The 72089-nt window shown below is 38.1% G+C and overlaps 1 protein-coding gene across 1 annotated transcript; it reads right to left on the bottom strand.

The window, feature by feature from the left end:
- Window positions 1–30676: 30676 nt before the first annotated feature.
- Lhfpl1 (LHFPL tetraspan subfamily member 1) lies at window positions 30677–65758 on the bottom strand. Its single transcript, XM_048336401.1, has 3 exons — window positions 65203–65758; window positions 56384–56482; window positions 30677–31029 (listed from the first exon to the last, which is right to left on the bottom strand). Exons 1-3 carry the CDS (start codon window positions 65651–65653, stop codon window positions 30848–30850), a joined length of 732 nt encoding a protein of 243 aa, XP_048192358.1. The 5' UTR covers window positions 65654–65758; the 3' UTR covers window positions 30677–30847.
- Between the last annotated feature and the right edge of the window lie 6331 nt (window positions 65759–72089).

Below are 72089 nucleotides of genomic sequence, written 5' to 3'. Positions count from 1 at the left end.
TCTTCAACATAGTACTAGAATTCCTAGCCAGAGCAATTAGACAAGAAGAAAACATAAAGGGGATCCAAATGGGAAAATATGAAGTTAAACTTTCTCTGTTCGCAGATGACATGATGCTATACCTAAAGAACCCCATAGATTCTACTCCCAAGCTACAAGAGCTGATCCAAAACTTTGGCAAAGTGGCAGGAAATAAAATAAACCCTCAAAAATCAATGGCTTTTCTCTCTGCTAACGACCTGAATGCCAAGGCTGAAATCAGGAAAGCAACTCCTTTGGCAATAGCCTCAAAAAACATAAAATACCTAGTAATAACCTTAACCAAAGAAGTGAAAGACCTTTATGATGAGAACTTTAAAAACATGAAAAAAGGAAATTAAGGCACAACTAAGGAAATGGAAAAACCTCCCATGCTCCTGGATTGGGAGGATTAATATAATCAAAAGGGCAATATTGCCAAAGGCTATCTACAAATTCAATGCAATAACCATTAATATCCCAATATCATTTTTAATGAAATAGAGGAAGCAATCCAGAAATTCCTATGGAACAATGAAAGACCGAGAATAACAAAAACAATCCTAAGCAGAAAGAACAGTGCTGGAAGAATTACAATACCCAACTTCAAGCTGTATTATAAAGCTGTAGTAATAAAAATAGCTTGGTATTGGCACCGGAACAGGCCTGAAGACCAACGGAACAGAATTGAAGACCCAGAAATGAACCCACAGAACTATGCCTATTTAATCTTTGACAAAGGAGCTAAAAACATAGTATGGAAGAAAGATAGCCTCTTTAACAAATGGTGCTGGCAAAACTGGTTCAACACATGCAACAAACTAAAACTAGATCCTTATATATCACCCTGCACCCAAATCAATTCCAAATGGATCAAAGATCTCAAAATCAAAACACATACCTTGAAAACACTAAAGGAAGTGTTTCTCCTAAGAAACACTTGGGCTCCTTGGCACAGGACGCAATTTCCTTAACAAAGACCCAGAAATGCTACAAATCAAAGAAAGGTTGGACAAATGGGACTACATCAAACTCCAGAACTTCTGCAGGCCAAAGGACATAGCAAAGAAATGCAAATCAAAACAACATTGAGATTCCATCTCACCCCAGTAAGAATGTCCTATATCAAGAAAACTAACAATAACAAATGTTGGAGGGGATGTGGCCAAAAGGGAACCTTACTTCATTGTTGGTGGGAATGTAAACTGGTTCAGCCACTCTGGAAAGCGATATGGAGATTCCTCAGAAGGCTAAATATAGAACTCCCCTATGACCCAGCAGCCCCACTGTTGGGTATCTATCCAAAAGACCACAAACAAAATCACAGTAATGCCACCAGCACAACAATGTTCATCACAGCACAATTTGTCATAGCTAGACTATGGAACCAACCAGATGCCCCTCAGTAGACAAATGGATCAGGAAATGTGATACATATACATAGTGGAATTTTATGCTTCTATGAGAAATAATGACATTGCCCCATTCGTAAGGAAATGGAAGGACTTGGAAAAAATTATACTAAGTGAAGTGAGCCAGACCCAAAGAAACATGGACTCTATGGTCTCCTTTATTGGGAATAATTAGCACAGGTTTAGGCTAGTCACAGCAGAGGGTCACAAGAGCCCAATAGCTATACACTTATGAACACATAAGATGATGCTAAGTGAAATGAACTCCATGTTATGGAAACGATTGTTATATCACTGTTGTAATTACTTTCAACATGTGATGTGAAACCATAGCTTCTATTATTGATGACCCTCTTGTATCCCCTTCCTGTGGTTTTACCTTCTCTATGTGTGTATCTTATCTGAGTACTTTGGAAACCGTGTATTCTGGTATAAGAACTAAGAAACTGAAAGGGAATACCAAAATCGAGAGACACAGGGCAAAAAGACAAATGACTACAAAAGCAATACTTGCAAAACTGTTTGGTGTAAATCAACTGAACAACTCATAAGGGGAAGGGGAAAGGGAAAGGGGGAGGGGGGAATGAGGGATGAGGTAACAAACAGTACAAGAAATGTATCCAATGCCTAACGTATGAAACTGTAACCTCTCTGTACATCAGTTTGACAATAAAAATTTTTTAAAAAAGAATTTATCCATCAGCTCTGGATTCCACTGGTCAAGAGTAATCTAATGGATGGACAACTTGAAACATACACATATTTAGATGTACACACACACACAGACTCACACACATGCACACACACACACTCCAGTGGTATAATCAGTTTATTATGCTATTATTAATAAATGATTTGGCCACTCTTTGCCTCAGTTTCCACAGCTAGAAAAAGCAACATTAAAGTCCACTCACCTCTTCCATTATGAAAATAACCAAGAGAACATCTGCAGCATGGCTTGATTTCCCAGAAGAATGCAGCTATGCCAACAGATTATGGTTAGTTTGCTTTATAATCCATTTGAAAGGAAAAAGAGTTTTTTCTCATTTTGAAACATTGAATTCTGCACAATCGTTCAAAAATATAGGGTCTAATTTTATTTCATATTCTTCCTGCATATCCCCCACTAACTTTAAAGGGAGTTTGTGTGTATGTATGCATAATCATTCATAGTAATCATAAAATTCCATATTCTAGTACTTATATAAGGAGCCTCAAAAGTCAATAATGAACTACAAATATTCATAGAAAATATTACATTATAATTTTACAATTGAAACTTCAATGATGTTTCTATTTTGTGTATCAAGAACAAATACTGGACCATGTGTGGTGGCACACACCTTATAATACTGGCAACTTGGAAGCAAGGAGCCCTGGCACTGGGGAAAGAACATTTTGAGTTCAAGGCCAATCTTAGTTACTTAGGGTGTTCAGTGTTAGCTGGGCTACATAGCAAGACCTTATCTGAAAATTATTACACAGAGCAATTACTGATATTGTTACTTCTCTAAATTTGTTGCTCTGCACTCAGCAACAGGGACTTCTTTTGATAGTTCTACATTTGGGCACTCTTTGAAGGAAGCTGTATTGAGCCCTTACCTGGATCCTGGCCCATTTGTGATTTTATGCTACCCCAATCACATTCCAACCTCAAATTATGATGGGACACCAGTTTCTGGTGGCTCGCATCTGTAATTGTAGCTACTCAGGATTCTAAGCTATTCCACCCAGAAAACTCCAGAGAACTCCATCTCTAACTAACTAGCAAAAAGTTGAACTGGATGCATGACTCAACTGGTAGAGTACCATCTGTGAGCAAGCAAGCTGAGCAAGCAAATCAAGCAAGCAAATTGAACAAGCAAGCTCAGTAAGAGCATTAGGTCTTGAGTTAAAACTTTTGCTGCTGGAAAAAATATACCTTTAACAAGAGATTACTTATCAAATCACCCTTATAGATATGAAAAGCAAAGGATTCCTGGGTAAAAATCTACATCTGACTTATGTTTTGGGTCCTGAGATATGTAAGTAGCTCAACTCTATTTTGTCCTGTTGAATTGACATGTTTAAGTGTGAGAAATGGCTATAATTTTGCTGCTCATATTATCATGCCCAGGTGATCACAGTCATCTGAGAAGATGATAACTGATGGCTGTTTACCACAAAGTAGCTTCAGCATGGGGTCTGAACACAAGAAAGATTTTAAAAAAATGACAAGAAATTCAACTTTAACCCCCATTCCTCACCTGGTTAAGACAGATAGGCTGAAGGTTATATTGATCACCTATGGACAATAATTTTATCAACTATGCCTTTGTAATGAATTTACACACAAAAAAACAAAGGATCAATCATAGCCTCCAGATAGCTGTTCTTGGAGGATAGTGGTCTACAACAGGGCATAGAAGTGCTGCAACTCTTCCTTCATACCTCAACCTTTATATATCTGCAACTATATCTTTTTCAATATCCATTATAATAATAAACCAGCATACATGTTTCCTTGAGTCCTGTAAGCCACTATAGAAAATTAATCATACGTAAAGAGAACATTATGGGATACTGGATTTAGAGCCATCAGTCATAAGCACAGGTTAGAAATACATGGGACTTCTAGAAAGCATCTAAGCATCTAAGGTGTGGATAATGAGTGATCCTAGCAAGAAAATTAATGCTTGAATGGAGTAAATAAATTGCTCAATCTAAGCCAGTTTGTCAATGGCTAAATTGATATACAAATCCAGGTCTGTCTGACAACAGAGGTTTTCCCCTGTAGATAGTGTTCTATTTTGAGTGGAAAGAAAATGCTGTGCCCCTAGGTTATCATGAGCATTTTCATATTTGCCTTGAATTTGTTCTTTTTGTCTTTTGTCATTGGCCGAATACAGGTGTAATTACTACTCTGGTCTTTACACCATATTCCTTGGATAAAATTACATCTGGCCCAGACCTAGTCATGAAATTTGTCACTCAACACTACTTGTTTTGGAAGTCATAGGCCCCCCAAAATTCAAAGTTAAGGATTTCTTCTTCATCCTCACTGTGTTTGTAATCTACATATACCAAATGTGGTGACACATTTAGTTGATCCCTTAAAGCAGGCTTGTGTTGGTTCAGCATATTTAATATCCATTTCCACATCTTCTCCCCATTCATTTATTCAAAGTATTTTGGAGCACAATACTGGGGTCTAAACACAGGAATTTTTTCCCTACATGTGAATACTGGAATAATGTTCAGATTGAAAATTGCCAGACTGCAGCACTGGAAAGGCAAGAAGGAATAATCATATAGAGACCAAAGTTGATCACAACCCTTGGGATGAATGTAGCCCAATGCTAATACATAAAGTAGACTACTTCAACTTACTGTCTAGAGCTTTATGATTCTAGCAGATGTTCTTACAATTCTTTGAACCCAATCAGAATGCATAATTTTATTCACATACTTTAAAAATGAATCCTCCCTGTTTGTAATCTGAATATGCCAAACGTAGTGACACACCCAATCCCTTAAAACAAGCTGGGTTGGTACATAGGCATTCAGTTTAAATAGCATTGGAGGAAACCTCGGTGGATTCCCTCTGTCAGAAATGCACTAAACACCCTGGAACAGTTAGATGGCTGATGTTCCTGTGCATTAAGGATATACTTGTTTAAAAATTGAACTGTAGATGAGCAGGCCATATAAATTGCAAAATAACACAGATAGGAATTTTCAAAATTGTTTTTTATCCAAACAAGCTCAACAGGAACTGTATCACATTAAGCAGAAAAATAGAGACAGCCCTCTTCTCTGGATTAATTTAGTGATTTCTTACATGGACTCATTGACTCTCATCGCTTCAGTACCTGTGTTCTCTATATCACTGCCAGTGATGTGTCTCACTGGGCTAGTCACAAATTAAAAACCTCTAGAAACTTCCTCTGGACTTATTAGCTCTTGAATTAATCTGGAAGCCTTTCAGAGTCATCATCATCAGACTCAAACCTTCCACATAGAAAATGAATCCCACCCTTCCTAATACATTTCTCCTTTCTGTATCTGTTTCTCTCCACTCCCTCTATCCTAATACTAAAGCTGTACTTTCTCATGTTTTTCCGTATGCTCTAGTCATACCCTGGAGCACCTTCCTGTCTTTCTGTATGTTTAAATCTTGCATTACTGTTTCCTTGGTCCCCCATATCATTTTAATAAATCATTTTATTGGCCATCTTAACCTCTATCTTCCTTATGATAGAATTTTATTCCCTTTCTAAGCCATCCAGAATGCTTATGGAGATGAGATAAATCATAGAATTTAATTAATCATTTGCTACAGGAATCATAGAACTTCTATTTACCCATATGAAATACTCAGAAGACTGAGGGACAAAACTTCCTCTACCCCATGTCCATTCTGTAGGTTGAATTGCAGATTAAGATATTTAAAATAAAGGTTCTGTTGAGTTCTGAAATATGAAAGCCACTGATACAGATCAATCATTTCTTCAATCAACCATCCAACATTTACTGAATTTTTATTATGCATCCAACACTGTACTATTTATTCCTATAGTCAGTCAGGAAAGGGAAATGTCTGGGAGATGGACTTATTGAGAATTTCTACCCGAGGATTTTGAAGTGTGGCTAGAATGGAGGAGATATTTCTGGGAAGTAGTGCAATTCATCACCTAATGTTTGATATACTGATTCAATAGGTTGGTGGCACAACATCATTATTTTCTTGGAGGAGCATCACAGAACAAGGTAACCCTTTTCTAGTCCTCTCTCCTAGTTTCTTTCCCCTTGCTCTATCACTTGGCTTACTAGCTAGAAGTCAGAATGATAGGATTTTATTTTCTTGCCTGTCTAAATCAGATGAGAGAGACTAGAAATGCCAGCCTGGATATTTTCCTTTTTATATACTAGTCTACCCTGTGGTCACTGGCCTGTGGCATCTGCTCACATAGCAGGCTTTCTACATGAAATCTTCCTCCTTACTCTTCAATAATCTATGGAGACACTGAATTGGCATCAGGAAATTGTTTTTCCCCTCTTTTCTGTAATCTTTAACACCAAGCACCTGAAGCAAAGTGTGCTGCTGCCACCACCACCAGGCAAAACTGAATCATGTGCAGACACTGATGCCCCAGGCTGTTGGCTGAGAATAAGATAAGCTCAAAATAACCTGCACTATCCCCAGCAGACGTTCTGCCTGCCAGCCCCCTCCTTATATCTGCCTATGATTGGCTGAAAAGCCAGGTGGACAACTGGTTTCTGAGCCCTGAAAATAACACTGACAACAAAAATAAATCTATTGCCTGGGTTAGAGGCTCATCAAAACAGATACTCAATCACCTTCTCAGCTGCACTCACAAGTTCTGGTAAAGGCTTCTGGGGAATAGGGTGTGCATTTGTGTGGTGGAGACTGGGAACATGTCAGGAAAGGTAAATGGGTTTAGTATCAGGGGAGAAGCAAAGAGATGTATGTGTATGGACGAGAAATTCCATTCTTATATTCAAGTGCCTGATCTCTGCATACACTGAAATGCAGGCCATTTGAAGTCACAGCATGCAATCTATGGTTTTCTTAGGCTTGTTCTCTATGTGAGCTTCCACAATTCCATACCATCTCCACAACAAATAGAAAGCAGAACTTAAAGCAAACTCTGACCTCAGAAAAGGTATTTAGCTCTCAGTGGAACCAATGGTAGTATTATGGGATGACTTATGTCCTTGTTTCCCCCTAGCCAAAAGGTAGAAGGTACTGTCCTTTGAGGACTCAAATACTATTGATCACAGGAAGGATGAATGTATGGGTAATATAAGACTGGCAGACTTTCAGACTTCCTGACCTTAAATGACCCATGATGTAAAAGAGGGCTTCTCTAGCCCTTATTGTTCTAATTTAACTGACACTTTTTGCCTATTGATTAATAACTCTACTTTCCCTTCTCTCCTTAGATATGAAATGACCATTCCCATTTTTTAAAGAATTTTATGAGCTTAATGTTTCATTTTGTTTACACCAACTCATTTTTAGCCTAGGTTAGCCTCAAACTGCCAGTTTGTCCTGCCTTTGTCTCCTAAGTGCTAGGGTTGCAAGCATGTACCATCAAGTCTGGCTGAGTTAACTTATTTTAGATACCCCACATAAGCAGACTTATGCAATACTTGTATCACTATGGCTAGTGTATTTAACTTGTCTTAAAATTTGTTAACAGGATGTATCTCATGTTAAATGTTTTTTCCAGAAAAAACAAAATAAAAATAAAAATTGAGGGTTCTTAACAGGGAGGGAGAAGGACAGCAAGGTAGGACTGTTTTAAAAAAATCTACCAAAGTTATGATGATACCCACCTTGAACTTTGTATTTATGCATTAGCCAGTCATTCATTAATTTCCTAATTCACTGAAGAGACAAAAATGGCCCAGATAAGTAACATGACCTACAGAAGGTCACCCAGCTGAAAGTCCTGCCAGAATCTGCCTGTCTCCTCAAGTGCTGACACACCTATCACTGTCAACCCATTTAAAATTTGACTGTGAGCATCAGTGACTTCTCAGCAACTCACCCAGCATAGAGCCAGGCCTTAGAACTAACTCTCTCATTGTATTTATTAATCTGCATAGGCTGCTATAACACAGTACCACACATAGTTGTGGAGGCTGGAAATCCAAGATCATGATGTCACTTGATTTGCTTTCTCCTGAGGTATTAGTCCTTGCCTTGCAGATAATCTCCTCTCACTGTGTCCTCACATGGCCTTTCCTTCATGCATGCACATCCATGGTGTCTCTTCCTCTTCATATAAGGGCATCAGTCTTATTGAATCAGGGCACTACCTTTAGTCAAACTTTAATGTTAATTGCCTTTTGGTGATGCTTCCATTGAATTTAGGGTTCTGTGGCTGTTGGGCAAGCACTCCAACACTAAGCTACATCTCTAACACTAAAGCTTTATGTTTAAATGCATTCATATTCTGAAGTCAGGGACTCAATATATGAATTTGATTGAGGAGGAAACACAACTCAGTCCATTATAGCTTCGCCAGTTACAAAAAATGAATTTCAGTCTCATTTCACCCTAAAATCATAGAAAACATTTCATTCCACGCCACAAAGAATTTCCATCTACATCTCTCATGTCTTTCCTCTAAGTCTCATGCCTTCTGTTCTTCTCCAGTCATACAACACACTGCACTTTGGTTTCTCTGAAGGATGCTAGAACTAAATTTTCTGTGTGTCTATCTTCTGTGTGGGTTCTATGTTGCCTAGCAGCCCAATTAACTGCTCAAGCAAAGAGACTAAATCTTCCCAAGACAGAGCAAATGTCTGGGCATGGTGGCCCTTGTGCTAAAACCCATTTATACCCTGTTTAATGACAGGAAATGATAGTAAATGTCATGGCACTCCAGAATTGTTGACTGACTGACTGCCAAGGGACCAAAACAGGGTCACCTCATCCTCTTTTCTGCTCTGCTTTTTTTCAGTCTTTTTCAAACACCATGGAAAAGGTCTTGCTCCCTGCTTCTGTTAGACTGTTCTATTTTCTACCCTTACACTCTAAGCAGTGAGAAACTCAAATAAGAATAAAGGGCATTTATCTCACTTTGAGATGCTCAGGTTTTTTTTCCTGTGTTGCTCTGGAGCTCTCACTCTCCCAACTCAATAGCTCCAGAACAAAAAACAGGAAGAAATGAAATGAGGTCTAAGGAGCAGAGGAAATGAAGGAACAAGAAAGTAAAAGAATGGAGGTGGGAGGGAAGGATGAACAAATATTCCAACAGCTGCTGATATTCTCCCTGATGAGAACAGGAAAGAAGCTACATTTTGCAAAGCACCTGCAAATATAGCCTTTCTCTGGACAAAGACCCTAATGGAAATTGAAAAATGAGTGAACTCTTTTCTGTTCTCATGATCATGTTGAAAGTGTAATTTCATCATTTGGCTCCTAATCAGCCCAAGAACGAGGGCAGCGAGTGCCTAGTGGTTTATTTTTATTTCTGATATCATCTTCCTGATCCCAGAGGGAGCACAGACTGGCTTATTTAAAACCACACCATGTGGCTGTGAAACTCGTGTGTGCTCAAGGGACCCTTCCTATCTATGGTAAGAGGAAAAGAGAAGCTAAGAGGGATGACTTAGCCATGTGGCCCTTATCTTCCAGCCAGAAAGGAGTTTAAAAGTAGTCATGAACCAAAGAAACAGATCAGTGATACTGCAAGTCCAGTGACTACATTGAGCAAGGGCACGTGGATACATGAGCTTCTTTTCCATCACTTAATAGTTCTGGAATACCTAGTGGACACAAGACTTCATATGAGGTAAAATGCACCCTTTTTTATGGAGACACCATGAACTATGGATTCAAGAGTCCCATGAAGTTAGGGCAAGGCCAATTCAGCAATGTATTAGTTTTTATTGCTGCTTAATAAATTACTACAAATTGAGTTACTTAAAATAGCACCCAAGTAGTAGCTCACAGCTGTGGTGTTCAAGAGTGCAGAGTGATGTGAGTAGAATCATTCTCCAGGGTCTGACAAGGCTAAAATCAAGTTGTCAGCTGAACTGCATTTTCATTTGGAGGCCCAGAGCTGTTTTTCAAAGCTCAGAAGGTTAGTTGTGGAAGAACTCAGTTCTTTGCATTTACAAGAGCAAGTCTCTACTTCGTGACTGGCTGTTAGCCAAAGTACTACTCACTACTCTCAAAGACAAACCATATTCTTTGTTACACGGCCTCCACTGTATTCAAACCAGAACTTTATGTGCTTCTCTTCCTTTCACTCTCTGACTTCTCCTCATCTTCTCTTTTTGCCACCATGCAGACAAAAGGTTTTAAAAGTTTATGTGATTAGCACTTGGAATGTGGGTTAGGGGTGGAGTGCTTGCCTAGCATGCATGAAGGCCTGGGATCAATTCTTCAGCACCACATATACAGGTAAAGCCAGAAGTGGCACTGTGGCTCAGGTGGTAGAGTGCTAGCCTTGAGAAACCAGGAACACTGTTCAAGCCCCAGGACTAGCAAAACAGTGTTTATGTGATTAAAGCTTCTGGGATAATATCTCTATCAAAAGTCTACTGTAGCATATGAAAGAATATAACCAATGAAGTAATATTGTACTAGGGAGTGGAACCTCACCAGGAATGCGGAGTACCATTTTCTAATACTGCTTCCCAGAAATACTAAAATGAAATTTGTATACATGTGTGTACCAACATATCCCTTAGCTATTTCTCATCACCATGCACAGACTTTCAGACCTGGTGGCCCATAAATCAATACACACCCAAAAGCTATCAATAGTTAAAACTCATTTTTGTAATGATTCTAGGAATATAATAAATCTTACTGTTCCCATCATTTCAGAAACCAGTGTAGTCCTTGAGATGAATGAACAAGATTGAGTGAAAAATAGCTGGGGCCAAACACTACTTTTTAAAACAAATTCTCCTTTGTAACTATCTTCAGTGCTCATAAATGTCCCATAATTTAGAAATAAAATGAGTTTTTGACTATGGTCTTATTTGACAGTCTACAATATCAAGTCAAGAAGACAGTATGCAAGGATGATGGCATCAGAACAGGACAGATCAGGGTTTGTGAGGCTCCTAGGAATGAAATTAGGTAGAGGTCTAGTATCCATGCATTGTGATGAAGACATACAGAAGAAAGACAGGCATTGTTCTTTGGAATCTGATAAGAATTGAAACTAAATGTAATTATATTTGTATAATAGTATGAAATTTAAGATGTATTTGGTTCGTAGCCATTTTTTTTCAAAAGCAAAAGGATAAATTACAGAGGATGAACTTCATTTATTCCTTCACCCTATATTTGATTTACACTTTGCAGCTATCACAGTACATATTTATATGAATGCTTTTAAACATTCCAAGCACTCTAAAAAGAATCACAATACAAAGAAATAAACAAAAAATATCTCTCTAAATTTACTAATTGAAAACAACCTCCTCTGGCAACACTTTAGAGTAAAGAAAGGCAATTGTGCTGTTAATGAATTAATGTTCTATACAATGGCTGACTCAGACCTAAAAGTAAGGCTTGGAGATGTGCTAGTGCTGGCTCAGAAAGCAAAATTATGAAAGCCTGAAACCTGTGGGGAAGCATAGTGTCAGGGAGAGGAGAAAAGCTTGCATAACAATGAGAAACATCCTTTTCCCCTTTTCCCTAGGCTGTGTGCCAGACTTTGGGGTTTGGTTCAGGATGCTGGAATGCTACTGAGTAAGAATTTGGTATAAATAATGAAAGCATGTCTGACATAGAAAGGAATAATGAACCATAGATAGTTGAGACAACAAGAACATTGCAATCCTGGGGACAAAAGTGCCAAGACAGAATTGTGGCATTTGTGGCACAAAAGTATAAAGAAATTTAATGAATTAATAAAAACTATTACAGCACAACTTATATGTCAATCTGTAGTAAGTCAGATTCAAAGCAGTAATGGTGTACTTTTAATTTCCTTAACAGGTGTTTACCTTGATCCATGAAATTCTTATTCAGTGAAAGGCTATTCATTGGAAGCCAGCTTGATCACTTGTTCCCATTCAAATAAGGAAGCAAACACTTAAATTGTTTAAGAAGCCTGCCCAATGCCACTCAGTTAGTGATAGATCCAAGGCTGACCTCTGGTAATTTTAAAGTCATTTGTACTGTCTAAGCCCTTGATTCAAATAAATTATTGTATGAAAAAGATTGAGGAGATTAAATGACAAGGAAAGATACTACTCCATTAAACTTGTATAGACGTACAAATTGATTATCCAATAATAAACTAAATCACTGGTGATTTTTTGAGCTAAGTGAAAAAAATCACCAATGATTTGGTTCAATATAACGGTGACATAAAATATGGATATGTAATGGCACAGATATACTAACTTTACCAAGAATCTCATTGAACTAATAAACCCAAATAGTTCATTGTACAGACTGAGCAATTTTTCATGAGGATTTTTACCAGCTAAAGAAAAAAATATGCTCATCTGTATCATTTTTTTGGCAAATGACAGCATTGTGGTTTAGCGGAAACTACACATTCTAAATGACCAAGAATAACTCTAGTTTCTAACACTGAACAACATGGACTCATAAAACTGTGAGATATCGGAGGCACATTTAAAGAGGTTTGAAGAAGGGGCAGAAGGGAAAGATTAAAGATTAAATCACCATAGACTTGACCACCATATTTGAAGTAGTGCTTACTAAATAATCCACATGTCAATCTACATTTCCTAAATTCTCTTTTAGCTAGGTTGAGGCCATGTAATTAGTTATGACAAATAGAAGTGATGTGTACCAATTTTAGGTCATAGAACTTAAGAGTTATTGTCTCCCCATCTTTCTCTTTTCCTCTTGTGGTCTTAGAAGCTATACCTGCAAATGATGATGCCATAAAATGGAAGAAACATGAATCTTCAAATCAGTGAATGGAGGAAAATTTCCATTAATCTGCACTAAACTTAAAAAAAATGAAATCTATTGTGTGGAAACACTGAAACTTGGTGAGATTTTTGGTAGCAGTTAATGTTAGTAACACTAATGCAATATTCTTACTAAAATACCCATTTCAGTCAGTCTTTTACATAACTCCCATATTCTTCCCAAATATGCATTTGTTGGAAATAAAGTTAATGATGGTCCATTTTCAAGACAAACCATCTGATCTTGAGTGGAAAATTACTAGGAGCTTGCTTGCACAGTGAGTTAATGACTTGCTGGTGTGGCAATTGCAAAATTCATGTAGCTGGAAGGTCCCTAGGAAATCAAGGTAGGCAAATAGGATGTTAGAAGGGGAACAGCTACCAGGCGGAAATGTGGATAATGATGAAATGAGAAAGTAACTAAAAACTCTGCACATGCCAAAAAGCATATATCCAGGAAAGTCTTCCTACCAGAAGGGATCAAAGTGGAGGGTGGAGACAGCCAAAACCTGGTTCCAAAATTCCCAAGAAGTGCATGTATTAAAAATAACCCAATAGGAAATAATAAAACTGAGTTCTATGTTACTCAGCAAATGAAGACCTAGAAGGAGGGCCTGTGTACTAGGAGGACAGAATGATTACTATAATTGCTTTGTGTGTGCCTGTCCACCAGATTTTTGATCTTGTGAGACTGCCATTAACCTTTGAAGTCTCATTTTTGCAGTATTTTCTGTCTCTTAGTCCATTATCTGGGATTTGGTAAGTATGTTTCTCACAACGAATTTGATGTGTTTCTAATTTTATAGGAAGTTTTATAAACATGTGCTATTATACAGATATTAATTTTGTATCACTTGGTTGAAAGGCACAAAATGATAAAGCTAAATTTTGGTAAATTCTAGGATTTTCAATAAGAGTACTGTGCAAGAAATGCATTTTTCAATGTAATATAATAATAAATGTTTTAAAATTGGATTGTGGTTATGACTACAGAACTATAATTTCATCAAGAATAAATTAAGCATACCCTTAAATCAAGAGAACTTTATATGTAGTATACATTTCAGGTGTTTTTGGAAGGCAACCAAGCTATGGTCATTTTTACAAATTTTATATACATTTACATACCAGTTTCAACTATTCCAAAATTCATTTCAAAAAGTCCTAAGCACAGGTCCAGAAAGGGAGGTATGAAATTAATATTGCATCCTCATTAAGAAGAAAACTAAGGAAAATATTCCTTGGCCCAGGAAGTTCTCTTGCCAATAATAACTACATAGTAAGTTTGGTTTCAGTTTCTCTTAGTAACTCCCACAAAATGGGGAGAGATGATGAAAGAACATGTGTATTCTTTCTTTGGTAGGGTGTGGAGCCCTACCACAAAAGAATCAATCTTCACAGATATTGAAACCCTCATTTAACATGTATCACAAAGATCAAAAAGTAGTTTTTAACCATTCTAAGTGGGCAGCTACTATATAAGTTGGCTCTTGCTGAATCAGAGAGTAATGAATACAACAAACTGTAACTAGAACCGTCCTAAGGAAGAGGGGATAATAGCCTAATATTACTTTTAGAATTTGTTTCTTTACTTCTCTTCCCAAACCTGTGTTCAAAGTTCCCTCATTCACCATCTGTTCAGGAAAAGAGTGAAACAAGATAGCACATAAAATTATTCACAATGAACTATTAGGAACATATCCCAATGAACTTTATAACAGGTAACAGGTAAGACATAAAGGAAAAGAATCACTCCACTAAAAAAAAAATCACTCGACTATGGTAAAATTAATAAAACAAAATTACAAGCTGGTATAAAGACATTATTTCAATAAAGCAATCTTGTAAATAATATTGAACTTATCCTACACAAGTAACTAATAATAGGGCAATAATTGAAAATAGACAACTAACATTTATTGGACATTTATTATGTGTCTAGCCTTCTGGTGTGTCATATCATTATAATACCATTATATCATTCAATAATTTCAATTCCTCTCTAAAGTAGGTATAGTCAGTCTAAGTATCTGGAGACTGAGATATAGAGAAATCAAATAACTTTTCCAAGAATTCATAGCCATTGTGAATAGTGTTGCAATAAAAATGGGCTTGCAGGCATCTCTAAAGTATATGAATTTCCTTAAGGAATATATCCCGGAATTAGACTGCTTGATCACATTACAGTTCTATTTCTAGGGGAATAGAAATAGAAGGTTCTTGTGAAACCTTCATTTTATTTCCCATCATGGCTCCGTGAATGTACATTCCTGCATAGATGATTTGTTTTCATTGCTGAGAAAGATATTTAAGTAAATAGATAAACAATATGTATTAAAATGCTAACAATCACTGTGGGTGTGTCTTTGTGAAGACCCACTGAATATCCACAGTACCATACCAGAGGCTGTCAGCCTGGATGATACAGATGGGCAAAAGGAGAGAACCACTAGTAAAGGCATTCTCCTGAAGGAAAACGTGAGCTGCCAAGATGTGAGCTGCTCTTCTAACACACTTATCAGTAGTATATAAGATATTTCCTTTCTTCATATTCTCAACAGTATTAGTTATTTGAGGGGATTATTTTTAATAATACCCATTCTGACTAGGGTGAGATGGAATCTAAATGTAGCTTTCATGTGTATATACATGCGTCATAGAGTCTTGTTTAGCCATAGGATGAAAAAAATCTTGTCACTTGCAAGAAAATAAATGGAATTGGGGAACATCATGTTAAGCAAAATGAGCCACGTAGGGATTAATTTGCAAAACTAATATGTATTAATTTTAAAGGAAAGGGGGAAAAAGGCTAAGAAACAATGGAACCTATGCTTCAATTCTTCTATACTCTTCTTGAGATTGTTTCAACAGAAAACCTTGGCTCCTTAATAGAAAAAGTTCATCACAGCACAATTTGTCATAGTGAAAATATGGAACCAACCCAGATGACGCTCAGTAGACGAATGGATCAGGAAAATGTGGCACATATACACAATGGAATCTTATGCCTCTATCAGAAAGAATGACACTGCCCCATTCGTAAGGAAATGGAAGAACTTAGAAAACAATTATACTAAGTGAAGTGAGCCAGACCCAAAGAAACATGGACTCTATGGTTTCCCCCATAAGGAATAATTATCACAGGTTTACGCTAGCCATAGCAGAGGATCACAAGAGCCTAATAGCTATGCCCATATGAACGCGTAAGAGGATGCTAAGTGAAATGAACTCCATGTTATGGAAACGAGTGTTATATCACTGTTGTAATTACTTTCAACACGTCATGTGAAATTGTAGCTTCTTTTGTTGATGATCCTCTTGTATCCCTTCCTGTGGTTGTACTCACACTATCACTGTATCTTATCTGAATACACTGGATACTGTATATACTGGTATTAGAACTAGGGAAGTGAAAGGGAATATCAAAATCGGGAGACAAAGGATAAAAAGACAAATGACTCCAAAAGCAATACTTGCAAAACCATTTGGTGTAAACCAACTGAACAACTCATCTGGGGAGAGGGAAAGGGAGAGGGGGAGGGAGGAATGAGGGAGGAGGTAACAGTACAAGAAATGTACCCAATGCCTAATGTATGAAATGGTAACCTCTCTGGATATCAATTTGACAATAAAATAAAAATAAAGAAAAAGAACAAAGAGGGGGAGGGAAAGTGGGAGAAAAATGAGGGAGGGGGTAACAAGTTTGACAAGAAATGTACTCACTACCTTACCTATGTAACTGTAACTCTTCTATACATAACCTTGACAATAAAATTAAACTTAAAAAAAGAAAAAGAGAAAGAGAGACTGACAAGACTGAGTACTTATATTCCAGGCTCAGCATGATTTGGCTCTCAAGTCTGTTCTCCATGAACTGCTAGCATAGCCCTGCAGGACCATTAAGCATGCGCTTGCTTACAGGGAAGGAAGCAGTTTCATTCTTATCACCATGTTCACTGAGTGTCAACTGTGTATCAGAAAATACACTTGTTGCTTGGGCCACAACGGTTAACAAATTAGATACTTTGCCTACTTTTATAGAATTTACATTCTAGAGGGAGAGAAGAAAGAGAAACAATAAATAAACAGGAAGTGTGAAGAAAGACAGAATGGAGATGAGAATCCTTTAATTCTTCCCTCAAAAATAACCAAAAGACAAGAAAGACCACATTAAATCCACCAGTACAACTATGTTCATTGCAGCACAACTTGTCATTGCTAAAACATGGAACCAACACAGATGCCCCTCAGTAGACAAGTGGGTCAGGAAAATGTGGCACATATACACAATGGAATTCTATGCCTGAATCAGAAGGAATGACACTGCCCCATTCTTAAAGAAATGGAAGGACTTGGGAAAAATCATACTAAATGAAGTGACCCAGAGCCAAAGAAACATAAACCCTATGGTGTCCCTCATAGGGAATACCTAGTACATGATTAGGCTAGTCATAGTAGAAGATCAAAATTTCACAATAGCTACACCCATATGATCACATAAGATGATGCCAAGTGAAATGAACTCCACCACGACACGGAAACAAGTCATACCACTGTTGTAATTATTCTCAACATGCCATGTGAAAATGTACCTTTTTTCTTGTCTGTTTATTTGATTGTTTTGTTTAGTTTTGCTTCTCTTGTATTCCCTTCCTGTGGTTATACCCCTGCTACCACTGTATCTCATCTGAGTACCCTGAATACTGTTTATACGGGTATTAGAACTAGGGAAGGGAAAGGGAATATCAAAATTGAGAGAAAAAGGATAAAAAAGACAAACCATTCCAAAAGCAATACTTACAAAACCATTTGGTGTAACCCAACTGCACAACTCTTGGGGGGGGAGATGAGGGAGGAGGTAAGTTGTACAAGAAATGTACTCACTGCCTTACATATGAATCTGTAATCTCTCTGTACTACACTTTGACAATAAAGAAAAAAGTTAAAAAAATAACTACTCTCCTGACTTTACTATTATTCCACTTTTAATACAAACACAGAAAATATATGTCTATATATAGTTATGTAAAGAGAATAAAGATATTGCATATATACTACACACATATACATATAAATGTGTATATATGTGTGTATATACACATATATCTTATTTCTCAGTCCATTGATCAAAGGAAAAGTCTTAACCAAAGCCTTGAAAAAGCATATTATGTACAAGTATGAAAATGTTACAATGACCTCGTTGGTTTGTGTAATTAATATTTATTAGTAATAATAAAGAAGCATCACATCTTCACTGTGGTTCCTCTAGGAACTTGTGAACCCTGCAATAAGCAGGGCATGTAGCCTGAGGCTTTCCCCTTAACATCAGCTTCAGAATAAAAATAATAGGGAAATGATGTCCCAGCTGATGCAGGGATCTGAGTGGATGAGATTAAATTCTTGTTGTCAAATACTGTGTTTGATGTAGAGCAAAACTTGAAGAATGCAATATGTTCACTTACTTTCAACATGCCATGTGAAACCGTAGCTGATTTTCTTGATGATCCTCTTGTATCCTCTTTCTGTGGTTGTACCTGCACTATCTGTGTATCTTATCTGAGTACATTGGAAACCGTGTATACAGGTATTAGAACTAGGAAACTGAAAGGGAATACCAAAATCGAGAGACACGGGGTAAAAAAAGACAAACGACTACAAAAGCAATACTTGAAAAACTGTTCAGTGTAAATCTACTGAACAACTCATGGGGGGAAAGGGAAAGGGGGAAGGGGGAGGGGGGAATGAGGGAGGAGGTAATAAACAGTACAAGAAATATATCCAGTGCCTAACGTATGAAACTGTAACCGCTCTGTATATCAGTTTGACAATAAAAAAATAAATAAAAATAAATAAATAAAATACATCATATTTATTTTTCCATTCCTTTACTTATATATACTTGATGTCATCTTCTCAGACATCAATGAAATTGTCAGCCATCATTGAAGGCATTTTTATGCTGTTGTACTAGAGTTTCTCCACATCCATGGAGATGAGCTTCACCATATCTGAGTATACACGAACTTCTTCAGCTTTAATAGATATTCAAAAGGTTTTTTTCCAAAAGATACTGTGGGCTGGCTTAGTGGTAGACTGCTTGCCTAGCATGCATGAAGCCCTGTTTTTGATTCCTCAGCACCACATAAACAGAAAAGACAGGAAGTAGCACGGTGGTTCAAGTGATAGAGTACTAGACTTGAGTAAAAGAAACTCAGGAACAGTGGGCCTGCCTTGAGTTCAAGTTCCAAGACTGGTAATAAAAGAATTACAGTAATTTATTTTCTAACCTACAAGAACAATAGCTCCTATTTCTTCCCTACATCTTCTATAATTGGACTTTTTCATTTTTACCAAACTGATGGATATGTAGTTATATTGCTTTATTACTAAAGCAATTTTTCTCTTATTGAACTATTATTGCTTTAGTTTTTCCTATTTTAGGCAATTAAGAATTCTATCAAATGTTCTTTTCACCAAATTGTTCTAATATTCTTTGTGCTTTTACTGAGCTGATTGTATTTTTCTTAATAATTTGAAGTTCATTAAATATCATAGATATTATTTTTTGCTACAAATTTCTTTTATAGCAGAGCATGGATGGCACAAGTCTGTAATCTCAGAACTCAGGAGGTTGATACAGAAGGATCACAATTTAAAGCCCAGGCTGGATAACATAGTAAGTATCTCTCAAAAAAACTTTTACAAACATCTTCTCTCACTCTTAAAGCTTGCACATTACTTTTGTTTGTGACAGAATACGTTTTTGAGAATTTTCTTTAATGAAATACCAAACTGGGCACCAGTTGTGGTGATCCATTCCTATAGTCCCAGCTACTCAGGAGGAGTTAAGGAGAATCCTAGTTCAAGGTCAGTCCAGGCAAAAAGTTAGTGAGAGTCTCAACAAGTAAGTTGGATGTGCCAGAACATGTAGTTCAGTCATTTTGGTTATGTAAGAGGGGAGCTAGGAGGATTACAGTTCTTGGCCCCTGGGCAAAAACATGAGAGCCTATCCCAAAAAATTAAAGTATAAAGGGCCCGATGGTATTGCTAAAGTGGTAAAGAACTGCTCTGAGTTCCTACTTCAGTACTGATTAAATAAAAATAAAAATATGCAGGATACATATATCAATACTGAGCTGGAAATGGTCTGGCTCAGTCTTACTCTGGAATCCAAGCTACAACACTGCCAGCATGGAGGAGAGAAAAAGAACTCACTTTCCAGCAGAACTAATCACATAGTCCCTCTCAGCACAAAGAGCCAGAATGCCAATCAAATCTTTTCATTGCACAGAAATTTTTGTATTTTAATACAATCAACCGTATCATTCTTTCAATGTATACCCTATACTTTATGTAAAACTCCTTTCTTCTGTAAAATATACCAATATATATTTCCTTTTCAATTTTTTTTCATGTTTAGGTTATTTATCTTTGAGATTGTTTTAGGAATAAGGGTACTATTTTAGTTTCTTTTCAAAAATAGCTTTCCTCCAGTATTGCTTCTCATTTGTCCATCCTTCCCTCTGTAAACTGTGTTATTCTTATCATATATCTACTTTCCTTGTAATCCAGATTCTGTTTCCTAATCCTATATTCTGGTACATTGTGCATTTGTTTAGCACTAAGTCAGTGCCATACTTGTTAATTATTATGGCTTCGTACTGTTGTGACAACTGCATACAAATGTGAATTATTAGTACAGAAAGTTACATTAAAAGAGACAAAAGAATATGTATTGGAACTTTGTTGAATTAATAAATGTATTTAGAGAGAACAGACTTGTTTTAAGAAATCAAACCTTTCCATACATAAAACCTATTTATCTCTCTTTTTGTATTTTCTCATATCCTTCAATGCTTTATAGATTTCTGTGTACCTTTTGTAACATTACATTAAGTACTTTATATTTTTAGTTGATATTGGGAGCTAATTCTTTTCTGATTTACATTAGAACGTTTCTATTATTATATTACTTAGTAAATGATGAATGCCCCAAAGACACAATTTATCAGGGGAGAATGTTACCTTTTAGAACGGTTGACTATGACATTTTTATCATTAATGTCTTAAGGTGGAAGTACATAGTGATCAGAGAAATAAATAAGAAATATTTCTAGAATTAATAGGACTTGCACATGGATTGGAGGTAGGATTCAAAGAAAGAAAGAACTGGGAAATTATTCCCAGCTTCCTGGCTGGAACAACTAATTGAAGGAGAGAAAGGGAAAATTAATAACTGTCTTAGGCACAGGTTCAATTTGAACAACCTGACTGTTAAATTCTGCCTACATCAGCATATTGATGATAATCTCCTGGGTAGGTTCAGACATGAAGAAGAGCAATGTGCCCTGGAACACCACAACATTCACAGGTGAACAGGTCCAGAAGGTGACAAGTGTGCATGATGAGCATGAAGAAGGTTTGATCCTCAGGACCCTCCCATCCAAGGAGACTGAACAGAGACAGAGAGGCTACAGAAGGGACACCCTAGGAAGTAGTGGATAGAGTCAAGTAAGCATGGTACTACTTACTAAGGTGGGTATAATTGTAGGGACTAGGTTTAGGGAGGAAGATAAGAATTTTGCTTGTGGACATGTACTATTTGTCATGCCTATGAGGCCTCCAACTAGAAATGGGGAATAAGTGGTCAGACAGATGAGTCTGGAGGTAGAATTTTGTCCTGGTGATGTTCACTTGGGAGTTGTTAGTGTTTTTAGTCAGTGATTCTCAGTCATGGATGGACATTAAGCCACATGGTTCCTGGTGATGTGCTCTTGAGCAACTAATTCTTTCTATAGCTGTTGGAGGTCATGACTGTCAACATTAGTTGGGACATGTTTTAGAACATTTAGTAAACTCAGAGAAGTTGAGCAAGTTGCCCAAGGATACATAGATAGGACATATGTGAGCTGAGATGCAAATATTTTGTCTGACTCTAAAGCCTGGACTTTCATCACTTTACTATTCCAGCTAGGGGACAGTATTTTTATGGAGAGAGGACGTGACTTGATCAAGGTGTATTATATAAATATTTGGACAAAAGTTCAGGGACGGCACCCAGGCCCTGAATTCAAACCCCGGGACTGGCAAAAACAGGAAAAAATACACAAAGCAATACCTTGTAAACACATCAAAGTCCTGGGAATAAGATTCTAATCTGAACATTGTTTCTCTGGAAAGATTCTGATAGTCACCTCCATATTTAAACTTTTTATTTCTCTTGACTTTGTTTCTCATCTGTATTTGCCACTCCTTTTCAGCAAGCAGAGACACTAAATGATAGAAGGCAATATCAAGGTGCTGCTCACATGGATACCAGCTAGCCCCAATTCTCCTCTCCCAAGCAATGTTCCTCGAGGCTTCCTATAAGGAGAGGGCAGAAAGGAGCAGGTAGACTTCTGTAGTAAACATCAAGTATTTTTCTCCTCTTACTTATGTCTCTTAACTTATCAGCAACTCTGTATAACAAAAATCTAAACCATTTGTGTACACACATAGCAAATGTTTATTTGCTGTTAGCTTTGAGGACTCAGTGGGGGTTCGATGCATTTAGAGATCAACCTTGCAAGTACCTAATCTTATAAATAGACAGAAAGAAATTTGAAGCTGCATTTGCATCTCTTTGCATTTGAGGAAGAGTCCAGTAATAAATGCCACTCAGCTATAGCTCCTTTCCAGCTCAGAAAATTCTTTTAAACCAAGGCCACGGGGAGAAGACAACTTGTTTGAAGGATGATACTGCCTTATCTGAGAGCAGACCAGTTGTGAGTTCTAGAAACATACACTGAGTGGGATGATTTCCACCTCTGGTAAAATGTACTCACCATTCATGATTACTTCTCTTGGAAATACTATTTATCCCATCACCAGGATGTTTAGGGACCAACATCAACCAGATGTCCTTACCAGGAGCCAGTAGTTCATGCCTGTAATGCTAGCTACGTAGTAGGTGGATATCTAAGGATCATGGATTGAAACCACCCCAGGAAGTAAAGTCTGTGAGGCTCTCATCTACAATTAACCACAAAAAGTTGAAGGTGGAGCTATGGCTCAAGTTGTAGAGCTCTAGCCTTGAGAACAAAAGCTTTAGTGCCTAGGCCCTGAGTTCAAGGCCAAAGACCAGCACAAGAAAGAGAAAGAATGGAAGAAAAAGAAGAAAGGAAGGAAGGAAAAAAGGAAAGAAGGAAGGAAGAAAAGAAGGAAGGAAGGAAGATAGGAAGGAAGGAAGGAAGGAAGGAAGGAAGGAAGGAAGAAAGGAAGGAAGGAAGGAAGGAAGGGAGGGAGGGAGGGAGGAAGGGAGGGAGGGAGGGAGGGAGGGAGGGAGAGAAGGAGGAAGGAAGGAAGGAAAGAAGGAAGGAAGGAAGGAAGGAAGGAAGGAAGGAAGGAAAGGAAGGAAGGAAGGAAGGAAGGAAGGAAGGAAGGGACTACATGTCCTTTCTCTCAGAGCTTTTTCATTTTGGTTTGCTTCTACAAGCTTGGAACCTATTCCTAGAAGTCATCAGCTGTAAGGTGATATAGATGCTTCCTTAGAGAAAGGGTAGTGAGGTATGAAACTAGAGAGTCATGACTCAGGAGACATCTGACAAACATAACTTGTAACCTCATGTGTAGAAAAATCAACCTTCTGGGCACAAAAGCAGGACAGTTGAACAGTTGCTGCTTATCTGGGAAGCCTTTCCCCAAAGAAACACTAAATATATCCTCAAGAGATTCTTGGTAAAGCAGAAGTTAGGCCTCCCATCTTGTTAAACCCTCTCCAAGATGGAAGGTTTTGCAGTATCAGAGAAGACCAATGGTTTGCATTCAGCTTGCACACACAGGCGGGGAGTAAGGGGAGTATGGGGAGTATGGGAGTCAGCCAGTCCATTACTTCACCTACTTGGCCTTCCACTTGACTCATGGTTTTTCTACACACACACACACACACACACACACACACACACACACACACACCACACACACACACCCCAGAAACCAGAGGGGGCAGAATTAGCTTCTAAGAGTCAGCCCCAGGTCATAGGGAGAAAATAAACTACCCAGACATTTATGCCAAAACAAGAGTTGGCAGGAAAGAAACCAGACGAGACACAGGCAGAGAGGAATTTAAATTCAAAATGAATATGAGGCTCAGTCCTTCTTTGAATATAAGCTCCTGTAGGCCTGGTTTCTTCATGGGTGGAGAAAGTCTTTTAAAAAATGATCCCTTTTCCCCAGAAGAGGTGGAAACATTCTAAATAACTTCTACCTACACCTAATTCCTACCAGGTGACAGGCATTTGCAATATTTTGTTCACATTATCCTCTGACTTCCTATGTCTCCCCTTGGAATTAAGCATGGTGTGTAAGTATCAGTATGCAGAAGACAGACGCTTGCTTGCTGGAAAGCAGTGCATACAGAACTGGTAATGTTGGAAGCTATGCAAAGTGCCTAAGAAACTCCCTCCCTCCCTCCCTCCCTCCCTTCTTTCCTTCCTTTCTTCCCTCCCTCCCTCCCTCCCTCCCTCCCTCCCTCCCTCCCTCCCTCCCTCCCTCCCTCCCTCCCTCCCTCCCTCCCTCCCTCCCTTCCTTCCTTCCTTCCTTCCTTCCTTCCTTCCTTCCTTCCTTCCTTCCTTCCTTCCTTCCTTCCTGTCTTTCTGTCTTTCTTTTACCAAACTCATTTTAATTTGTATTTTTTTAACAAGGACTAAGTTTTTGTTTTCTGTATTGGACTGGGGAAAGATAGGGATATTAAAATAAACAGTGGAACAACAGCACCTACACAAGTATCTTGCTATCTTGTAATATGTGGGGATTCAGAAAATTGGCCCTCTCTTGTCTGAGTCAAGCTGGTTCTAAAGCAAGGGAGGGTGACTGGTGAGTCACAAACAGCTCCTTTGTACTCTTGTCTGGAACCTCCTATTACAGCAATAGTGCTGTGAGCAGATGAGGCCTGGTTTTCCTAAGTAAGACAGACCCTCTGAGTCTTGTTAGGAAATTGGACATTGAAATTTCCAACTTCAGCAGACTTTGAGTGCTTTATATTTGGAACATGAATGCTTCATGGCCATTACAAACCCTAAGTGTCCTCATTTGATGACTCTTCATTTACCAATGTGGCCAATGTTGCAGGAGTGGATTGGTTTATTGATGAATATCACCAGAGCCTGTCAACCTGGAAATTGTCATGCCAGGAGTTGTTGGTGTGACAGTGCTCAAAACACTGGATGAGTCTCTAAAAGAGTCACACTGGGTAGTGAAACTGGGTTCACTGTAGACAAGGGCATTGTCTTGGCCATATGTCCTGAGTGCATGATGGTGGCACTAAGTATTTATGCTGGAAGAGCAGGTAGCCTAACAGCTGGTGTTGGTAGGGATGCTGAATGGCTCAGAGAGCCATTGTCAGAAGATTGTCTATTGAAAATCCCTAATGTGGGGTGAAAGATGGCTCCTACACTGGATGGATGGTCAGTATTGGACCTTGGACCCTGCATGTGTTGGAGCTGCCAAAACTGTTTGGGTCTTGCGTGGTGGAAATAATGCCTCTGTGTGGTTAGAAGCAGGAGGTGCTTGGTTCAAAGCAGAGCAGTTATTTGTTAAGACTGTAGGAAATGGAAATAATGGTGCCTCTGAAGGTGGCATTGTATCCATCACATTATCGTTATCTATGAATGATTTCAATGGTGTGAAGACAATGCTTCCAGGAATATAGGCAATGGTTGGGCCCATGTTGTAAAGGACCAAAGGAGCAGCATATGTGAGGATAGAGGCATTGTGCTGCTGATGCTTAACAGGGATGACATTGGTGGTCCAAGGACACTATATTTTTCACAAAAATATTTCAGGTACTTTTAATAGTTCATATAATTGTATATGAGTACAGTGTGATAGTTAATGAATATATGTAATGTATAGTATCTGACATCTTAAATATATATGTTTATATATCTATCTATGTCTATCTATATCTATATCTATCTATCTATCTCTCTCTCTCTCTCTCTCTATATATATATATATATATACATATATATATATCAAGCTGGGCATTAGTGGCTCATACCTGTTATCCTAACTACTTAGGAGATTAAAATCTGAGGATCATGATTCAAAGCCAGCCTGGGCAGAAAAGTGTGTGAGCCCCTTGTCTCTACTAACTACCCAAAAAGTTGGAAGTGGAGCTGTGGCTCAAGTGGTAGAGCATTAGCCCTGAGCAAAAAAGCTCACAGACAGTCCCCAGGCCCTGAGTTCAAGCCACAGAACTAGCACAAAAAAAGCATATAATTTTGTTATGCTATGAACATTGTAAATCCTCTGCAGTAGCTTTGCTATAATAAAGTAGCTTGTCAACCTAATTATCTTACTGTGATAATGGACATTAAAAAAGGATGGGGAAGGAGGGAAGGTGGGAGAAAAATGAGGAAGGGGGTACCAAGTTGGGCAAGAAATGTACTCTACCTGATGTATGCAACCATAACCCCTCTGTACTTCATCTTGACAATAAAAAAATAAGTAAATGAATTTAATGTTAAAAATTACTCCCTGTATCTGGTGGTGATGGTTCTTTTGAAGGACTAAGGGTTGGAAAGGATCGGGCACCCTGGGTGGAACTGGATTAGTGGAGGCTGCTTGTATTCCATGTTGCCCCTGGAACATGTTATAGGGCATCTGTAGAAATGAATAGGAATGGAGTGTTAGGGGGCTCGTGAGGACTGAGCTCATTATTAACTGACGCTGGTAAAGACTTCAGAAAACCGTGCAAAATGGATAAGGATGGGGTAGAGGTAGGCTGGTAGATACTACTCATTCATAATGGGTCCCTAGTACAAGCTACAGGGGACCTGGGAAAATGGATAGGGGTAGGGTGTAGGGGGACAGTGAATACTGGGCCTATCATGACATGACATTAATGCAGGCTACAGAGGTCTTGTGGAAATGAATAAGGGTGGGTTAAAGATGGTGCTACTGGCCCATTCAGCAAATGCCCTTTTTGTAGGCTACAAGGGACTTGGGGAAATGGATTGGGATAGGTTGTACGGTGGCCTGTGTGAACTGGGCCCATGTCAAATGACCCTTACTGAAGGCTACAAGGGACCTGGGATAATGGATATGGGGGAGATATAGGTGAGCTGGTGGGTACTGGGTAGAGATTGCATTTGCTCCCCACGATTCATAGACTTTCTATGCCTAAACATCACTTGTAGATTCCCTTAACCCTGTACACAGCATCATAAATAGTTTATTAATTTCATGTCAACTAAACTACTTGAGGATACCAACTTCCTGCCAGGACTGTAATATATGCACTCACTTCCACAAATTCTATTCCACACAATTCCAGAAGTTTCCCTAGCCTAAGAAATGAAAATGTTCTAACTGATGAAAATGTCTTTTCTAAAGAGATTCACCTGCCTTTTCCTAACCATTTGAATTGTTTCCATACATTGCTTTTCTAAATCAAGGCTGCATTTCTCTGTCTGCACAATAAAAGTGAGATTTTAGGCAACTTCATTTTTGTTTTTGCCATTTTTCTTCATATGTGTGATGGAAAAGAGTTGCAGCAAACTTCATTGCATTGCTTCCTCCAAACTGGGTTTGTTTGACTCACCTTACGTTATACATTTGATCATTTCCATGAGGCAGTGAATACTGGGTATGAATTTAATCATGCTTCCAACCATCAGCTGTTCCTCTTGTGTTTCCCCTATTAGTGACAAGTTCTCCCCAAATTCTAGTGTGGCCTTCCCAAAATTTCTCTTTCCCATGTACGTATAACACATGTATATTAGGTATTGTGAAACTGATTTCCAAAACACAAGTTTAGTATCCCTTATCCAAAATGCGTGGGACCAAAGTGATTCATATTTTTCAGATCTTGGAGCATTTTCATCAATTCTACAACTTGAGCATCTCTAATTTAAAAATCTCAAATCTGTATTTCCCTGAAACCTCTTGAGTACTAGCATGACATCTAAATGACTGAATTTTGGAACATTTTGGATTTTAAATTTTCAAATTAGGAATGCTCAATTTATATCACTTTTATTTCTGGCAGTTCTGGAGTTTGAACTCAGAGCTCCATACTTGCTAGACAAATATTCTACCACTTGAGTTATGCTTCTAGCCTTTTTTACTTCGTGTGTGTGTGTATGTGTGTGTGTGTGTGTGTGTGTGTGTGTGTGTGTGTGTGTGTGTGTGTGTTGGTCCTGGGGCTTGAACTCAGGGCATGGATGCTGTCCCTGAGCTTTTGTGCTCAGTGCTTTACCACTTGAACCACAGCTCTACTTCTTGTTTTTTCGGAGTAGTTTATTCGAGCTAAGAGTCTCATGAACTTTCCTGCCCAACAGGTTGGCTTCAAAATGTGATCCTCAGATCTCAGCCTCATTAGTAACTAGGATTATAGATGTGAGAGACACCAGCACATGGTTACACTGGTTATTTTGAAGATAAAGTATCACATCTTGTTCAGGTTACATTGGACTAATATCCTTCTATTTATGCTTCTCACCATAGCTGGGATGATAGTGATGCCAAGCTATTTCTGATGAGTTTCTCCTATTCTCAATTTTCCTCGTGGTTGGGATGATAGCCACCTGTACTCAACTTTTTTTCTTCTTTATTGTCAAAGTGAAGCACAGAAGGGTTACAGTTTCATATGTAAGGCAGTGTGTATTCAACTTTTTACTGGGTAAGATAAAATCTCAGATTTTGCTCATGAGATCCTCCTCAATGCTACCTCATCAGTGCCTAGGTTTATAGACTAGAGCCACTGTGGCCAACTCAACCTGCATATTCATTCAAATTCATTCATTCATCCTAGTCCCACAGTCACTACTGAATTCAAGACTTGATCCTTTTATATCTAGATTATGAAAATCTTTCTAATATCTCCAAATTTTCTGCTATTGTTGTTGTTGTAGCCAAAATTTATCTTTGGAAAATACAAATAATATCATGTCACTTAAAAAAGAATCATGTTCCTTCCCCTTCAATGGCCATATTTTAGTATAAAAGTCAGAATCCTGGGCTGGGGATATAGCCTAGTGGCAAGAGTGCCTGCCTCGGATACACAAGGCCCTAGGTTCGATTCCCCAGCACCACATATACAGAAAACGGCCAGAAGCGGCGCTGTGGCTCAAGTGGCAGAGTGCTAGCCTTGAGCAAAAAGAAGCCAGGGACAGTGCTCAGGCCCTGAGTCCAAGGCCCAGGACTGGCAAAAAAAGTCAGTATCCTAATCCTGGAATAGATGGTTCCACAGAATTTGGCTCCTGCTTGCCCTTTCAGTTTCAACTTTTGTCACTTCCCCTTTAAAACCTGTTTGTCATCCACATGCTGTCCCTATGTCCTATTTCTGCTTATCTACTGCTGTTTAACTCCCTCTATTCATCTAGCAGACCCATCTGAGTTACCAGCTTTCTAGACATCTTTCCACATGCCCCTCACCTCTAAACTGGTTTCATGGCTTCTCTATAATGATTTCACCTCCATGATAACTTTGCTAACACTGTACACACTAGCAAATATCTATTGACATCCCTCTTAATGCACAGATAGTATGACTTTTAGGTTTGGAAACCAAATTTTCATTCTTTTAGATCCAATACTTAGCACAGAATGTAGGATATAGGATGCTTAATATATTTCCTGAATAAATGACAAAATAAATGAATGAATTATGAATTGGATATGTGATTGAATTCATTTACATACATAAGGCCTTTATAAGAACTCTAATGTTGTATAACTCATCAACTCATGTTTTTCCATTTCTCTCCCACTAGGTGGAATTGTACCCAAACCATGCTGAAATGATTAAGAATAGAAATGGATAAGGTGGCCTTTGCAGTCACAAGCCCTCCTGAGTCCCTAAAGCCGTGGTTATGGAACAATAGAACTGGCCTGAATTAACTTGGGTGGGGTAAGGGTGAAACTAATTTTGCCCCCAGGAGACACTAAGTTCTTTTACACCATCAGTCAGCCTTGAGCACAGATGGGATGGAGGCCAGACTAAAAATACTTCAGCCCTAGGTGACATCAGGATTGTGTTCTTTCATGTCTAACTCACCCCAGATGGAAGAGAAATCATTTGATAAGCAGTTATAGAAACAGGCAAAGTAACTTTATCATGCTAGGGATGACTACAGGGGCAAAATGCCACCGCAGATTTCATCATCAATTATAATGAACTCTGATAGAAATTTCAATAAGGATCCAGCAGAAATATCTGTGTCATTATCACTGTAAATTCTTGTTTATTGGGTGTCTGATAAATAGTCTCTTCTCAGAACATTTGATGGAGTCCATGTTTGCATCTACAGAGGATCAAGAAATACTTGCCCCTGTATATTGATAAGAATCACCCAGACAGAAGAGAATGAGCTCATATGAATATTCTAAGTGATAATGTTAAGAAGGCCCCAGACTATATACAAGCAATTTTCATTAATGTTTTCATTACTGGGTGCTATCCTCCCACCAAGCTTTCCCATAACCACAGAGGAAGAAAAGCAGATGGTATAGTTCTAAAAAAGTCACAAAACTTCCAGTACTGGTATTCCAGATATGTTTGGAGATGGAAATAAATACCACAAGTAGAACTGTATAAATGTAGTAGGGACAAGTCCTGTCTATCTCTTGGTCCTTCTCTATACAACAGTGCTTGGCTTTTAAGTTTCAAACCAGGTAGGAAAGATGAGCTGTAGAATTCCGAAGAACTGCTTAGTTGTGTAGTTACCTTTTAAGTAAGGATCTTCTTATTTTGTGTAACTCAGCACATTGGGACTTGATTGTCAGTGAACACTCTTGATGAGTGAGAGAATCATTCTTCTGGGTGAGTTTTACTGACTAACTGGTTTGTGAGAAAGTGGAAATTAATGCAGGAATTTAAAAAGCATGCAAACACTAGGCTATACTACTGGTAGATGGCTGCCAACTGACTTAGGCTTAATACCACTTTCAGAGCTCCTTTCATTCCCCTTACCCACCCTTGCTAATCAGTCTCCTTTCAAAGATCAAGGTTTGAGACAGTGGTCAAGCTCCATGGCATAAGAATTGGTATTTCTCATGATGTTCTCCACTAATACAATAGGCTTTGGGTTTCTCCCAGCAAAGCATGAAAGCCAGGTGCAGATTAACATAGCTGCTGCTGCTCCTCCTCCAGCACAGTAATAAGCCCAACCGAGCCGACAGGTACCTGTCAAAACAAGGACAGAGACGTGAAGGTAAGTTTGTGTTCTCGAACATTGTCATTGGCAGCAGACTATAGCAACGATTCTTGAAAGTACAATCTCTATACATTCTCTTGGGGATATCATGGATAGACTAAGGAAAGGAGATAGTAAATGGGACTGAATTTTGTATTTTTTCTTTCCTTCCTTTGCTGACTGTTGATCTCTGTTTCAGCAAGAGGTTATAAGATTTTATTTTCCTGTTAGAGTAGTAACTGGAGGTGGTATGGTTGGTGATTGTGTGACAATGCTAATTAAAATGATGATAAGAACAATTTGATCAAGTGTCATTGATCATCCCAGAAACTGCGCGACATAGGTACCTTCATTGTTCCTGTCTGATAAAACATGAGGCAACCAAGGCACAGGTTAGCCTGATTATTTTTTTAATCACACATTTAGAAAATGATAGAGTCAGGATATAAACCCTGTGCATGATGACTCCAAACTTTAACTGCCATTAAAGGACTACTTTCAAAGGCCATGTCTTGCATCATGAGGAGGTATGGCAGGCAAAATCAAATGCCTTCCCTCTTACGTTACCTGTTCTAACCTAGCCATTCAACATGCAAGAGGGAAATATGCATTTACTTAAAACCGGATCTTCTAAGGGGAAACATTCAGTTTGAAGGGTAATGAGAAATGTCACATGCATAAATCTGTTTACCCCACCAATTGTCATCTTATTAGTGATAGATCCCTTTTGTTTGGAGAATTTTTATTCTTCAGCCATCTTTCAAAAGATGTTAATGCCAAGAGAAACAAGAAGAGATATTATTTCATGAGGTATTCCAGTAACTAACTGAATAAGTAAAGTGCTTTAGCAAACAGGACTCCAGAAGTGATAGGAGACACCTAATTATACAAAATTGCAGAGAAGTACTGAGTAGAGTAGGAAGTAACCTTGACCTACCTCACAGTCTTACAGAAAGCTAGTTTTGACTATTCCAAGTTGAGGATGCCAAGAGTGGGATTTATGAAAATTTATTTTTAAAAGCTAAAGTCAATCAAAGAACTAATTATGTCTGTTCATATGGTTTCCTGTGACTTTGTTTTCCTTATTTTAATTGGCTACTTGATGTATCATATGAAGAATCTAAAGAGGCCACAAATTTGGTTGTTTTTTTCTTTGATTTGGGTTAGCCTAATTTATCCCGAATTTCCCACCTTGAAAATACTCTTTGCACTATGAAATCAACACCAACATGTTGTCTTTTTTGCCCAAAACATTATTTGTCCTCTTATTCGCCAATTTTTATTTCTCACAGAATACTACTCAGGACTTGGCCCCAACTATTTCCCTTCCCTGGCTCACTCTACTACACTCAATTTGACTCAATCAAGTAGTTATCTAATAAGTCATCTCTACATCTCATACACAACTGTTGAGTAAAACATTGGAAAGAAGATTTCACTTACCATATTTTCATCTGCCAGTTCTCTCTTTTTGAATATTGGCTTAATAGTACAGTTATATTTGTTTAAAGCTTAATAATGTTTCATTTATGTTGTCTATAATGGCTATAATTTCAATATTTTAGAGCTGAGTACTCTTTTCATTTTCAAACTTTAGCATGCAAAACTGTGGTTCAAATTTTTTATTAAAATTTTTCCACAATAAGGCCTATGCACACTCTCTTCTTCTAACTAATATGCTCAACATACACACACACACACACACACACACACACATACATTCCTACAGAGACACACAGACACACACAGACACACAAACAAGTTTTGGCTTGATCAGTATTCAAACATTCTTTAGAACCCATATTAGTCATTAATTGTTCTGTGAGTCTTTCTCTCACCTTCCTAAGTCAAATTCCTGCATTAGAGGTTCCTATAGTATCATGTACCATTTCTGCTATGCTTGACTATTCATTCCCTTATTCCCTCCTGTGATAAATATCAGTCTGTTGAGGAGGAAGGACTTTATCAATAAACATGGGGAGTGATAGATCTTTCCTAAACCCAAGTGGCCTCACTGAAGTTCACATGAACAGTTGTAGGAGGTTTTGTATAAGACTTTGGGATTCACGCTGAAAAGTTTAGAAGTAGGCAAACCTTCAACTTCTGCTATCACTGTTTTACTTACTTTATAGATTGGAATGTGAGACTCAGGAATAAACTCTAGAGACTCAGAAGCAAAGATCTAGAAGGATCCAAAGCAAATCTCTTTACTCCCAATCTGATGTCCCCCTACCCCATGAAATTTCTCTTTGCAGGACGCTTGATCTGTCATCTCTAAATGTATTTGCTACGGGATACCCTGAGCTTCTTTGGGTCCTTAATCAAAACCGGTGCTCCCACTGCAGCACGGGCAGGATCCCTCTTGCCCCCTCTCCAAGGTGAATCCACTACCAAGCAAATACTTTCTCCTCAGCATTTTCTCAACGCAGTCTAGATATAACATGAGAAGTCATTCTGCTCACTTTCCTGTCAGGACATCTCCTTATTAGAGTAGCAAGGATATTTCTATTCGGTACATGCACTCTGGGACAAGGGAGACTTGTTTCTCTAAATGAAAGGAATAAATGCATAGCAGAGCATTACCCAAAAGCCCTAACTGAGAAGCAAGCTGAGAGAGCAGCTCCTGAGTAAAGAGTTGGCTAAGAAATGCCTGAGCAAACCTTACCAAAATCTCACTCATACTTGGCATGGAGCCAGCACCAAAGTGTTCGTCCAATTGGTACTTTTAAGTGCATTCTAAATTTCCTTTTACAACTACATCTCTCAGACCACTGAGTAGCACTGAAACCCCAGCATACAGAAAGGTAAACAGAAACAGAAAAAATACATCTTTTATTCAGTCCCCTCTCCACAATCCTATTTGTTATCTACTTGAGGAAATAGAGAAATTATACTGTTGGCATTGCAAGCAGGAAGATAAACCAAGTGCTAATCATTTAAGAACTATCTTTCTACTTTGGGAACCACTATTAATAGTATGCTTATCCACAGAAAGTGTCACTGGATGATGGCCTACAAAAGAATCCCTCTATGGAAAGATCAATATCAGAGAGCAACGACAATGAACAATTATTATTCTTTACCTCTAATTAGTTTTTAGGAAGTCCTGTAGACTATCATCAATCTGTAAGTTTGACTCTTAGAGGCATGGGTCAGTATTCCTTGCATATTCAAGGCTCTGAATTCAACCCTCAGTTCAACCAAATATCCTTTTCCTAATACTCTTCTGACAAACATTTATTGAGTATCTACAATGTTCCAGGCATTTTTATACACAATCTTACTTGGTTTTAACTACCACCTTAATAATTGCTATTTAGGAGGGAAGTGTCTGAAAAGCAAATGATTTAGCCAATGTATTAATTTAAGAGTTGAGATGTGAAGGCTAGGCCTAATTTAAAGATCAAAGCTCAAAAGTAAATGCTCCATGACATCCCTTTCAGTCATGCCAGTAGAACAAAGCCAAGGACACAAATTGTTAAGAACTACATTTTATGGGAAAGTACAACACTTTCAACTAATCATAGCCCTTCTTTCCAGGCTTCAGTGTCCATTATTAAGTAAAAGTCTTATTAAGGGTATTTCTTTCTTAATTTTATTTTTATTTAACATATACCAAGCATGAAAGGGGGGCCTCACTATGACAACTCTATACATGCGTACAGTGTAGTTTAAGTAAATCTACTTTCCATTATATTCTCATACACTTCTCCCTTCCTCTCTTTTCCAGTCTTTGGTAGGTTTCATTATGATGTCTTCATATGTGTGCATGTGTGTCAGAAATATTTTATATATAATGTATCAATTTTTATAAATATATGAAATATCCTTTGATCATCTTTACCCCCTAGTACCTTAAAGATTTTAAATTCAAATTATCCAGTGTACTATAAAATGATAAATACTTTAAGATACACATGAGTAAAACATCATAGGAATGGTCAGAATAAGAGGAACTAACTATGTTTAGCTAGCTGATCTCGGGCTCAGGTAAGGCTTTAGGAGGAGGTAGCATTTCACGGCACTTCAGCCTGGCTCTACTAGTGGGAAGTCCAGCGGAGGGAGTGTTTTATGTGGGTGTATAAGGAGATGTTAAGCTGCAGAAGCAGCATACCATTCAGAGTTAGTTCAAAACATCTGTTTTGCCCACATGGGGTAAATAATACGCTAAATCTAACCAAGAGTAGACATGAACTTCACTTTCTCACAAATAATGAGGCACAATGGACTGTTTCTCATTCAAGAAATTATCTGTTAGAATAAGCTTTACCACTATTGGCATAAATTCTTCAGGCTGGAAAATCCTCTGTTATGGAGATGGATAAGGAAGACCCATGAATAAGCATTGTAACACTCTGCCTTCTGCATATTGTAGAGGTCATAATGGTGCCATGTGCAAGAATATTGCTACAGCACTAGTGAAGCATAAAACAGTTCTTAACAACAAAGTATGATTTAGCCAAAAGTGTCACTAATCTCAAGGTTAGACAACCCTCATCTAGGCAAACATAGGTCTTTACACTTTAAATTCACTTCAAAATAAATCTTGACAATGGAAACATTAAACAATCAGAATAGAATTTCTTCAGTTAGGAAGCATCCTACAGTCTCTTCTTGACTCAGGAAGCATACTGGAATTGAGATATCACTAGCTTTGAACTTTCAGAGTTTTATGATATTGTACTCCTAGAAATCTGGGGACAGTCACAGAGAGCAAAGTCACAACATATTGAGAAAGAGCAATAGTTTCCTGGGAGCCAGAACATTACAAAAATCTTTTGGAGAAGTTTTTAAACCCTACTATGTCTAAACTCTCTCATCGCTAAAATGGGTGTCAATAATTAAGTACTTGCCTAAAGAGCATTAGGAACAGATTAGTTTTTGAAATGCCTTAAGAAATAATTAAATTCACTAGGGGTCACTTTCCCAGTGTACCTTAGGCTGAGTTCAATTCCCAGGTTGTGGAAGGGGAGGGGTGAGAGGGACAGGGAGAGGGGAAGGGATGGGAGGGGAGGGAAGAGGAGAGGAGAGGAGAGGAGAGGAGAGGAGAGGAGAGGAGAGGAGAGGAGAGGAGAGGAGAGGAGAGGAGAGGAGAGGAGAGGAGAGGAGAGGAGAGGAGAGGAGAGGAGAGGAGAGGAGAGGAGAGGAGAGGAGAGGAGAGACAGCTGGGCTCACTAGTGCCTTTACATTGAATGTACTTAACTTTGAACCTTCACCCTAGACTAGTTCAAGAGCCTGCATCCTCAGAAAATACTGCAGTGAGTTGCCATCATATCTGTAGGTTTGTTCTACTCCAAGCATAGATATCTGTGAAGAAAAAAATGGCTGGCAAGATGGCCAGGGCAGGGGGAGTTCTAACTGCAAATTAGCTTTATGAAAAGCTTCTGGGTAAGCTCTGAGACAAGCCAGTTCTTTTTTGTGTGCTTCTGTATCATTTCTAACACCCTAACTGTGAGTCATTCTATCCTAGTGTAGAATTTGCTGTGACAGAATCTCTCATAAAAGTTATTAAATCATCACTCAGCAGTGGGTCTGACATTTAAATCAAGACATGTTGCTTTTATTCCAAGTTGCAAATCAAATTGGTTTGGAGTCTGACTCTATTTCCTTTGATTCAGCATTAACTTATATTATTCAAGCACTATTACTCACAGAAAAATTGTCACTGCACTCACACTGACCACCTTCCCCAGCGCCCTATCCCTATGCTCTTCAGAGGCATTGACAAGCCTGTCCAGATGTCAATGGAGTCTCAAGAACTACTGAGAGACATCAACTCCAAACTAGCACTTGTAGTAAAGCCTAGCCCTAGCACTGATGCAGGCTTCAGATTTAGGAATTAGAACAGAACACAGTCTGACAGAGAAGCTTTTTCACAAAGTGAGTTCAGAATGCCAGCTTTGAAGTTAAGAATATTGGGGAACGGGCTGGGGATATGGCCTAGTGGCAAGAGTGCTTGCCTTGTATACATGAGGCCCTGGGTTCAATTTCCCAGCACCACATATACAGAAAATGGCCAGAAGTGGCTCTGTGGCTCAAGTGGTAGAGTGCTAGCCTTGAGCAAAAAGAAGCCAGGGACAGTGTTCAGGCCCTGAGTCCTAGCCCCAGGACTGGCCAAAAAAAAAAAAAAAAGAATATTGGGGAACTAATCCAAAGAAAGTACACCTTAGAGTAGGAAGGCAACAATGTTGAAAGGGACAGAATGAGCTAAGTCTGCCTTTTCAGTTTCTCACACATTTTTTTTTAGAGAATAATCTGATAGAACTTTGGGCCTCCAATAGGCTGCACAAAAAATGAGAAATCAGGGAAACAGCAAGTATATAATTACAACTAATTCTAACAAACTGACTAGCACTAGATGAGACTTAAGTAAACTGTCAGTATATCAGAGTTTGATTTGACAGAATTCTTCCGGTACTAAGGGTCTGAGAGTGTCTACTCTAGGAAAAACATACTTGTGGTATGACAGAGGCTGATGGTAACTGGAAAAGATAACCATTATAAATTAGAACTTATGGTGAACTGAGAAAGGATAATGCTATCTGGAAAATGTAAGTAGTTCAGGGATATAGAGAGGGGCTACATTTCTCTACAAATATTCTAGGAATTCATGGAATCAGATATTTAGAGCCGTGTTTCAGGTAGAATTTAGAGAATAATATGCACATCTATTTCTCAATCCAACATACTCTAATAACCAGAAAGATTGAAAAATACTGTACTGACCTTGAGATAGGCAAAATAAGAGGCAAAGCATAACATCAAGGTTGGCAGAAGACCTACAATGAGAACATGTCATCCTTATCCTATCCCCAATAAAACATACATACACAAGACATACATGCACAAAAGTTTATTTATGAACCACCTATAGTAGCGTTCACAGCTTTTTACAAACAAAGCTGTTTATGGTAGCTTTGAGAGCAAGAACTTTGCTACAAAGAGATACCTAGGAATGCTTTAGAATTCAGTGGAGTAGAGAATGAGAGGAGTAATAGAGATGGGTGAAAGAACTGAAAAAGACAAAAAAAAAGGTTGCTATTATTTATCTGTTACTATACCATACTAAGTCCAGACTTCTTTTTGAGTTATAAACATATGTTCAATTTTTTGCTCTATATGTTTTTGGTATTAAAATTCATCTTCAAATCTAAAAAAATGGTTGATGGAAAATTGGAAAGCTAAGATCATGGTATGTAGGGACTGAAAAGTGGGGATAATTGTGCTACTTGCCAGATTACTTTCTATGAGTGTATTGTCATCTGAGCAAATTCAGTTCAAGAAATCCAACCACCCTTCCCTTCACTGTGGCACCATCTAAGTTCATGACACTAAGATTCAACCCATTTCTAAACCCGAGGTTTGGTGTGCATAGTAAGGGGTGAGGGAAAGAAAGAGCCATTTTGCTGATCTGGCTTTTTTTTTTTTTTTTTTTTTTTTGCCAGTCCTAGGCCGTGAACTCAGGGCTTGAGCACTGTCCCTGGCTTCTTTTTTGCTCAAGGCTAGCACTCTGCCACTTGAGCCACAGCGCCACTTCTGGCCATTTTCTGTATATGTGGTGCTGAGGAATCGAACCCAGGGCCTCATGTATATGAGGCAAGCACTCTTGCCACTAGGCCATATCCCCAGCCCCGATCTGGCATATTTTTGCCTTAAGGACTTGACTTTTCTATCAGTGAGAGGGAGTGTTGGGGACTTTAAAGGAGCTAGTGATTCCATCTGTTCAGAGATGATTTTAGACTTTAGTGTTTAAGGTCTCCATAGGTAGCAACATAAAATATGTTCAATGTAACCAAACTAAATAAGCAGACAACTTTCTCCACTAAGTTCTAGCAAACACAGATGAATAATCATTAAAGATAAAGCCAAGCCAAAGAATTCAAGAGAAATTGCTGAACACCCGACCACCCCATCACAGTCCCCACTAAAATGACAGCCAAAGCTATGAGAAGAACTCTAGTATCACACTACATGCTGGATATGGGTATCCCCAGAAAACCAGAATGAAGCCCCAGAACCTAATGAACATTCCAGAAGCCTAACAGGCTCACTTGGCAAAGGAGAAGGAAAATAAAATCCTCTGAAAACTGTAACTATACAGGTATACATGGGATTACTAGTAGCCACTGAGACAGTGACCCAGTTAGATCAGCCAAGGAACATGACATAAAGGTTTTCAACTTCATGTTTATCCCACACATGCTTTTAAAGGTAAAGTTATCAGGGTGCTTGCTTGGAAGTCAATAGAGCACACTAATGAACTGTCCTCATGATGATAGAAATACTCTGATGTATCTGATATTTTCACTCATTCCCATGTCTGTCAAGCCGACAGAGTCGTATTGAATTCTTCTCAAGTGAACATTTGCTTCTGAGATTTCTTCATGATTTCCTATGATTTTTCCTGTTAATTCTCATATTATTATCCTCTTATTTTTCAATGCAGAAAAAAATCACATCTTAACCCCATTTCAATGATAGTGTTTCAATGAAAATATTTCTCCAAATGGCCCCTTCCTGACCTTAAACTACCATGTCATAATGTCACCCTTTATTAGCTATACCTGGGGCATCTTTTGAGATTAGATTTGGCCAGTTTGCACAATTAGACAAGTAAAAAATACCTAATCAAATATTGGACCACTTTCATTCAGTGTGGGCTCTCTATAACACTTGGCTCCTAAGAAATTGGCTCCTGTCATAAAGTGTTCTGTGTATACTCTAGACTTCTGAGAAATTATCACAATTATACTCCCTTGCACTATTAATATATGCTAATGTAAAAAAGAAGATTCACCCATATCTAACATCTGCTTTGTGTTGCATCTCATTCAGATTAACCCAGTAACTGGAATAGTAATATTTAATGTTAATCAATTGTTTCCACCACTTGGGCACTGTAGAAAGTAAATTTTTTTCTAGCAAGTTGTTCTCATATAGGTGAAGAGCAACAAACCAGATGAGTGAAAGGGAGCCAGTGATGGATATAAGATAAGTAAATAGATTATCATTGTGATAAATGCTATCATGAGTGATATTTCAAGGATAGAGATAAAGACCATCAAATCCTGTTTAAATGGGACACATAGATGTTGAGAAAGAATCAGGAGTTAGCCAGACAAAGAAAAGGAGATGGGTACTCTTAGCACAGAGCAATAGCTGCAAAGTTGCAAATGTGTGAAAGAGCATGCCATTTTCCAGGAGACTGAGCAGAACTGGGAAGAGGAGTGGTGGTCAGGGTCCTGGTATGCCTCGACAAGGACTTGATCCTGAAGGTCATAGAAAACACAATTGCTAAAGGGGAATGACATCTGTTTTGAACCTTAGACATATATCTTTGACTACAGAATGGGAAAGATATCAAGAAGAAGCTGTACATTATTTTTTTTCTTTTTTATTTCTTTATTGTCTAAGTGATATACAGAGGGGTTGCAGTTTCATATGTAAGGCAGTGAGTACATTTCTTATCCTACTTAGTAAAGTGTACATTATTTTTTCTTATTTTTTGCAGTACTGGAGTTTGAACTCACAGTATCATACTTGCCAGGCAAACACAGCAATTTCACCATGTTTGCAGTGGTGGGGGTAGGGAGGACATGAAGGACTATTTCCAGTAATCCAGATGGGAACTTATATTAAGGGAAGGAAAATAGATTCGACAATGCTTTTTGTGTGCCTTGGCACTGTGACCAGTATTTACTCCATCTGATGATGCCACACATTTGAATTAACATCATTATGGCTTCATTTGCTAGGTAGCCATATAAATGCCACCTCAAATAAGTTAAAAGCTCCTTAAAGATTATATCCTTGAATTCTCTGCATTTGTATGATGCTTTGTTCCATATTCAGTAGATAAACAGAATAGGCTAGCTGACTGTCTATTATCCATTTTGACGTAGTCTTCAAAAATGGTTAGAAGGTCAGATCCAGCAACCTGACCTACTTCAGGACAGAAGAGTGAATGCTCCTTCATTCTAGCCATTGATTTAGTCCATACCAGCAATAAAAACTTTGAGAATTATTTATTTCCATACTCCATTAGCCAAGAGTTACACATCAAAAAGACTACTCTTGATCCAAAGTCTCTGAGTGTCATGGTTTAAATGTGGATCATTTTCTTCCAGTAGATCATTTGTAAAATGCTTGTTCCCTATCAAGTGGTACTGTTTCAGTAAGCTCTGGGAACTTCAGGAGATAGGGTCTACCTAGAGGAAATAGGTCACTGGAGGTATGTCCTTGAGAGCTATATTTTGTCCCCAGCCCTTCATTGTCTTTCTCTGCTTCTTGTCTACCATGAATTATAAAATCGCCTCTTCCACATTATTCTGTTATCCTTTTCTGCTTCACTATAGGCCCAAAATAAATGGAACTAAAGAATATAAACTGAAATCTCAGAAACTATAAGCCCCAAATCCTTATTTTAAGTGCCATGTTATACCAATGAAAAGCTAACCAATACACTGAGTACTAACAAATTCTATGATAATAACATCCAATGAATACAGTAATTTACATATTGCAGGCTTTTTTCTTATTTATTGTCAAAGTGATGTACACAGAGGTTACAGTTTAATACAATAGGTATTGGATACATTTCTTGTACTGTTTGTTACCTCCTCCTTCATTTCCCTCCCCCTCCCCCTTTCCCCTCTCCTCCCATGAGTTGTTCAGTTGATTTACACCAAACAGTTTTGCAAGTACTGCTTTTGTAGTCATTTGTCTTTTTATCCTGTGTCTCTTGATTTTGGTATTCCCTTTCACTTTCCTAGTTCTAATACCAGTATATACATTTTCCAATGTACTCAGATAAGATACAGTGATAGTGCAGGTACAACCACAGGAAGGGGATACAAGAGGATCATCAACAAAAGAAGCTACAGTTTCACATGGCATGTTGAAAGTAATTACAACAGTGATATAACACTCATTTCCATAACATGGAGTTCATTTCACTTAACATTATCTTATGCATTCATAGGGGCATAGCTATTAGGCTCTTGTGATCCTCTGCTGTGACTTGCCTAAACCTGTGCTAATTATTCCCTGTGAGGGAGACCATATAGTCCATGTTTCTTTGGGTCTGACTCACTTCACTTAGTATAATTATTTCCAAGTCCTTCCATTTCCTTATGAATGGGCAATGTCATTCTTTCTGACAGAGGCATAAAATTCCATTGTGTATATGTACCACATTTTCCTGATCCATTCATCTACTGAGGGGCATCTGGGTTGGTTCCATGTTTTAGCTATGACAAATTGTGTTGTGATGAACATTGTTGTGCTGGTAGCTTTAGTATGTTCTTGTTTGTGGTCTTTTGGGTAGATGCCCAAAAGTGGAGCTGCTGGGTCATAGGGGAGCTCTATGTTTAGCCTTCTGAGGAATCTCCATACCACTTTCCAGAGCGGCTGAACCAGTTTACATTCCCACCAACAATGAAGTAGGGTTCCCTTTTGGCCACATACCCTCCAATATTTATTATTGTTAGTTTTCTTGATATAGGACATTCTTACTAGGGTGAGATAAAATCTCACTTTTTTAAGTATAAAAAATCTATTATCTAATTTAATATGCCTGCATTTGTTTTATTCACTTATCACATGCCAGTTACTGGCAATGACTACTGGAAGAAACTGATCAGCCAAAGTCAGTGTACTGTCAAAATCTCCAGCTAGTAAGATGTTATAGAGACGGGGTCTAGGCTCATGTAAGCTTGCGAAGTCAGTGTGGTATAGAAATGTCTGAAAACCCCTTCCAGTGGTGTTTCAAGGAACCATGTTTAATATTATATCCTGTCCCTTACTATTTGTCCCTCTGGGACAAATCAATTAAACTTTCTGAGTTGCAGTACCACTGTGGGCAAAATGGAAATGATATCACTTGCCTCATAGAACAGCTGGGTAGGTCAAGGAAGACGACACATATAAAGCACCTAGAACAGAGAGTAGGGTAATTAATACTCTCAATTCCTTTTTCTCTCAGCTAAACACTCTGTTCACTGGTCTGTAGTATTCAAGTACATCTGAGAGTTTAAGATGCTGATTCTTAGGCTTCTCTCTACAACTACTGGATTAATATCTCTGGGTGAAGGGCACAAAAGAATCATTGTGTGTGTGTTGGGGGAGGGGTGCTGGTCCAGGGACTGGAACTCAGGGTCCAACTGCTGCTCAAGACTAGTGCTTTACCACTTGAGACATAGCTCCAGTTTCTGCTTTTTTTTGGGGGGGGGGGAATAAGAGTTTCACGGGATTTCTTGCCCCTGCTGGCTTCAAACTGTGATCCTCAAATCTCACCCATATGAGTAGCTAAGATTACAGTCATGAGCCAGTGGTGTTAGGCCCAGAGGATTCTTCCATACAGCCCACTGGAAAACCACCTGAACTAAACCACAGCATTAGCTCATACATGGTTAGCTTATAGAGAAAAAGTGCAAGGAAATCAACATTTATTGTAAATCTATACCGTGTGTGAAGCAGTGCTAGGGACTTTTATTTGAGAGACTTTTTTTTATCTTTCTCAGTGCTTATCAAAATTCACTAAGGTAAGGCTGGGTGTCAATAGTTTGAAAAACTGTAACACAAAACACTGATGTAACATATATTTCAGTCCCTATAACTCTATTGTCACTAGGAAATCACTCCTAGAATTGCAGTGGTCCTTTGACCCTCATTTCCGTTTATTATGAAAAACCTTCTGGATCTGTCTATCCTATAATAAGAATAATCATAACAGTATTTGGTGTAGGCCCTGAACTAAATGTTTTAGGTATATGATCTTGTCTCATTTTTATGACCAGTGTTCTGTAACTTGGGGGTTACAGTGTTACGCATACCCTTTTAAAGGTAGATTCAGCTTTTAAACAAAGGCTTAAGTTATAATACTGTTCTACAGTAGACAAGGAAAGACTCCACAATAAAGGTGATGGGAAAAAAAGGAAACACGCTGTGAGGTTTACAGAAGGAACTCCAGTGAAAGAAATGGAAGCAAAGAAGTTAAGTGTGGTTCACATCATTTATTTAACATGAGGCTCAGAGGCAGGCATCCAGAATGAGTTTTCCAGGCTTTACTGCCATCTTGTGGTTATCATACACATAGACAATCAGTTTGTAGGTCTGCCTTCTTTCTTTTTTTAAAAATTTTGTTTTATTTTTTTCAATTTAATATGGTGTTTTAAGTGTGTGCGCTTGTATGTTTGTACTGTGTGTGTGTAGCAAGAATGTGTGATATTTACCTTTCTTCTTTTTAAGATCAAAACATAAATATGAAATTCAATCAAAGGCCTTAATAGAAATGATAGGGAGGTAGTACATACTTCGGCCCTCTGGTTACGACTCCCATCTAGCCCATTTCTGTTTAAAAAACTGAAACTAAGGCTCAGAGTAAAAAGTGATGTGTCCAAGCAAGCTAGGAAAACAAATGCGCAGGTGTCCTGGCACTCTGTGTAGGCCTGTGTCTAACACACTCTGCTGCCTCTCTGTGGACAGGAGAATATGTTAACCTTCCTTACTGGGCTTTGATGAGCACAAAGAAACAGAGATCCCTAAGGGAAGAAACGAGCAGGAAAAGTCTGGACACTGAAACCACAAAGGTCAAACCCCAAGTCACTGTAAGGGCTTTGGACTGGCAAGAATGACAGGAAGGGCTGGGGATATAGCCTAGTGGCAAGAGTGCCTGCCTCGGATACACGAGGCCCTAGGTTCGATTCCCCAGCACCACATATGCAGAAAACGGCCAGAAGCAGCGCTGTGGCTCAAGTGGCAGAGTGTTAGCCTTGAGTAAAAAGAAGCCAGGGACAGTGCTCAGGCCCTGAGTCCAAGGCCCAGGACTGGCCAAAAAAGAATGACAGGAAATGATAAGAGAATAAAGGAAATGAACCTCAGTGAAAGGAAACACAGTGAACACATATGTGGCCTTTGGGTAGTCTTTATTGTAGGCATTTCCCAAATTAAGTCACTCCCTCCTTTTCTCCCCCACCTCAGAAGCCAACCTTTGGCATCCTCTCTAAAATAAGTGCTTAAGCTGGGCAATGGTGACCCACGCCCTTAATCCTAGCTACTCCGGAGACTAATATCTGAGAATCATGATTCAAAGCCATCCCGGGCAGGAAAATCTATGAGATTTTATTTGTTTTTTTTTTGTGTTTTTTTTTTTGGGGGGGGGCTGGTCCTGGGGCTTGAATTCAGAGTGTGAGCCACATTTTGCTCAAGGCTAGTGCTCTACCACTTGAGCCACAGCACCACTTCTGCCTATTTCTGAGTAGTTTATTGGAGATGAGTCCCATGAACTTTTCTGCCCAAGCTGGCCTTGAACTATAATGCTCAGATCTCAGCCTCCTGAATAGCTAGGATATACAGGTGTGAGCCACCATTGGCCAGCCCTATGAGACTCTTATCTCTAATTGACCACCAGAAAATAGGAAGTAGTCCTTTGGCTCAAAGGGATAGAGTGCTAGACTTGAGCCAACAAGTTCAGGCATAACATTCAGGCGCTGAGTTCAAGTCCCATGACCAAAAGAATAAAAAGTGCTTGAGAACTAGGCTAATTACAAATTATATGATGTACAAATTACAGACCATATTAATACACTCTATTATTCACCTTATTTATCTATTACCTTAGTCATCACAATAATCATATGAGAAATAAAATTACCAGTCCTCATTAAGGGAGATATGGTTAGGTTAACTATGCTCAGGTTTGCACAACCACTAACTGATCACATTCACATTTGAACACAGGTCATTCTACCTTTACACTGCGCTTTTATTCTTCATGACAAATATACAAGGTCCTTTTTCCAATCCATTATTTTTCTGAAAACTAAAGCAGTGTGAACCTTTCATTTAAAAATTTATATCATCTGAGAGATGTTGTATCCAATGCCTAACGTGTGAAACTGTAACCTCTCTGTACATCAGTTTTTTAATAAAAACTTAAAAAAAAAAAAAAGGAATTGTTGCAAAGGAAAAAAAAATAAAATAAAATGTGAAAATGGATTGTTTGCCAAAATGTTAGTGGCAGTGACCTGGAATGGTGAGATTTGAAGGGATTTTTTGTCTCCTTCTTCCTGATTTCCTGTCTTTACTGCATTTAACATGCATTATTGGGGTTTTCCCTCTTTTGCCAGTACTGGGAATTGGATTTATAGCTGAAAGCTGCTAGGCAAGCACTCTACAATTTGAGTCCCAGTCCCAGTCCCTATGCACTTTTTTTCAGAGAAAGCCCTCACTAACTTTTGCCTGTGCTAGCTTTGAAACTGTTTACCTGTGTAACGGGGATTACAAAAATGAGACACTGGACCTGGCTGAGTATTACTGTTTAAAGAAAAAAGAAGGGCTGGGGATATGGCCTAGTGGCAAAAGTGCTTGCCTCGTATACATGAGGCCCTGGGTTCAATTCCCCAGCACCACATATACAGAAAATGGCCAGAAGTGTCGCTGTGGCTCAAGTGGCAGAGTGGTAGCCTTGAGCAAAAAGAAGCCAGGGACAGTGCTCAGGCCCTGAGTCTAAGCCCAGGACTGGCCAAAAAAAAAAAAAAGAATCATTAAATTCTCGATGGAGAAGAAATGTGGTATAAATATTATGATAATGACATCAGAGCAGAGAGCAGCCGATTTGTTACTATGTATCAAATATTATACTATGGGTATTTCATGCATGATCTAACCAAAGTCCTATGAGACAGCAGCAAGTCACAAATACTGAATTATTTGCCCCTAGTTTGCTAAAGCCTACTCTTACCATTACCATAGCTATACACAGTCATCCTCCCACGATTCTTTTCCCTAGTTCCCATTGTTTTTTATGCCAATTAGAGGCTTTGGGGAAAGCCAAAAGTAAGCATTAAATGCATCAATTTAGCCTTAGACTTCAATTGGTTTGTGTGGGATGATGTCCATGAAATCTTCATTTGATGACTAGAGTCCAATTAACAACAAACAAAACACTTTTCTCAGCTTAAACCTTTCATTTACTTAATAAAATTAAGGTGGATAAAAGACACTGTAGTTGACAGGGCTGTTGCTAGGAGCCTTTGCTTGACTTTTTCCCTTCTTGATAAATGGATGAATCACTCACCAAACACATTGTATTGCCAACAAGTGTCATCTACACTCTATGTGAACAACAGGAAACTAGTCTCAAATAAATTGTGGGGCCTTAAGAAAGTTATCTCCCTGGTTGGGTCTCAGTAGCTATGTATGGATAAATTAAAGAATGCTTACAGATTAATTCAGTGTTCTTTAAATTAAAATACAAAGAATTTTTAAATCAGTCACACACCAGTAGCTCACCTCTGTAATTCTAGCTACTCAGGAGGCTGAGATCTGAGAATCATGGTTCAAGGCCAGCCCAGGCAATAAAGTCCGTGAGACTCTAGTCTCCAATTACCCCCCTCCTCCCACACACAGCTGAAGGTAGAAGAGTGACAGACTTGAGCAAAACAGCCTAGTGAAAGCTCAAATTCTCCAGTTCAAGTCCCACTACTGGCACAAGGAAAAATGTATTCTATCATAAAGTATATACTAGCTCTGAAAAGAGAAAATTTTTCATATCTAAAACAGAGGATGACATGGGTCATTTGTCTGTCTGTCTGTCTGTCTTTGTATCTGGACTTACAAATCCTCCAACAGAAGTGCTTTACCACTAAAGTAAGTAAAGCCTGTGTAGCATATTGATGCCTTTGTGAGGAATTCTTCTTCTTGTACCTTCTCTGGTTAAGCCTACCCATCCTTCAGGTTTCTTCTAGAATAAAAACAAAACCTTCGTACTGGTACTGGCTATTACATCTCCTAATTTAGGTTAGATATACCCCTATTATTCTCTCATCAAATCCTGTCTTTTCCTTCATAGTATTTTTCAACATCTTTAAGTAGGCATCATGAGGACAAGCACATTGTGCTAACAGCTGAAGCCACAGTTCCTCCTTGCACAGTACCTGTCTGAGTGCTGTGGACTGTGAGATCATTTTCCAGGCTACAAGTTCCCTGTCCTTAAGGTAAAGCGATTAAATTAGATATATTGACTTACTAAACCTCACTAAGGGCTTCTGGGATTGTGATATTTAAAATAAAGGATACTAGCTGGCCACTAGTGGCTCATGCCTGTAATCCTAGCTACTCAGAAAGCTGAGATCTTAGGAACATAGTTCAAAGTTAGTCTGGGAAAGAAAGTTTATGATACTTTAACCTCCAATTAGTGACCCCAAAATGCCTAAAGTGGAACTGTGGCTCAAGTAGTAAAATGTTAGCCATGAGAGAAAAAGCTCAGGGACAGTACCCAGGCCCTGAGTTCATGCTTCAGGACCAATACAAACCCGCAAACAAATAAAGAATACTAATGAGCCAACAAAACTCCCCTACTAACTAATAACCATTTTGTTCTGATATTCTATAATTCTATGTAAAGGTGTGGTGTGTGTAGCTATATGTGGTTAGTCGCATAAAGGAGAATGTTGCCTCAGTACAACTGGCACCATAGTCCCTGTTCTTTCAGGATAGATGGTCTTAATTTTCCTCTCAGTATAAATATCAGTACACAAAATCAGCCTCACAGTTGTTTTAAGAATAAAAATGATAATGAGCATAAAGTTCATCACCACACTGAGTATTCAGAATATTTAAGACCAGTAAATGCAGGACAATAGTTACCATTGACAGAGAGGCAAGGACTTTAGTCATATTGGTAAGGATGTCTTTCTTAAGGTGAGATAAAAAAATCTCAGCTCTGTCAATCTACATGGTTGTGGACTTGACTAGCTCCTCAATTGATGATAGGTACATGAGTGATGGTTGTATTATTCCTTATTGTTTAAAAATACTTGATGTGTTTTACAATAATTTCTAACATGATTAGCATTATTCCTGTATATAAACACTTAGTAAATTATAGCAATTATTTTTCCATGATGAACATAATACCTAAGTTGTAGTTAAGAGCTCACCTAGCATACTCCTAGAACCAGACTTACACCCAGGTTCTGCCAGCTACAATTATGTACAAATTAAAAACCACCTCTTAGGAAGGTGATCCTTCAGTTATTTCCTCTCTGCTTGTCCCACAGGATTCTGTGACATGATACACAGAATATTATATGCTTTCAAAACATTGTTAACATTGTTCCTTTTTCTCCCCCATCTCATGTATGGAGAAGGAAACAAGGAATTAAGAATAAGCAAATGGAGAGGATGGAGTAAGTCTTCCATTCCCTGCCCCTTCCCTTTATAGTTTCCCTTATGTCGATGAAAGAAGATGGCATATATCACACAATCTGACCTCTCACAGAGAAGCAGCATGATGTCCTGTGAAGGCAAGCTTGCCTGGCATTTAGAAATGAGCTGCTAGGAAAGATTTTTAATCCAAGCTACAAAATGTCAAAATGAATCTCAAAATAATCTATTCAGGTACTCGGAGTTCAAAAATAAAAGTAGATTTAGAATGAATAGTTGAAAGTCTAAACATGTTTAAGGACTGAAATTGTAAGAGACTGTTACCTTTAAAACTGTTTTAAGTGAGCATATTGTTTGAAATGACCTGTAAAAATAAAATGATGTTAATCTTCTTCATACTGGTTGATCACAGACCAAAGCAAAACAAATTAAAATGATAATAATCTCTAATACTAAGAAAATGGAGGGACAACAGGTCAACTCACACTGATGGTTGGACAACAATTCACTAGGAACACTTTGAGTGACATTTATTTTATCAATAACTTTTGAAATATTAATATTTATATAGCTGCTAACTTGATAATTATATGAATTTTTCCAGCTATGCTATTATGCTATCGCACCTACACAGATGCTTTATTGAAATTCATTTTATCAAAATACATTTCATCAAAATAAAAAAACTATAGACAATCTAAATGTACATAAAGAAGTGGTTAACATTATATAATTTGCTCATCCCCAAAATGTTCAGTTCCTACTATTTAGTGCTGTTTACTTAGGCAATGAGGCTATAGCAGTAAACAATAGTCAAAAATGCATGTCTTGCCAGAAGCTGGTGGCTTACATCAGTAATCGTAGCTACTTAGAAGGCTGAGTTATGAAGACTGAGGTTTGAGACAAGCCCAGGAAGAGACGTTCCATGAGACTCTTATCTCCAATTAACCAGCAAAAAGCCAGAAGTGGAGGTGGGGTTCAGGTGGTAGAATGCCAGCCTTGAGCAGAAAACTAGTTGAGAGCTTAAAGACATGAGTTCAAACCCCAGTATTGGCACAAGAAAAATATCCATTCTTTCACACAGTATAGTTGAGCTCTGAAAATGGAAAAATATATCTAAAATGTAGGATGATCTATATCAGCTATCTATCTCCATCTATTTATTACTCTCCAAGAGACATGGGTAAGTGAAAAACTGAAATATGCCCAGGGGCATAGCAAGCTAAATAGTTGCATGGCTGATATCACCCTAGTCGGAATCACACACTCTTAAATTTATTAAAATTTCAGGAGCATGAAACACCCCAATAGTCCTTTTGGTTGATGAAATTGACACCAGGAAATGGCTTGCTTTGCATTTTAAACTTTATATATTAACTATTTTATTTTGTAATGTATATGACATACTTTTGGTTTCAAATAACACATATAGAGAATATAGAAAATACCTTGAAGGGAAAATGTAGGACCAAAATAAAAAGAGGAGGATTTTAAGGCCACTGACTAGGTTAGAGGGAGTGAGTGAGAAGATGAGGTAGAAGAGTAACATCATGGTAAGCTCAATTCTGCACCTCCCTTCAAAAATAAAATTAGATAATGCACTAAATACAAAGACTTGATATGGATTTTTTTTCCTGTACAAAGCAGCAACATTACTTAGATTGGCATCAGAGCTGATCTCCAACAGCATATCAAGTCTGCAGAAACACTGGGAGAACTCTCCACTTTTGTGGCACTGAATTAAATAATAAATGAAATCAGTTCAAGGTAGTGGAAATGTCTCCTTTAAATACTAACAATTCCATAATAATAAAGTAGACTGTTTAGCATCAGCTAGTCTTTTTCAGAAAGAAATCTGTCATTCTCTAAGTGAAATGTAAAGCATTAAATCCTACAAAGACAATGGAATGCTCAAGTACAATCTTCCTCTTCTAGTGTGTTTACTTTTTAACTTTCTACTCTTGATAAGTACATGTCCAGTTCCTAGAGTGCTTTATTCAATACAAGCTGCGCTATCATGATCTGAAAATCTGAAATCTGTTTTCTTAATCTGAAAACTTAAATGCTCCAAAATCTGCAATTTTTATAAATTCATGTTTTTAATTGTCAAGTTGAAGTACAAAGTTACAGTTACATACATTAGGTAGTGAGTACATTTCTTGTCCAATTTGATACCCCCTCTCTCATTTTTCTCCCACTTTCCCTCCTCTCCCATTCCCCCCATTGTACAGTTAGTTTACAGCATATTGTCTTGTAAGTATTGTTGTTGCACTGCATTGCCTTTTACTCTTTTCTCATCATTTTAAGATTTGCCTTCCCTTCTCTAATTCAGACAGAGATATATAAAATACAGAATCAAATACAGCAACAGCAGGGGCTAAATCATAGGGAAGATAAACAGAGGAAAAAAGAAATAATTTCACATACTATGTTGAAAATAATAACCTCAATGATAAATCACTTGCTTCCATATTTTGGAGGTCAATGGCTATGTGCAATTTTTTAAGCATGCACATGAAAACAAAAGTGAAAAAAGCTAAGGTGAAATTATGTGAGAAGCCACAGTCTAAACACAAGCATACAGCTGGGTGTTGGTGGCTCATACCTATAATCCTAGCTCATCAGGAGGCTAAAATCTGAGCATCATAGTTTGAAGCCAACCTGGGCAGGAAAGTCCATGCAACTCTTATCTCCAGTTAACTACCAAAAACTTCCAAGCTCCAGGACTGGCACAACAACAAAAAAAACCATAAACACACCCTGTATTGTACAATTTTTTCATGTGCTCTCTCTCCGTGTGTGTGTGTGTAACTTAAATAAACTTTGTGACTTAGGTCACAACTCAGATGCATTACCATATGTATCCAAGAATTCTAAAATCCAAAAATATGTCTTGCCCAAAACATTTAGATAGGCATTGTAAAACATGATATTTAAGGAGAGTTGAATAGATTAGGTTGAAGCCATTATTGGCCAACCCAGATTTGGGGATCAGTGACTGGATATAGATGTGGCCTACCTATGGGAAGAGTCTGAGTCTGTAGCTATCTTTAGCCTTGTATAGACATCAATACTAGGGGTTTAATACAAGTTATATATTTAATAATTCAAATTAGGATTAAAAATTGTAATGGAAGTCTATAGACAGAGAAGTTGAAGACACTATTGTGACTTCTTCCTACTAGCGGAGTATCAGAGTGAGAAATCTATTACACTTACACTAACAAATTGACCATGGAAGCACTCTCCTTTATACTATTTTCATTTATCTCAAGCAAGTCATGTAGAAAGTTTTCCTCCTTTAATTGGGATTGTGTGGGGTTTTTGTCTCTGAGAAGCTCACTTTGTAAAATACAGAGCATATAATAGAATTTGGAATCTAGAGCAGTGTTAATGTAAGTGCTACCAACTGATAGTCTATCCTTTAGTGCAATGACTGCTATCTCTTGGAAAGAGGCACCATTTACTTTGAGCCAAATGTTGTAGTAAATGTTTTCATATATTTAATTGGTTTGTTCTAATATTGATACTAAGATAGATAGATAGATAGATTATTAAGTACATTTTACAGAGAAGGAAACTAAGATACTATAAAGCAACTTTCCCCCTGTGTACTACTTAGGTGTCAGAACTTGGATGTCAACAGAGATCTTCGATTATGAAGCCTATGATCTTTCAGCACCCCGTGCTGTCCCTTAGGGGAAAAGGAACAAAACTAATTATATAAGTGCATAACATGTATAAAATGCATGTGGGATGTCTATATATTAATATTTACATTAAATCTTCCCATAAAATGGTTTTATTTTAATATATTACTAGTATAGTCCATAACTAACCTAATTGAATAATACTGACTCTATAAAGTTATGCAATAAAATCGTTTCTTTGTGATATTAATAGCTACAAATAAGGCAATTGTTTTATAAAATAAAAATACTTAATGTGATTGAAATCCACCACTCTCTAAAAGTGTAAAGTCAATTGTTTTAGGATAGTCACAAGGTTGGTTAAGCATCATTACTCTCCAATTGCCGAGTATTTTCATTAGCATAAAAGAAATCTCTTAACTTTCAGTAGTCTGTCTACTTTTGCCTCTGTGCCCACCTTGAATACTAGTGTTAATATGGCTTTACCTATTCTAGACATTTAATATAAATAAAATCATGCAGTATACTATTATTTGAGATGTAAAAATATTTGATTTTGAAGAAATGAAGGGCAAAATATACAGAGATTCAGCTGTTGCATTGTTAAAGTTCTTTACATAGTCTAGGCTCTATATATTTCTCAGATATATGATTTGCAGTATACTTTCCCTTTCTGTAGGTTGTCATTTCACATTTTATGTCATCCTTTGTAAGTACTTAAGTATGTAATTTTGATGAAATCTGATTTATGTATTTTTTCTTTTGATATTTGTGCATCTAGTCCTATACCTATGAATGCATGGTCTTGTGGAAGGTTATTATTTGCCTTATATTTTCTTTGTGTATGGTTGAGGTGGAAGTCTGAATTTATTATTTTGCATGTGTCTATTCAGTTATTGAAAAACCAATTATTTCCCCCCATTGAGTGATCTTGGTAACTGTGCTGAAAAGCAAGTGCCTATAAATGTAACTGCTTACCTGAGCTGTTGATTCTATTCCACTGATCTGTATATGCATCCCTAGGTCAGAACTAAACTGTTTTGATTATCACAGATTTATAGTGCTGAAATTGGAAAGTTCAAGTTCTCCTTTTTCAAAAGTGTTTTGGCTATTCCAAGTCCTTTGCATTTCCATATCTACTTTTTATTCAGCTTGTCTATTTCCACACAAACTCCAGCTGATATTTTGTTAGGTATTGTGTCCAATGTGTAGGTTAGTTTAGGAGGTATTTTTCCCTGTAATATTAAGCATTCTAATCTATTTACATGAGATTAATTTCTATTTACTTAGACCATGTTTAATTCCTATCAATGAAGTATGTACTTTTTGTTTATTGAGCGAATTGTTTCCTAAGTATTTTTAGTTTTTATCTTTACATTAGTGTATTTAATTATATTATTATCTTTAAGTTGTTGTACAAAAGATTTACTATTGGACAAATCTGTTTATAAGTACAATGCCTCTCGATCAATATTACTCCTCCATCATTCTCTGTCATCTCTCCCAGTCCTATCCCTCCCTTAACTTTCCTAGGTTTATAGGATATGAATGAATGTTATGATTGCATTTCTCCCTTTTCCTTTCCTTGATTGCCCTTTCACACTTTCACATATAATTTCATTGGTATTAGTTTTGTTAGATTGTGTTAGTTTTTCTGAAATTTAATTTTTAAAAATTTTAATTAACAAATAATTATATATTGTTTACAAGGTACAATATGAGATAAACACTGGTCTTGTGTCTTGAATTTAGGGCTTGAGCACTATTCCTTAGCCCTTTTCACTCACTGTATCTTATCTGAGTACATTGGAAACTGTATATACTGGTATTAGAACTAGGAAAGTGAAAGGGAATATCAAAATCGAGAGACAAAGGATAAAAAGACAAATGACTACAAAAGCAATACTTGCAAAAATTGTTTGGTGTAAACCAACTGAACAACACATGGGGGGAGAGGGAAAGAGGGAGAGGGGAGGGGGAATGAGGGAGGAGGTAACAAACAATACAAGAAATGTACCCAAGGCCTAACATATGAAACTGTAACCTCTCTGTACATCACTTTGACAATAAATAAGATACCAAAATAATAATATAGTTTGGATTGTTATCATAAGATAATAAATTTTAAATGGTATTAGAAAGCAAATTATAAAACTAGGCCATAAAAGATAAAAATTTAAATTCTAGCTAAAGCAGAACAGATTTAGTCACAGAAAACACATAAGAAACATATTTATAACTCTTTACTAGAAGCCATTGGAGGCCAATGTGTTTTGGATTTTATAACTTTTAGGTTAGAGTATGGTGTTACATACTGTATAAAGCATGTTCCTTTCTTAATGTGATATGATATAATTAACACAGTAATATTTCTGCAGGAAACAGAAGCATATTCACATTAAATTTTATAAACAAAAATAATAGTCTCACATGTTCAAATCAGGATTTGGTTACTAACAGCTTAAAAATATTTTTTAATTCCTCAGAATATATAGTTGTTTCTTTTTATGTGTAGGGGGGTGTATGCGCTGGTCCTGGGGCTTGAACTCAGGACTTAGGCACTATCCCTGAGCTTTTATAGTCAAGGCTAGTATTCTACCACTTGAGCCAATGCTTCACTTCCAGCTTTTTTGTAGTTGATTGGAGATAAGAGTTTCAAGGACTTTCCTTCCTGGGCTGGCTTTGAATGTCAATCCTCAGATCTCTCTCTTCTGAGTAGCTAGGATTACAGGTTTGAGCCTCATAGTATTTTGAAACTATACATTCTATACCATAAAAGAGGTCATGTGGTCACTGGAGGTTTCTGTATACTCTGGTGAGAAAAGTCCAGAAGCAGAAGCTCATGCTTAGTTAAAGTAATCATAGAATAAAATAATTTATTCTTTTGGTTTTTATATCATGCCTACACTACTCAAAGGGGAATAACATATTATCAAAGGTTTGAAGGATTTAATTAATAACACATTTCTAAAAAGCTGAATCATAAATCTAATAACAAAGTAGGAGATATGTGCTAACATTTCCATTTTCTCTGGCCCAGCTAGGAAGACCATAATTTCTTCATTTCTTCCCATGTGGAAAAATGATATTCACCATTCAGCTCTGTATTGATTCAAGAACACTGGACTTTCCATGGTCCACACTTGCCACATCCTGCATGGAGACCTGCCCTCATGTTGTATTTATAATGAGGACAATTCTTTCCTACAAACATGGCTCAGTCACCTGAGTACCGAGATTATTGGTATCTGCCACTGTGCCCAACTGCAGGTATTTTAAATCTGTCTAGATTGTGTTGCCACAAACGACTCAGAGTTGAGAATGTAGTTGAGAATAGTTGATAATGTACAAGTTAACAACCAGTCTCCCATGAGTTAAAATGGTCAGATATGTCTAGCCATGCCATCGTCTTCCACAAACAATGTCATGAGAGATTCAGGAAAAGTACCACTAACAAGTAGATACCTGCTTAAGAAGTAATAAAAAAGCAACAAAGAACTTTTGAAAACATCTTAGCCCACCTTACCTAACTGAAATTGATTGGAGACATTTCCACATGTTTGCATTATCTCTGGGCTGTTCCATCCTAAAGGATATAATGCACAGCCTGAGCTTATCAGCAGTCCTGGAAATAAAAGGATATATATATATATATATATATATATGTAGAAAAAATAACAATTTTTCTTTATCTCATCACCTCCTTTGGGATTAGCTCAGCTCAAATTTGCTTCTTCCATGTAGATTTTACCTATTCCTTCTCACTCTAAATTTCTAATTCTGCCTACTCGAATGGAACTGGTGTGTCATAGGTGGTAGATTACACTGAACAATGGAAATGACAACTCATAGAGGAAAGACAGTATTGGAGGTTGAGACTGAAAATTATACATTTTTCAGTTAAAATATTAGGGGGAAGGTCATCGTTGAGACAAGGTCTCTTTGTATACCCTAATCTGGCCTCAAACTCACCATCTTTCTCCTACCTCAGCCTCCTAAGTGTTGACATTATAGGACTATATCACCTTGCTTACTCAGTCAAAATATTTTAAACAATACCTTATATGGCTAAGTTGATTGCTCTAACTTCTTATAACCCGATCTTATTTACTCAGAAAAACAAAAACACCTAGTGTGTTCCCTAAAATTCAGCCTTTTTACAATTATTTTTAAATTTTTAAGTAACATTAAATCTCTAGTCATTGGAAGTAGGTCATGAGTTTGTAACTTGGAGTGAGCTGCCAAACAAATCTGCACAACATTCACAGATTGTGCAGGACCTTATGCCCTAATGAGTAGCACCATCTTCTTTTCAAAAGTCATTTCAAAGACTATCAATGTTTGACTTTGCCACTTACTACATAACTTTGTGCAAATTACTTGATTTTGAATCTTTTTCTGTGCTTTAATTTCCCCTTCGGTAAAATAATATGCCTACTATGCCAGGCATGTGTGGCTCATGACTGTAATTCTAGCTACTCATATTGAGATCTGAGGATGCCAGTTTGAAGCCAGCCTGGACAGGAAAGTTTGTGAGACTCCTTTCTCCAGTTATCCAGCAAAAAGCCAGAAGTGGAGGTATGGCTTAAGTGGTCAAGCACCAGCCTCAAGGTTAAGAACTAAGGAGCAGCACCCTGGCCCTGAGTTCAAGCTCTAATATCAGCATAAAAATATTTCCACCAGAAGCAAACTACCTTTCCCTTCATTGAACACTTTAAATGTTCTTGCCTTTACTTCTCCTCCCTTGGTTTCAGTCATTTAATCATTACAAGGAACTTTTTGGAAACTCAATTATTTTTCTTCTTCCAACTAGAGATATAATTCTGAGTATGAACTGTCTTCTAAGAGCAACTGCATCATGTCAAAGCTCATTCTTAGTGAGTAGTATTACGTATTTTATAGCCTTTGACCTCCATCCTATCATTAGCCACAGTGAATTGGACCAAGCATTAGTGTCAGGTGAAATATGAAATAGGTTGGCTACCTATCTAGTAATTGGTAATGACATTGAACCTGGTATGAGATAAAATTGTACCAGATTCTTATTTTTTCCACATTTTGATTAAGAAGCATAGCTGAGAATCAGGCGCTGTCCAGTCTTGCCTCATAATCCTCCATATTCAGAAAGCTGAGATCTGGAATATTAGTTCGAAGCCAACCTGGGAAGAAAAGTCTTTAAGGCTTCATCTTCAATTAACCAACAAAACTCCAGGCTGGAGACATGGCTTAAGTAGGAGAGTGCTAGTTGAACAAGCAAGCCTGAGGCCCTGAGTCCAAACTCTTATACTGTGCAAAGAAGAAGAAAACATAGCCAGGTATAGTCATGCACAACCATCATCCTAGATCCTGAGAAACTTATCAGAAGGATTGAGACACTATCACAAAAACACAAGCAGAGAGAGAGACAGAGATGGAGAGTCAGAGAGATTTGCTGACTTAAATAACAGATAACTAAGATGCTTAAAAACAAAGTTAGAATACTGTCTTTGTCAAGCTTTAGCCAAGTTTAATCCCAGTAACAAGTGAACATCAGTTTTGATGAGCAAAATGATTGGCAGAAGGGAGAGACTGAAGTAGAAAAATGACAAGACACAGACACACTATAAGCAAAGTCTGCTTACTATCCATGAAAGAGCTAGAACAAAAGAGAAGCTGCTCCTTTGTGATGGAATTCAAATTTCCATTTTTAAAATTGGAAAACAATTCCTTTTGTCTTCATTGGGACAACTCAAGTAAGTCTCTGCTATTTGCAATGAAAAAGTGAAATTTGATTGTAAGACTATTGTACTAAGGTGCCTCATCGAAGGACATGGAAGGGACATCTGCCATGAATGTGGGTGCAGGAAGTAATGGGTAAGAACTATCCCAGAGTAGGTGCTTGGACAGTAGGGCATGTTTGTGGAATCCAGAGCTCTGAAAATCAACTGGGCAATTACTGCCCACTTCACTTGCATTCCTAAGAAGCTCATAAGCCCACTTTGCCATCAGATGCACTATTTAGAGAGAAGTACTTAATTTGGCCTCCTTGCTTGCCTGCCATATGGCAAGAAGCTTTTTCTCATTACCCATTGAGACCACAAAAGACAATGACATTCAGAATACCAAGAAAATTTTAAATTGGAATTTAGTGACAGTAACAAAGATTTGGAAACTAAAAGAATAACTACAAAAAAGTTACAAATTCCCTTCAGTGGAAATTTTAAAATTAGAAAGCATTCTTGGGCTGGGAATATGGCCTAGTGGCAAGAGTGCTTGTCTCATATACATGAAGCCCTGGGTTCGATTCCTCAGCACCACATATATAGAAAAACGGCCAGAAGTGGCGCTGTGGCTTAAGTGGCCGAGTGCCAGCCTTGAGCAAAAAGAAGCCAGGGACAGTGCTCAGGCCCTGAGTCCAAGGCCCAGGACTGGCAAAAAAAAAAAAAAAGAAAGCATTCTTGTCTGCCTTGTAGCCTCTCAGGATATGAAATATGAAACTAGTCCCTTGAAGACCTTTCTAGAACTGGGAATTTGCTCAGTGACAATAGAACAATACCTGTTTTATCCCATAAAGAAACTGAAATCCTATGATGGGAAGAGGCTATAGCCCAGAGTGCACAAAATATGTTAAACAAAAAACTGGAAATTCTGGCCTCATTTATACCCTTGGTTGGTAGAGATAATGGAGACAGAGGTTCCCATACAGGCTAGGCATGAAAGAATACAGAATTACAGAATAACATAGGCTTTGCTTTCCAACCTTCACATTCAGATCCCTGGGATTGGCAAAAACTCTGACTTCTCAAGCAAGAATTTGTGCTGGCCAAATGCCTTTCTTGGCAGAAGAGGGGAACCCTCCCTCCTTCAGCCCCCTTTCTCATTAGAACTCATCTTGCTTAGATCAGGGCAAAGAATCTCTCCTCCTCTAGAAGCCATTCCCTCACCACCACTGTCCCCAGACTAAAGTGTATGCTTCTCTCTGATGCCATAGCATACTCTGCTTACTCCAGTTACTAACCATTCTGTGACATAATTTTTCAAAATACCTGTCATCTATTTTCCTTATGGATGTGATCTCATTGTAGATAGGGGCCATAGTTATCTGTATCCTTAGTACCTGATTTATAATAAATACTCATAAATGTATCTATTTCAGGGTATTCCTTGCCTACATAACAGATTGTCTTTGCCCATACAGTCCTAAGGTGAAAGGTTCTGTAGAGACTTCTCCAGCTTGGCTTGAAAATTAAATATCTGATAGTCCTAGAACCTTAGAGAGTAAGAGGCCTTTGGAGATTATTCTAACCCTTCCCTTTACAGGCATGTTTATTGAGATTCTGACAGGAAAATGATTGTTTGACCAGTCACTAGGAACACTTTTCTTACGACTCGGAGATCCTCAACCCTTAGAGAATCTGTTTGTTTGTTTTTAAAAACAATTATCCTGGCCTGGCTATCTTTTGTTAATAATATCTCTAACAGACATTGAGAATTTTGCAGGCATTAGATCTGGAGAGATGATACAACATGATGCCTTCAGAAAATGGATTGCAGGATGAGCCAAGATCTAAGTTCAAATTCCAACAATGCCACCTAGAGGTTTCATGACTTCAGGTAAGTTCTTTGATCTCTGCTTTCAATTTTGTCATTTTTAGAATGGAACTAATAATGATACTCTAGCTTTCACAGTTACTGCAACAATCAAAGAGAATCAGTTTCTGGTTGGCAGTAGCATAAAGATACAGCCAACAGAATATAATAAAATATTGGGCAGCCACACATTGAACAAGGGTTTAATATGTACGAGCTCAGAAAGTTGAAGTCTAGAAAACAAACAGCCCAATTAATAAAAAAACAGTCAGATGCTCTACAACTGATGAGTGATTTTCTTTAAATGGCCAAACAAAATGTGTACAGAGTTAAATCTAAACAGAAGGAATAAGTTCAGCTCTGTATTACACAGGAAACTGACTATTGTTAAGAACTGTAATGACAATGATTTTTTTTGTTCTTCAAAATAGCTAGAAAAGTGTATTTTCAATGTTCTCATTCCACAGAAATAATAAATGAGTGAAATGCAGAAAAGCTAATTGCCTTGATTTTATCATTACATGCCCTGTGTATATGTACTGAAAGATAATAGATTTTAGAAAGGTAGCACCATTCAAAAAGTCAAGTTCTCAGTTATTTATCTGTAGTGGCAATTTTGCTTCAGCTTGAAACATGGAGTGTCAGAACCTTACATAGAGAAAAGAATTGTTTCCAGTTTGGACATGTTCAACTCTTTCCTCTTAACAAACCATAAACCATGTCCAGGGTAGTGACTCTTGGCTTGGGGAAAGTGGATATCATATGTACATGAGAGGCACTGGGGATATTTGGGGAAATATGCAGCCTTCCACCTGTTGCTGTATGCATGAAAATGGAAACAGATACTGGAGAGTTGGGGAGTTCACATTCTTCTAAGCACTCCAGGTAATTCTGATACATTCTCTGTTCCAGAATAATTCTTGGCATCCACCAAGTAACCTGAGCCAAGATCTTCTGTTTTCCTTCCTGACAAGAAGTTTCTTATGTTTATTTCTCACGTATTTCCTCTTTGTTTAGATCTCATTGAAGGTAGAGGATAATTCACAATCATCTTGCATATGTGTATACAGGGGAATGTGAATAATGACTATGTTCTCATGGACTGGGGGCCAGCTGGTTGGAAACTTCAGCATCCCTAGGGTTGAAATAATCTCTTGGCCAGATGTTTCCTTCCCCAGTTGGAGAAGGGCATAAATGTCCCAGTGGAAGGCTCTCTGGACCCTAGGCTTGTCCAGATGGACCAGCTGCAGGTGGAGCAAATAGGACCCAGGGGCCCCATCAGGTCACCTTACTGAGTATGACTCAGGCCAGCAGCTCTTTATTTCTTCCTGTCTCTCCCACTTCCCACCACTCATCTCTGTGGGCAGCTGCCAGACCGGAGAATGAAAGTCAGGAGAGGGAGGAGGTAGTTCTTAATGGATACTCCATCTCTTCAGTGGTTTGGGGTTTGGCAGAGATAATCCAGACCTGAAACAAATTGGTTCCTCCTCTGATGTATTTCAGTTAATGCTCTGGCTGCTGAGAAGCAGCCAGGCCTGGAGCAACAAAATCAATTCCCCTTAGCTGAACAGCAAGCAAACTTAACCCCCACCATTCTTTTCTTGTGTGTCTTTTATTCAAGATGCTCCAAACACTGTCCAGGTTTGACTTCCTGTCACTGGAAGAGCCCATCTCTAAGGTCAAACCCAAGATCTCCAATGAACCATAGGTAATGGTTTTATGCCAAGGTGCACCTATTAAATATGGTGCAATCAAGTGCTCCACCATTCTTTCACAACTGTTAAATTTTGACAGCCACTGGTTCCTAATATGGAGTCAGGAATGGCTGTGAGTTAGCTGCTTACATATGGGGATGCTGCAGCGGTCTAGCAATCTATCCTAATAGCATTCTCCTGCCTCAGAATAGACCTGGCAATGTCCCCTTGGGTCTTGAACTAAGATTACCACCAAAGGACATTTTTCTTGAACTTCAAAGGCACTCATCTAAATGGAAACACTATGATGATAACCTTCTGAGTAAAGAGTCTTAGGGAATATAGGATGACTAAATCATATGAGACTGAAATAGTATTCATGTGTGTGTGTGTGTGTAAAATGCCTGCCACTAAGCCAAAGTTTGGTTCCATTCATCCTGGGAGTGTCCAAATCCTCATCTCATTACCCTGTCACATCTTGCCTCTATGATTTTCTTTGAGTTTCTAGGTGTAAAATGTGTCACATGAGGGAACTAATAGGTTTTGTTAGCCAAGTCTCACAGAGAAAGCAAGCTAGAAGTGGGAGTCTGATTGAAGCTGTTGTTATTCTTCTGTCCTGATGACCGCTTAGACCCCTCCCCACTCTTTACTAGAAACTCTTAGAGATGGGTATGCTCTCTCCCCTATCAAACCATACCATGGTTGATGAGGCTGATATATCTGTGTGGAAGTTTGAAAATTAAACAAAAGCATGTGAACTAACCCAGGTCTCACAAGCACAACTTACACAAACATACATTAGATAATGCTTCTTTCCTTCCTTCCTTTCCTTCCTTCCTTCCTGCCTTCTTGCCTTCCTTCCTTCTTTCATTTCCTTCTTTCTACAATTAATGAACACTTTCTCTGCATCAGGGATTGAACTGGGCCCTAGTGCTCTACCTACAAATTGTGAGAACCATTTCTCTTTGATGTCACTCAAGTGTCACTTCCTAAAATAATGTATCCTTACAATTGCTATACATCCAGGCAATAAGTAATCCTAAAGCTCATTTGTGATACTGATGGAACTCCCAAAGAGAAATAAAATCTTTGGCTTAAAACAGTGTTAGCATCCTGTTTGGTACTATGGTTTCAAGGAGAAATTAATCTAACTGTGCTGTTCAGTGTGGCTAGGAAATCATTAGAATCTACAGCAGAAAAATTCTGAGGTGAGGGAGGCTAGAATTGTAACAACACAGCTTTCAAGTGTCTATAATGGGCCAGGAGACTGTGTTATTATAGCCCAGGTTTTCTGTCTTGGCACTATTGGCATTTTGGACTGCATACTTTTATGGTGAATGAAAGGGTGTCTTCTTCCTGTGCCAATAAATTTTGTAGGATAAGTTGTGAACTCTTTTATTTTTACACACTGGATATCAGTAGCACTCTCTTCACAGGCTGATAATCAAGGTGTCTACAAATGTTACCAACTGCCCTCTGGAGTAGGGAGAAGAATACATAACCACCTCTAGTTGAGAACTTCACTGTTTAAGTTAATCTCACTCTAGCACTACCTGGATGCAGTCACTGGACAGAAGAAAGAAAACAGATTATCTAACTGCACTTCCCAGGAACAAATTTAAGTGATATGAAACACAAAAAGGTCATATTATTTGCCTACAACAGCCACAGGGAAACATGGAGAATGAGACAGAAGTGGAATCCAAGTTTCATGACTGCACTCACTCACATGCTGATGCTAAGGAAAATGATAGCGTGAATGAAATACATGATAATTCTAAAACTATAACAACAATTTTCAGGAGCTTCTATCAGCATTTTCCCATTGCCCCACATAGGTATATAAAATACCACAAATATTCACATATTCATTTGCTTGTCTGCCCAATTTATTTTTTTTTCTTTTTGGACAGTTCCAATTTAACTGTCCACATTATCTTCCCATAGCATTCTAGTTTTGTTCTTCCCTAGCCCATAGCCAGACTGCTAGCACCCCAAGCTGGCTGCACTATAATTAAGGGAAGATGAATCAGGAAAAGAACCAGTAGGGTAGATCAGGGTCACAAGAAATATGGGTAGAAAAAAAAAAGAAATATGGGTAGAGTTACTTAATCACTGAAAGATAAAGATTAGGCCAAATAAGGCCAAATAAGCAGTTATCTATAATATCCTTTGGTACCCAGAATTTTACAGTTACAGATGTATTTCCTACATCTGTATTCATGTACTTATCAGATGACTGTCTTTTAAGGAAACTGCCACAGATCAAGGCTCTTGGGATAGAGCTTATATGGGAGCAATAGCACTAGAATACATACTGCTGGCACCTGAAGGCAGAACTGGATGACATTCTTTTTTATTATTTTGCATTGATAATTGTTTTATTACAGTGAATTATGCCAAATTGTGAACTCTTTAACGAGGAGGGTATTTTGTTTTGTTTGTTTTTAATTGACACATAGTAATTATACATATTATGGGATACACTGTGGTAATAAAATCCATGTGTATAATGTATAATAATCAAATAAGAGTAACGAGTATTTCCATCATCTTAAACACTTATCATTTCAGTATCTTGGGGTCCTTCAAGTTCTTCTAGTTCCAGTTTAAAATTTAAAAAGTACATAACTAATTACTATTGAGTCTAATTTTTCTACAGTATTCTAACATACCAGAATTTATTCTACCTAACTGTATTTTGATGCCAAATATTGAACTTTTTTTTGTCTCACTCCTGCCTTATTCTCCACACCTCCAGTGACTGCTATTCTGCTCTCTTCTGTTTTGGAATAATGATATAATTTTTTGGATAATGTTCTTAAATAGATAACTTTAGATGGCAAAATTGAGTTTAAACAAAATGTATCAACTCTGCCTGCTAGCTTATTTTGCTCTGAATAAACACTACTATAGGATGCACTTTGGAAAGTCAGACTAGGAATTTCAGAAAATTCCCCATTTTTGTAGTTACAGTTAGAGTGCAAGGAGAGAAAGTATATTTTCCCATAAGGATATATTCCTCACCTGCGCTCCTACTCCAAATCTCCCAATTTAGTCCATCCCATCGACATTATCTTACCTCCCACAAATTGTGCTGCTCCCATGCAACGTCCCATCATTCTGGAGATGAGTTCTTCCATGCAGCAGCCCAGAACAGCAGCCAGTGCCACCAGGAGTAGTAGAGCACAGCCAGCACCTGTCACCACTGTGCACATTTGCCAGGCTAGGCTTGGGATGGCACTGAAGCTGGCATAGCGCCCACATTCTTCCACCATGATCAGATTGGGCCCTTCTCCCCTCACAGGGTAGTTGCACCTACGGAATGTGCTGAAGGACACTGGCTTCCCTAGCTGTGACCCAAAGAGCCAGTAAGGCAAAAAGTAACTGGCAGAACTGGCCACAGCAGTAATAAGTGACAGGAAGGCCCAGAGAGTTCCCACCAGGGTCAGGCTGCTTCGCATGGTGACAGGCTTCTCTGTAGGGATATGGAGATGAGTTGGTTCAGAGGACTTAATGTAAGAAGTTACCATGTAGGCACCGACGTACTATCATTCATCTGGTTGGCAAATCCTGAAGATCAATTATGTGCCACTTGGCACTTACTTCTGGATAACATTATTCTCTCAAAGATCATTTGGGTCTTGGTAGTATTCTGCTTTTCACCATTCTTCTGTCTGGTTTAGAGATCTAGGTTCAGAGTCACTAGGCTGCAATAAAAGAATCACAGAACTGAATTAATGACTACTTTGTCAATCTAAATACAGCCTGACAAGCCAGCTTCTAACTCTTGAGACAACATGGGCCAGTGGTGGGAAAGAGTCTGAATGAAAGTAATTCTGCCCCAGAAGACTTTAAGGATTCCATCTAAACAACTTTTTCAGCCTGGAGGCCTACAAGAAGGCAATACCTTGGAAAAGTGAGGAGCAAAATTGTTTTCATAACTGATGGAGAAAAGAAGACAAGTCATGGGCTTGTCTCTATATAAGGGATAAGAAAGCAGTAGAACACATCATTGTGTTACAGAAAGTTTCCATTTGACTTAGATAGGATGTTCTACATTGTGTTACTGTGGGTTTTTCTCTGGGATATGTCATCCAAATTGAAATGGGTAGGTCAAAATAAATGATATCTAGTTTGTTTGCACATTCTATCTACCACTGAGAGACATCATTTCTCCTGCATTCAAAATGGGAGGCAAGTTTCCAACCAGTGGCAGTTAACCAGCAGTCAAGAAAAGCTTACAAGTCCTTCTATGGATCAACTTAAGATAGGTTCTCATGGCTCAAAAACAAATGATCAGGCATCTCTCAACCTTGTAGCAGGAACATATAGCACTACAGAGTTTTCAAGCACCCTTTTGGAAAAAGTAATATACAATTCAACATGCTAAAAGACTATTCAGATCTTGTCTTCTCAGCCCAGCACACAAATGCTTTTTACAGACCCCTCGGTCAAAAATCAACCACTTCTCTCCCAATCCATTAATAAGCCATTGCATTCTGGCCAGGTCCTCTACTAGGATATCTAGAGACCATACTGCATCTTGATGACAGCACTGTGAATGTTTCCAGCAGGCAGAGATGGTGGGGGTTTCAGAGATTTCTCCATGATTTATCGTTGTTGCTTCAAGTTATAGGCAATGATGTTGGGGAGAATCCAAAGTACGGTAAGTGCAGGAACTAGCTTTATGAGGCCACCATAGTGCCAACTGGGACACTAACAGGAACAAGCTGCAATTATATAGATTGTCAGGGTCTCACCAATGAGGGCTCATACAAACATCATCAAACAGTATCTGATGCAGAACAGTCAGTAGGACTCATGTTTATTTAATGAATCCATTTCATAGAATCATCCAGTTTCTAGACTGGCCGGGATTTAATGAATCACCTAATCCAACCTTCTTGTTTTACATATGGGGCAGTTTGGCCCAGTCAAAGAGGAAATGATTTTCCCCAGTCACAGTTACCAAGAAGCAATACCACAACCAGAAACCTAATCTTCAGATTCTTAGTCCAGTTCTTAACTACAACACAATGCTACCCCCAATTCTCAATCACTTTACAGGTGGGAAAACGGAGAGGAAGTGTTTTGCCCAAGGGTAAATGCTTAGTGAGGCAAATTGGCCAAACCAGAACCCAGTTATTTGATTTTTAGTATAATGTTCTTTTTTTTATTCACTCCACCACAATTCCCCTCTTGATACATGTGCATTTTGAACTATATGTTTTGTTCAGGATGGGAGCAGAGGTTGTAAATTGCAGGTGCTTACTTTGGAATGTTAGGGTCTGGGAAGAAAGTGCTCTGAGCTGGCCCCCTGGGAATGATAGAAATATGTGGTGAGAGATTGAAGGCCAAGATGGGGGAAAGTAGAACCAGTTTTGAGTAATTGCTGTTAGAAAGCAGTTATGCTTAGCCACAATGAGGTAATGCTTCTGCTTGTTATATTGGACTGTGTAAGATTATGAAAAGCACAAGCAGCCTTCTGTTACAGGCTCGTTTCCAAATGAAGAATCCCAGGCCAGAGGAAGAGAGGTAAAAATAAAGTAAAATAAAATACAAAGCTAGCAATCAGCTACTGGCTGGATCTTCACAATTCCTTCCATTATTTGATGTATTCAGGCTAATAATCTCCTCATGGTATGTAAGAAAGATATTACTACCCAAACTACAAGTACATAGATTAGAGTCAGAAAGCCAAGTAACATTTCCATGTATATGTAGTGGATCAATGTCAGAGCCATTGTTCCCCACTTGTTCTTTGGTAGCATTCTTGTAGCCTTATACTACAACTATTATGTCATCACCCAGATAGTATTACAATGAAATGTTTTCCATGGTTTCTCATCTAGAATTCAAAGAAAATGTTTGTGGATGGGAAAAAAATGAAGGTAAGAGGATGGCTCATTTCTTCAGACATACTGTATAAAGCCATAAAACAAGAGCATGAGATGTTTCAAGCTCAGCATGTATAGTGTGTACTAACCTTTAACCTCACTAACCCCCATCTTGTATGTACTAAGCCACATCCACACCATTATGTTGACATCAAAATGTCTATCATGACACTCAATAGGAGGTTCAGAGTCTATAAGGCAGAGGAAGAGACTATTTCAGTAAGTAGTACCAAGACTACAGTAGGAATAAAGGATAGGGATTCTGATAAAAGGCTGATATTATCTGAGATGAATAAAGCCAATGGATAAACTCTGATACTATTAGTCATTGCCACCATAATTTCATCTTCAAAGTGGCATTCTGAAGCTAACATGTAGGAAAACAGAATCTCTAAATTCAGATAAATTTGTTTAGCTATAGGCAAGTTGGCATTTCACAATTTTAATTAAGTACTTTCAATGTTAGGAAAATTTGTTGCCCTATTTCATTTAGGACAAGGTTGAGAAGCTATACCAGTTTGCCTAGGATTCAGCATTTTTCTGGGATGTGGGACCTTCAGAAACAAAATCGTAAAAGTTCCAAACCTAAGAAGAGATGTTCCCTCTATTTAGGACTAGTGATGTTGGGAGCTGGCACCATCCATGAGAATGACAGTCACAGTTAATTCTCTCATATTCGCTCCAGGATTCAAATAACATTAAAGTTAAAGGTGACCATGGATGTCAACAGTGCAGAAGTAAACCCTCCCCAATTCAAAGTGTATACATTGAATATAAACCTTTCTGTATCATAAGCTTGACTCTATGAGATCAAGGAATAGAATTCTGAAATTCAATTTCTAAGTATTTCCTGGACCTACAATGACTCGGAGCCCAGTTTCTTCTATGGTTACACAGAGAAAGCAGCAGCACATATGGAGTCTTTATACATACACTACTACCCATTCATATGTTCTGGACAGGGCAGTATATTCTTTTCATATTGTCACTTGCAATGGAGAAATTCCTTTTGTGATTGTGCTCCAAAATAATCAAAGATCATTCCCCAAAATTATTTAACTCTCTTTGTGTTTACAACAATAAAAACATAAACAATGCTACAATGGGTTCTATCCAAAAATCCTTTTGCATGCTTCTTACATGCAATCATTTTGTTTCTCTGTCCAAATAGTCACACTGGCTTTTGGAAACCAAAAAATTGCCACAGTGTTCCTGCAGAATGGTATAGTAACCAGTTGTTGAGATTGTATTTTTGTCTCCCTTTTTAGATATTTCATAATCTTTCATCTCTTAGTTTGCCTAATAAGTGACTCACATGAGAAGAGTTGTATGAGATTTACCGAATATACTCAGAAAGTTGTAATAACCAGGGTGAAAGTAAGAAGTCTGCTTTTCATTCACTATCCTCATGCTCACAGACATATATTTAAACCCTATAGGGCACAAGAAGCCTTCCTAAGCCATACATATCAAATAGTTATCTCTACTACATTTTTTGGTGCTAGTCCTAGGGCTTGAACTTGGAGTTTAGGGCCTGTCCCTGAGCTTTTATTTGTTAATGGCTGACACTACAGCTTGAGCTATAGCTCTACTTCCAGCTTTTTTGGTGGTTAGTTGGAGATAAGAGTGTCATGACTTTCCTGCCTAGGCTGGCTTTGAATCATGATTCTCAGTTCTCAGCCTCCTGAGTAGCTAGGATATCAGGCCTGAACCACCCATTGCCCTGCTTATCTTTCGTACTTTTAAAGAAATCCTTGGAAGGAAAGTCTATAATTTTTCTCAGTAACTTTATAACTCTTACTGTCAACAAATCACTTATTTTATTCATTTATGAATCTTTTCTGCTGCAATTTAATGCTAGGGTCTTTTGGCTGAGTCCTCAGAGGGAATATAGAACATCTGATTACTGTCCTCCAGTTAAGGGCCTATTATCATCTCAGGTTGCTGGCAGGCTACCTTTATCCTCTTTTTTCCCCCCAAATAAGCATTGTCTCTCTACCCCTCTGGTGTCCCACTGCCAAGTATTTAATCTTTGTTCTCACTTGCTCCCTCTCACATCTGAATACATAGTTTCAATAAAGCTGGGACACTTTTTTCTTATATTTTTCTTAGTGGAAGAAAATACATCAACTCCTTTCTCTAACTCATCTCAATCCCAGTCTTCTTTTCTTCCCTCTAGAGCTTGTTGTACAACTTGAGTTAAGGAAATAACACTCCTTTATCAAGGTCAACAGAGTCCAGGAAAAATAATTGGTGAGATAACAATAAAAACAAGAATTGGTTTAAAATGGAATCACTGACATATAGCTGCTGAGGAAAATGTGGCTACAATAGTCCTTGTTTAGAACTTGTTTCTGAACAACAAATTTATTGCCACCAGTGTTGGCAAAAAAATGTTAACAGGCTTTTCTCGTCATGCCTCTAGACAGTATACATTGCTTACTTGCCAAAACTGTTAGAAATACACCTTACTAGTGTGGAGACTTGCCTAGGAAATGAGCAAGTCATGCAGGTGTATGATCCTAGTACATAAAGTCCTGCTACAGAGAAATGCCTTTGACCAACATTACCTCTTCTTCAAGCTTATTTAAACAGCCTACTCTTTGCAGATATCTGTTGCACACATAGCCCTGAAATTTTTCCTACCATATCCTAAACACCCCTCATCATATTTTCTGTCACCTGTGTCGCTTAAAAAAGTTTTTCCTCCTCTATATATCTCCATAATAAACGTTGCTTCCAAGTTCTCCTGTTCCTGAAATCGTCTCATGATGAATTCACTCAAAGAGATTTGTTTTCCATTTGTTTCTTGGTGAACCTAAGATCTCACTTTTGTCCTCAGCTTTCAAGCTTACCGAACCTCATTCTAGGACCTTTCCCTCTTTCCTTCCTCTTTTTTATGGGAAAAGAAAATAAGAAAAATTAGCTGTTGTTGGGTTATGTAGATAGTCCATTTACTTGCATCTCATCATCTTCAGGTGAAGATGTTCATAAGTGAGTAGAAGTGTAAAAGCCAGGAAGTCAGAAAGTAAGTCAGAAAGAGGACCAACAGAGCAATCAAAAATTGAAATGGTCAACTCTAAATAATATAGGTGGCATTCCCAAACATGAAAAGCTCATGAAAAGAACCTCTAAATTTCTTTCTCCAAAGCTTGGCATTGGAAGTGTGGAAACTGAAATGATTTCCTATGAGCTTGTCTCCTAATTCAAAATGCTGTTCACCCAACTCCTATGTGTCTTATGCTTTTCCAACTTTGGATCTGTAGCCTAGTGTTCACTCTGGCTGGACATGGAACCTATGTGCTCCATCATCAGTGATTAGTTACCTAAAAATCCAATTGCACAGCCTTAACTAGTTAGAAACTACATCTTGCTGGTCACTCTGGCAAGATGTAGGTAAGCCTCATAAACAATACAACTGGTAGAGCATGTCCCACACCCTTACCTCATAACTTCTCCTCTGCTGCTGTTGCTCAATCAGCCCTCTAACCTCAGGGCTTCAGTTGGGAATAACATGACACCACAGTTTACCAGCTCCTTTGAGTGGATCTAGCCAATATGGGAAAAAGGTAGGCTGAATGCTTCTCCAACCATGATTTGGGATCTAGGTACATCTACAGTGTTTCATCAATTGAGGGCTCTGAGTGGTGTCTATCAGAATCACCTAAGATGCTTGTCTAAAATTAGGGCTCATCTTCTTATATTTACTGAAAAATTTACAGGAATTTGCATAGTTTTTAATTCCTCAGTTGATTCTAATCAGGACATACAATTAAGAAAACAGCGTTTAGTAGAATGGAGTCCAAAATATTGTTATCAAACCTGATACAGATTACAGAGGTCTGAGCCTTAAAGGTGATGCATTTTGGTTGCTTTTATAAAATGGAGATGACTGTGCACAAAATTCAACTTAAATAACATTTGTGCTGTACTTAACACAGGCTAGACATCAATTCATCCTCTTTCTATTAAAGAAGGTTTGGGTTTTTTAAATATAAGTAATAGAAAAGACTTGAAGTCACCCATGAAGTGCAACACAACTCACTCCTTTCACCTTTCAACCACTAGC

Source organism: Perognathus longimembris, chromosome 28, assembly GCF_023159225.1.
Source record: "Perognathus longimembris pacificus isolate PPM17 chromosome 28, ASM2315922v1, whole genome shotgun sequence".
Classification (NCBI taxonomy): Eukaryota; Metazoa; Chordata; class Mammalia; order Rodentia; family Heteromyidae; genus Perognathus; species Perognathus longimembris.
The sequence above is the reverse complement of the archived record's forward strand: the minus strand, read 5'-3'. Positions and strand labels throughout refer to the sequence as shown.

Bases quoted from the DNA above. Each gene is read 5' to 3' on its own strand.
- Lhfpl1 (XM_048336401.1), bottom strand. From the start codon at position 65,653: ATGGTAACTTCTTACATTAAGTCCTCTGAACCAACTCATCTCCATATC. The intron at 56,483-65,202 runs GTAAGATAATGT...TTTTATTTCCAG, and splicing joins AGCAGCACAATTTGTGGGAG to GACTGCTGATAAGCTCAGGC. The intron at 31,030-56,383 runs GTAAGGTGGGCT...TTGTTTTGACAG, and splicing joins CTCCAATCAATTTCAGTTAG to GTACCTGTCGGCTCGGTTGG.